Consider the following 71,417-nt stretch of genomic DNA (forward strand, 5'->3'; position numbering starts at 1 on the left):
AATAAATTAACAAAAAATTAGAAAAACTTCATACATTGGAAATTGAAAGTATTCTAAATAGCGAAGAACTTATAATCAGAAATAGCAAACTTTTAGTATTAACTGATAATGAGATGTTATAGTTATAAACAAATATATTTAGTAAAAATTTTTCTTAAGAAAAATATAGCTCTATTTACAAGGAAAAAGAAATTCCAAAAAAATTAGAAAGGACAGAAATCTTTTAAGCAGAAAGTAAATATAGAGAACAGCAACAAAACCAAATTGGTTTTTGAAAAGCAAAACCCTGGCAACATTAAGAAAATAGAAAAGACAAACAAATAATTTCTGGAATAAAAAAGTCAAATTAGCTATACTAATGATAATATTAAAAAGATAATAAAAATTATAAACAACTTTGTGTAACATAGTTCTGAGCTAAACGAAACCAAGAGTCTTGGCAGAATACAACTTAGACCAAAATAATTAAAAGCAAAATAGAAGTCCAGATCATTCTATCATCTTTAAGACATTGAATTAATTGCCTAAATTCTTTTCTTAAAGAAAAAACAGTCTGAGAAAATTTACCAACGAGTTCTAACAATCAAGGAACAAAGAATCAGAACTCTTACTTAAATGCGTAAAATCACTGGAGGAGAGGGGATGATCGTTTTTGAGGGAAGCATAACCTTGATATCAAAAAGAGATAACTATAGGCAATATAACTTATGCACATAGATTAAAAAATCCTTAACAAAGTACTATCAAACCAATGTATAGTAAAACTAAGTTACAAGCCAACCAAATAAAAAAGAGGATAATTACATACACAAAGAAAAATTAAAAACATGAAGTTGGGCTTAATCTAGAAATTCAAGTTTAATCTAACGAGATAATCTGTTAATATAATTTAGATTGTTAATGTGTTAAATGATAAAAAACACCTGTGATCATTTAAAAATCTTTTCTAAGGATTTTAAAAATCTTTTAAAAACCTATCCCCAATTAAAAACAAAGAACAAAACTACTCTTTGAAAACAGAATAGAAGGGAAATTCCTTAATCCTAGAGTAATCTTAAGAAACCTACAGATAATATCAAACTCAATGTTATAATGCAGAAAACATCCCTTTAAAATCAGCAGCAAAACAACACCTGTTATTGTCATCCTATTCAGCACTGCACTGAAGGACCTAGTCAAAGTAATAAGATGAAGAGAAAATAAGGATTAGAAAAAAAACTAAACTATTAAAACTACAAAATGGAAAACTCCCAAATTCTATAAAGTATTATCTCCCCCAAAACTATAGACCAATTTCTTACAAATACAGATGTAGAAATTATAAATAAATCATGTGCATTAAATAAATAAACATGACCAAGTAGGATTTATTACAAGAATACAACCAATGTCAATCAATAATGATATCAATATTTAATATCATAATTCATAACAGGGAGTGTGTCAACATAAATGAAAAGATCCTCCCCTTGGATTATGTAAATAGAAACCAAAAAGTCTGTTGATAAAAATTGGCAGCTGTCTGTAATACAATTCTATGTAAAAGAGCAATGTTGGGCATCCTCTTGAACACAGCAAGGCTTACCCAAACCAACATCAACTTGCTTCTAAATGGTGAAATGAGGGCCTCCCTGGTGGTGTAAGGGGTTAAGCACAGCACTCAGCACTGTGAAGCTATCCACAGCCTCTGCAGTACGAGCTCCATCCAGGCTGGCCAGGGAGAAACCCACATGGCATGGCAGACATCTCCTGTCTCGCCCGCTGCTCCCCTCAGCAGTGTACTTCAGTCAGTCTTCCTGTTCTGTTCCCCGCTCTGTCTCTGGTGGATCCTCTCACCCTCCTGCAATTCTGTCCTGTACCCCAGTTCTTGTATTTATGCATGTATGTATGTATAAATAAATAAATAACCAAAAAAAAAAAAAAAGAAAGGCTATGAAAATGTTCCATATTATAAGAAGCTAAACAGACAAGATGATTAAATGCAGTGCCTGACCCTAGCCTGGATGCTATACTAGAAGGGAAAATACTCTAAGGGATTTTAAATCATCTGATAACTGGGATTAAATGATAGATTTTAGATTAAATTATCAGTAAATTTACAAAATTGCTATCTTTGCTGTGGTTATGTAAGAGGATAGCCTTATTCTTTGGAACTGCACTCTGGATAACTGGCCCTCAAAAGTTCTAGAAAAAATTATGCATACATGGAGCAAATGACAGAACAAATGGGAGAAAATGCTGATGGGTAGATGGATAGTCCTTGTACTAGTTTCCCCTTTTTTGCAACTTTTTATCATTTTTTTAAAGATTTATTTATTCATGTATACAAGAACCGGGGTACAGGCCAGAGGCGCGGGAGGGTGAGAGGATTCACCAGAGACAGAGCAGGGAACAGAACAGGCAGATTGACTGAAATACACTGCTGAGGGGAGCAGCGGGTGACACAGGAGAGGTCTGCCATGCCATCTGGGTATCTCCCTGGCCGGCCAGGATCAAACCCTTGCTGCAGAGGCTGCAGACAGCTTCACAGTGCTGCGCTCAACCGCCTGCGCCATTAGGGAGGCCCTTTTTAAAAAAAAATAATTTTTTAATAAAATTGTTTCAAACTAAAAATTAAAGTTAAAATGTGTCAATGGAAAAAAAGACATAATTCCCCTTATTTGCAGATGATATTGTATATCTAGAAAAACACAAAGGTTTTCTTTTAAAGAAATGTAAGAAACAAGGATTTGTTAGATAATTGGATTGCATATAAGATAAATATATAAAAATCAATCTATCCCAGCAATAAGAAGAGGAAATGGAAGAAAACATTCCATTCCTGATGTGGCCATTCACATCAGGCCAACACATAAAATTTCTAGAAATAAACTATTTCTTCTGGAATGTAATGATTTTGTAGTTCTTATACTTGAACTAAGAAACAGAACCCAGGTGTTATAGGACTATAATAGAACAAATGTGAATCAGCTCATGAGAGAAAAAAAGAATTTATTGCAAATGGTGCTAACATAATTGGATATCTATTTAGATGATACCCATATCATAAACAAATATATTCTAGACATATAAAGCATTTAAATATACACTAAAATAAACAAGTACACTAGAAGAGTATGTCTTCGTTCTTCCAGAATGATCCAGTTAAAAGCCAGATAGGACAGATGTCTTTATGTAAGACAAGAAATTCAAAGCCATAGGAAAATCATTGAAGTGTTTGACTATATTATTGAATGAAAATGCATTTAAAAATATGCACTTTGAACTAACAATTCTGTTTGGAGGGGGATATATCCTACAATAACAAAGGCATGGTGTAAAAGAGATATATATCACTGTAACTGTAATCACACAATCTGGAAACACACTGAATATCTATCAACAATGGTACTGTCAATAAATCCTGGTACACCCACACCAAAACCTATTATGTTGCTATCAGAAAGGAGTAAGATTCAGACATGTTCGTAGGGAGGAAAGCCTGGTATGTGTCAAGAAACTAACACCAACGTGAACCCATAACATGCTCATATAATCAGGTTCATGGTTCTCTCAGGAGGCTAGGAATGAAGAGGTTACTTAACTTTATAGTCTTTTCTTTGAAGCTTCACCAGTACCAAAAGCATGGGGGGGTTCTTGGTAATTACCATGTAATAATTTGGTTCAGCACAGAGCAAGCCTCACCATTATTACTATCTTTCTACTCCCCAAACTAGGAAACTTAAGTGCTTGGGGATAGGGGCCCATCTTTCAGTTCCCCATCTTGGTGTGATGTGGCAGTGCAATTCAGGAGGGGGGGGTCACTTCCCCGGGGCACCCCTGCTGAGACAGGAGGCTCTGCAGCTTTCTGAGGGAAGCTCTGGCTTGGGCCCAGGGCTGCCTGCGGCCACAGCCGCCAGCTGTCTCTCAAGCTGCTGCGTGTTGGGGTCTTGGTGTCTCCATCTGTAAGATGAGGGTGTCTGAGCCCAGGGCTCTAGGATAGGGCTCCCGCGGCGAAGGGGCGTGGCTCAGTCTGCCCACAAAGCCCCGTGTGTGGCTAACCCTTCACAGACAGGCCCAGTAGGTGGTCTGGGGCTGGACTGCAGCCATGGCGCTGGGGAGTGGGCTCCCGCGGATGCCAGATGTGTCCAGAGGGGCTCTGGCTTGACTCCTCCTGGTTCTGTGAAGAGGATGCTAGGAGGACACCTCAGTCTCCCCCAAACCATCTCCCCGCCTTGCAGAGTGAGATGCTTGGCAGGGAGGGCTCACGCAGAGCTATGCTCTGAGGCTGGCGGAGCGGCTCACCTCTTTGGCTTTTCGATCACAAGAGGGAGCCCAAGAGCAACGACCTCGAGGTTTGGGGAATCGGTTAAATACCAGCGCTGACATTTTGGTTCTGTGCGGGCTTGTGCGTCTCCGAGGCCGCACTGGCCTCGCTTGGGGAGCTGTTGGCGAGCTGCTAACCTCAGAGGGAAAATTGCTGGATTCAACCTCAAGGGGTGAATCGCAGAAAACAAACCAGAATGGGCCCCAAAGTGGTCAGGCAGTGGAACCAATACAAACGTGGCAGAGGGTAATAAAGAAGGATCATTTATAATGCGGGTGAAGGTGGGGGGGGTACATGGAGAGTGGAGTGGACGAGGTGCAGTGTGTTCCTGAAAGATGAAATCAGCGAAAATGAACTTGAAAGAGCAGAGTTTGCAGTGAGACAAGAGCAAGGACGATCAGACCATCACACTCAGGCTTTGAGGGTGTAGTCTGGAATCATTTAGGGAGAACCTGCCAGGCTCTGTGTGAACAGGCCTTAGTTATTTGTTGGGGGCAGGGTGGTTCTGGCCCGTTAAGCTGTGAGTGCTGTAGGAGGAATCCAGGGAGAGCAATGAGTTTATACTCAAAGGAGTCCTATTTCCCTGCTGTGTGTGAAGCGCACTTATTGTCAACTCCCTCTGTTGCTTGCTTAGAGTGCGGCAGGCAGCAGATGGGTCAGGGCAGCTCCTCTTCTCTGCTGAGGATTCACCTGAGTTCTCAGTCAGCACACAGGGGAGCTGCTGTCCACTCAGGACCTCTCCTGCAAAGTCCAGGGCAGTTTGGGAGTTAATGCACCTGCTTCTGAAACCTTTCTCTTAAAGAGAAAGGTTTTCTCTTTAAGAATTTTGGGAGCAGTCACAGACATTTGGAACCAAGTAAGGCTGATAAAGTGAATGCTTATGCCACATCTCAAATATTAATTGGATCAAACCACCAGCACTGGGAGAACATCTAGTGCAGAACCAAAGTGTGGTTCTGGGCCCAGCAGCATCCCCTGGGAACTGGGTAGAAATGCAGATTCTTGGGGGCCTCCCTGGTGGCACAAGGGGTTAAGCACCACACTATGAAACAATCCGCAGCCTCTGCAGCGCGAGTTCAATCCTCGGCCAGCCAGGAAGCAACCCACATGGCGCAGCAGACCTCTCCTACCTCACCCGCTGCTCCCCTCAGCAGTGTACTCATCCCCTACACCTCAGGGCTGTACCCCAGCTCTTGTGTGCATAAATAAATAAATCTTTTTTTTTTTTTAAAAAGCATCCTCTTTAAAAAAAAAAAAAAAAGAAAGAAATGCAGATACTTCGGCCTCAGCCCAGATCTGTGAAATCCAAGCTTTGGGGTGGGGCCCAAAGAATCCCTCAGGGGATTCTGATGAATCCTCAACTTTAAGAGTCAGTGCTCTAGTGAACTCTTTCTAGAATATTCCAGTAGGTGGATATCAGATATCCAGGCTTTCGTTAATGCTTGCACAATCTCTGTGTGTGTGAATATGCTTTGGTGAGATCAGAACCAGGGTGTGGGTATTGAATGATCCAAAAGTTCGATTCTACACTCTACAAATCAGGCGTTAACCTTTTCTGGGTTACAGACTTGGGGAAATCAGATAACATTATGGAAACTACATCTAGAAAAATACACAGGCACCTGCATATATACCTCAAATGTTGGCATGAAAATTCAAAGATCTTATTCCCTGGACTAAGAACCCTTGTTCTGCATAAAATTCATCCCCCCAAATATTTTTCCACTTGAGGATGGAAGGAGGCAAAACTACCTATAATACAATGTGGACAGAAGATGGCGATGTGGAGACAGAATTGTGGTATTTTGCCTGAGCAACTCTAGAACAAAGAAAGGAGTGTGAGAACGTGGCCAGGGGTGCACCAAGGTTTCTGCTCCATCTACTGATCTCATGAGACTGTAAACAATTGATTCATCTCCTTTCATCTGCTAGCTTAGGGTTCTCTTAGTGTCTCTATTATCCAGTTATTCTGTTCTGCAAGCTACAGATGCAGACCCATAGGTCTAGGGGTCTAGGTCCAATTTCCTAGTGCCTAACAGCTGAGAAAAGGGATGACTGCAGATGGACTGACACTCCCCAATGTACTGGTCGGTCCTGTATAGAGTGACAGTTACTGCAGAGACAGTGGTAGAGGTAAGCAGGGGGCAGGAGAGGGCACCAATTGTTTAATCAGGCGTATTAGCTTTCTGCACTCCAGGCAGAACTATTGCCAGCTATTCTCAAAGCGGAATAATAAAAGTACATTAATCTGATTTGATCCTCAACAAGTCTATTATCATTTAATAGATGAGGAAACTGGAATTTACAAGCCTAGATAGAAGGTTCTCAAACTTCAGATAGTATCAGATCACCAGGGGAGCTTGTAAAAACAGACTTCTAAGTCCAGAAGACTGTTTTTTGGAGTGGAGCCCAAGAATATGTATTTCCATCAAGTTTCAGCTTGGTACTGATGTGCTGATATAGGATGATGGGTAGCTCGTAGAAAGTGGGGGAGATTGATGGAACTGGGATTATACCTCAAGAAATCTGAGTCAGATGTACCCCAGTGCACACACACATGTATATTCTGCCAGCCTTCCTCCCGGGGCAGGCCCAATACGAGCTGTCAAACGATGATGCCTAGATGAACTTGGGATCAGCAATGAGTGGATCTGATTTCTTTAATGTAGTTGGCTCAGGTTCTGACAGGTCCATATTTAGTCAGGTGAACGCTTATTCATCTCATTTATTTACTCATCCTGCCTTTAAACAAACTATGAGCTTGGTGTTCAGGAAAAGCATGAGGCTCTCGGGTTAATAAAACACCACTCATGTCCAATAGGAGGGCACAGCCTGTGGAGGAGGGGGAGAGAGCCAAGCGGTGACCAGAAGTCTCCACTGATGATGCCAACAGAACAGTACACAAGGCCAAGGGGCTGGGAGAAGCTTCCAGGAGAAAGTGACCTCTCAACTAACTAGTCCAGGGGAAGAATCAGAGGGAGGGGCTGGAGAAGACAGTCAAATGGTGGCTCCCTGCGGGAAGGTGTAGGTTTCTGAGAGGTGACTAGGCAGTGATGAAGCTTGAGGGAGGAAAAGCACGCAGGGACCTGACAGAATGTGGGGTGTGGAGGGTAAGTGCACTGGGAAGTCCTGAGTGAGTTTGAAGCCAGAAATGACCTGGAGTGAGTTTGAAGCAGGAGGTGAGGCATCTGGCTGCAGGGTGTGTGAGGGTGGGGCGGCTCCAGAGTGAGGGCCCAAAGGTCATGGTCATAATAAGGTGGGATGACAGGGGAACAGAACTAACAGGTTGGGGTTCAGGAAGGAGTCCAGGCTGGCTCTCAGGTTTCCAGTCTGCTCAGCCGGGGGTAAGGTGAGAGTTTGGAAAGTGGAATTGGTTGGGGGAAGAGGCAGCAGAGTGACAGTGATACCTCTGCAGGACTCTTGATGCCTCAAGATGCCCAACGCCAGGACTCAGAACACGGCCATTGCCTTCCTTAGTCCTGCAGCCCCTGCAGGTACTGAGTAGCCCACACTCTACTTTTTCTGTGAGGCCACTGCTCTTCCTGTCTACAGTGCTGGTTCCCAGGTTAAGCTATTCCCAAGGCCTTAGGAAGCCATCATGCTTTGGAAGGGTGTGCTGGCATAGGTCTGACACGGGCCTCCTCTTTCCCTTCAAAAGACTTTGGAGAGTGGTGGGTGAGAGCCTGGCCTTGGAAGGGTCCACACAAGTGTTGTGTGGATGGAAGAAAAGGCACAGTTGCCCCATCCTGTTCCTTTGGTTGGAGAAGCAGGTTTCCCAGGGCCCAGAGGGGCCTCCCCACTGAAAAGGCAGTAAAGAGGTAGTTGGGGTGACAGCTGGGAGCTTGGATGTGGGGTGGGTGACAGGAAATTGGAAAGCACAGGGAGGTCATCTAGGAGCTGGGCAATGTGGAAGGAATCCTGCTGGGGGATGGAAATCCTGGGTTGTGACCTTGGGCCTGGGAAAAAGAGAAAGGGTCTTACCTTGACCTGATCTAGCACCACCAGGGGCCCGTTGACGCTGCACACCGTCCGGTAGGCTGGAGGAGGGAAGAGGTAGGTGAGGATCTCCTACCCCGACACCAGACAGACAGACAGACAGACAGACACACACACACACACACACACACACACACACACAGAGGCATCCTTTCTTCCCTCCCTCTACACACCATCCCCACCCCTTCCCCAGCCTGGGCCATCAGGGTCATTAGCTGTGACAGGCCAGCCACCATTGCTGTAAGGGTCATGCCCCTGTCCACAGGGACCCCTGCTGCCTTGGACACCTGCAGGAGGCTGGGGGAGGGCCAGGGCCAGGGCAGAGGCCCCTCGGGGTTCTGCCCTCCCAAGCTGCAGAGGCCTTTTCTGTCCCTGAGATGGCTTCCCCTAGGCCCTCAGCCCCCAAATCCCTCCCCTCAGATTCATTTTCCAAGTGCTCCTGGCCCCCAACTATGGCCAGGAATTGCCCTCCACCAGCACTGATCAAGCAGTGTGTGTGTGTATTGGGGAAGGGGTGTGAGCATTGATGAGAAGAGCCAGCCGGCACCCCTCTTCCCACCACTCTCTGCTCTGCCTCCAGGCCCTACCAGGGAGGCTCCCAGACTTCCCAGGCCCACTGGGTGCAGGGAGGGGTGGGTATGGAGAGAAATAGGGGAGAGAGAGCTACAAGGAAGGAGGAATAAGCAGAATGCTAAGACTCACAAATGGGAAGGTGAGATCAGCTAATAGGGAGAAATGGGTTAGGTGTAAAGAAATATGTCCTGGGGCCTCCCTGGTAGCTCAAGGGGTTAAGATGCAGCACTATGAAGCAATCCACAACCACTGCAGCACAAGTTCAATCCCCAGCCAGGGAGGTGACCCACATGGCACAACAGACCTCTCCTGACTCACCCGCTGCTCCCTCAGCAGTGTAATTCAGTAGATCTGCCTGTTCTGCTCCCCACCCTGTCTCTGATGATGCTCTCAAACCCCCCACCCCGACATCTCTGACCTGTACCCCAGCTCTTGTATGCATAAATAAATAAATAAATATCATTTTTTTTTTTTTTTTTTTAATATTTCCTAACTTCAGTGTTGGAGGCCCCGTAGAAGAAGCCATGAGCCAGCAGACAGGAAGCCTACTTTGGTTCTCTAGGGCTAGCTGAGGGACCCTGGACCATCCTCAAATCCTGAGATACACAGCGCTCACAGGTGAAAGGACCCCAGAGGGAAGAGAGATTCAGCCTTCCTTCCTTTCAACAGGTGAAGAGAGTGGGGTTCAGGAGGGTGAAGATTGGCCTAGGTCACACAGCTTATCTGTGGCAGATGGGGTTGCACCCCACTTGTGCTTTCCATCAGAAACCCCAATGGCTCCCAGCCCACTTACCCTCATGCCTCCAGGCAAACCTGGCCAAGCCACCCAAACAGGAGAAACTAAGACCCTCCCAGTCTAGAGATCAGTGGTTAAATGCCTTCTTTCTTTCTGATGGTAGTTTCTTTCACCAGGATGTGAGCCAGGAAGACAGGGCACAGTGATCCCGGTGAGGATGTTAGGAAGGTTCTTCCAAGCTTAAGGCTATCAGAAAAACTCGAGAACAGGGGCCATACTGAGGAGGAAAATTCTTGGACTTGGTCCTGGAGTAGGAGACCCCCTCAATACCCTCCCCCTACTTCCTACCTTCAAATCTACAGAACTATGCCCCCCCCCACCCCAGCTGTACTCCTTCACTGTCTATAGAGGACATGTACCCTTTCCATCTTAGGCCAGTCCCTCCCAGGCACTAGGAACAGGTGCTAGAGCTGACTGCCCCTGGGGCGACTGTCTATCAAGTCTTTCCTGCAAGCAAGCATCCCCGATCTTAAAAACTGCTCCTGCCTTCTCCAGCTGCTGCTTTCACAGCCCGGCTTCTCACAAGCACAGCTTTAGGGTGCTCTCCCTTCCACCTTCTTTCCACAGCTCACCCTCTCCATCTGGTTTCCCTCTGACCACCTCTAGCCCCTCCACTGCTGAATCCAAAGAGACTGGAGGACGTGGACAAGCCCAGGTATCCCCTCCTCTGCAGGTCTCGGAGGCCCGCTGGCACTTCCCAGCCCTCTTTCTGCTCTGGCTAGAGGCCTTTGATTGTTGGAGGCCCTCATAGATGGGACCTGGCTCTTGACTTGTCGCTCTCCTGACAGGGAATGATCTGCTTCCCTACCTTTCTTCAAACAGGAGCTGCCAGAGGCCTCCAGGTATGAGGCTAGGCAAACGGAGGTGCAAATAAACATGAAGCCTAATTTTAAAAGGGGGGATAGAGAAAAAGAATCTAACCACAAACTCCAGTAGCTCCTGTGAAGGTACAGCGCAGAGTGGGCACGGGAGAACAGAGCGGAGGCCCAGGCTGAGTGCTCATGGAGGAAGCCCAAGGTCAAGGGGAGTCAGCCAGACAACCCCAGAAAGCTCTGCAGAGAGCACCTATATCCAGCCTGAGGGCTTACACTTCTGGCTCCTGCCTCTCCTGTGAAGACAGAGGGTGGAAGGGATGGAAAGAGGCTAAGAGAGGTCCGAGGTGTAGGAAAACCCTAACCAGGAAGGGAGGGCAGATACTGGGGTGTCACCTGCTCCCTCCGCTAAGAAATGTAAGAACATCGTGGCACAGCAACCCCGCCCTCCCCCTTCCCCACCCCCATGCACTTTTATCAGTTTGTCTGGATGGCTAGAACCCAGTGGAACAGGGGAGCTGATGAGCCCAGCGGCAAGGGGAGGAAATGGATTGTGAGAACAGGGTATAAGCAAGGAGGGTGCCGTGTTTTTAAAAGGAAAGAGCTGGCATCCAGCTGGCCCAGGCCCTGGAGAGAAAAGACCAGACCTGCCAAAAGGACTCAGATGGCAGAAAAAAGAGACAGGGTAGGTGGGCCCCACTGGAGGGGGGGTGAGGGAGAGGAGAGGGTAGAGGCAAAGTCCACAAAGCCCCAGGGAATCATTTCCAGTTTAAATCTTCAACTTCTTGAAACTTCATAGCCTGTGCCCCCCATTTCACAGCTCTGGCCCACAACTCTGCCTTGGGGGGTGATGAGCACACAGGAAGGGGAATGAAGTTGGTGGTGGGCACAAAGAGAGGGACTGATTCACCCAACACCTCCCCAGCCCCCAAGGATGAGGGGCTGGTATGGGGGGGGGCTGGGGGCAAAGTGCTTGCCCATGCTCATTCAGGACCCCTGGGCTACCAGCTTCCCAGGCCTCTTTCCTCCAGCCCAGGCCAGGGGACAACCAGCATGAGGTGTGAGTCACCAGCCTCATTGTCCGCCACCTTCACAGGCTTTTAGCCAGCAAGGTACCTAGTTCTGGGCAGGCTTCATAAAGTTTCTGATGAATGTATTGTTTCTTAGCCTGGACCCTTCAGGTTCAGCATCTGGCTATTCATGTCCTTCAAGGATTGCCTCGCTCTTGACTGGCCATTGAGACTGTTACAGGGCAGGGAGAGGGGCAGCCCAAACCCCGCAAACCTGCCTATTCTATATAGGGTTCTGCCATCCGCTGCATCAACACAAAACATGAGACTTTAATGGGAAGGAACTTTAATACAATTAGGAAACAATACAGGAAAGGCAAAAAATCTAGTTTCTAAATCAAGCACCCAAAGTTACCCGTTCCCTCGTGGGTAAAACTCCATCCAAATGGGATTGGCCCAGAGCAAGGCCCCAAAGCCTGCCACAAGTCTGAAACATCTTCCAGTGGGGACCCACAAAAAAGGGTCAGAAACAACAAGACAAGCTCGGAAGGAAAAGAGCAAAATCAAAATCAAGATAAAAGCTGCCATTGTCTCCTCCCCATGGGTCTCACCCACATCTGTGTCACCCAGTCCACGACCAAAAGACAAGCGCAGTTTCTTCACATGTCTCTAGACTCCATGCGCCTCCTCCAGGTCTCTTTCTGGCTCCATCCTGTTTCCATCCTCAGTCTCCTCTGCAGCTTCTTCTCTCCCAGCTCAGCTCCACCCTCCCTTGGGTGGGGCAGGAAACCTGGAACCTCCCCCTTTCCTGGGGACCACCCTGTTACAAGACCTCTGGGTCCTCTCTCCCCTCTGAAGTCCCATTGTGCTACAGGGTGGCACCCTGGTGGCCAACTCAGTCTCCAGATACTCTGTTCCTTAACCAAATAGCTTGTTTCTCCCCTCAAACTAGGACTCTGTGTCTCCCCTTGAAAGGGAACTGCTAAGAAAAAGAAATCTTTCCCTGCTAAAGAGTCATAGACCTGGAAATGTAAAGTAAATAATAAGTTTGCTTCCTTAATAAGCATATCTAAGCAAGGTCTAGCAGCCTGCTAGGCTGATCCATCTCCCAGGCCATCCTGGAAGGTCTGTGCCCTGACCCTTTTCCTGTGTCAAGAATTTGTATGCTAACTAACCAACTTTATCAATGTAAAGAGGTTGTGTATAAAAGAAACTCTTTGTCTCTAGACCAGTGCTCAGACCTTATGGGACTACCCAGGTCTGAGACCTCATGCATGAGTAATAAAGCTTCCTGGCCTCACCATTCCTGAAGTACCGCTTGTTCTTCCCCTGCCTGGGTAAAAGGCTAGAATTTATTTCTGCAACACCCTGTCAGACTAGGCTATCTTTTCCTAGGGTTGGACATAGTCAAGGTCGTGGCTAAGCATCAACAGTGTCCTTGACTGGAAGCCAGGCCTTTAGTTGGTACCCACCCAACTCTGATTGTGTCCATTGCATGGAGTGGCAGAGTGAGGCCTAGGTAGTCGACTGATTCCTCCTAGAGCACACCACGCAAGAATCAGGACAGTATCCTGTGGCACTCATGGATTACAACCCCTATCACAGTCTCTGGACAAGTCTCTATCCCAGAACCAGGGAAGGCTGGAGGGAGGGCTGGAGGGTGGACCTTAGGATCCCTCAGGGGCATTCCCTCAGTAGAGCTTGCTGAAACTTTGCACACACTCCCTCCAGCTGCTCAGTCCACCCCCCTCCTTTGTCCTAGCTGACACTTTGGGTTGCACTTTGGGCTGTAGGCTGATGGAGCCCCTCCTGAGCCCCTCCTCCTCCTGGCCTTCCCTGGTCAAAGGCTCAGCAGGGTTCCTTGCAGCCCACTAATTAGGGCGGCCCAGCCACACCTGCAGCGTCCTGGGAGCAGGCTGAGTCAGATTCACCCATGCGTGAGACCAGGGTGGGGGCAAGCTGGGGGCAGCAGGTCCTGCACCTCCTTCCTGATCCCTGCCCACCCCACTAGAGGGATTAGGGGAGGAAGGGCAGGGACTGGAAACTTGAATTCTTAAAATCAGCCCCCAAGATCCTGCCTGTTAAGAGGAGCTCGGTGTCACCTCCCTGGCTTTTCAATGGTGGAAACTGAGGCAGGTGACAAACTCAGCGCTTTGGCACTCAAACCCCTGGATGAGCTCACCTGGCTCCATCTCTCCAGCCTGGGCTGCCAGCAAGCTGGGCTACCTTCCCTCCCTGCCCCTCCCCAATCCCAGCCAGCATCTTTGGCTCCACTTGAGACAAAGCCTCCTCGCCCAACTCTAGTTCCAACTTGGGGAGCAACTCTAGTTCCAAGGGAGGCAGGAGAGAATCCCCTCCCCCAGGGTAGATATTACTAGGGTATACTTGCTATCCCGACTCTACCCCATCCCCTCCTTTCAGGTCCATCCCCCTCCTTCAGCCACTGCTGGGAAATCACCCTCTCGCCTCGGCTCTTTGTCCAACTCCTCCAGGAAGGTTTCTAAACTCACCCTCTGGGCCAGGAGCCAGCTGCTCCTGTCCCCTGGCCCTCCACCTCAAACCCCCACCACCCCTTGGGCCCCAGTTCTCCTTTTAAGGTCTGTCTCTGCACTAAATTAGAATCTTTGGTAGAATGCAAAAAGAACACAGAGTAGAAAGTAGCAGCTGGAGGCCCCCCAGGTAAATCCAACCCTCCCTGGCCCCACCCTAATCCACCCCCCCCCCCCCAGGGAGAAACCCCTCGGGCACCTGAGGAGGAAGGTGGAGAATTGGAGCAGCTGCAGAGGAATCCTGCCTGCCCTGGGGCGGCAGGGTGTCAGGACTGGGCCTGGGCTGGCCCCTGTGTATATCCTATAAGGAGGCTGGTGTGCAGCAAAAAGCAAGCACCTTAATGTAGAGGGGCTCCCTGGTATTGACCCTTATTTATGAGCAAGCTGTTGGATGCAAACCCGTTTGCCTGGATGGGGAACATGGGGCAACGCTACCGCTAGGTTCTAGCCAGAGTCAGATTTCCATGTTTCCCTCTGCCAGAGCTTGTTGACTATAAATAAGGGGCTTTCTAGGAGGAGACTGCCGGGGGAGGGGGGGGGGGGAGTTGCTGTGGTGAGCTCGTACCCTGTGGGCTCCCAGGGAGGGGAGGAGGAAAGCAGAACAAACAGGTCTGGCTCTGGACCCCTCACCACTCAAGCACCCCAGCAGTTCATCTGTTGCACAGGAAGAAGGGGGTGGGAGGGGAGGAGGCAGCAGGGGTGGCTGTCACACGTGGCTGAACAAGTGTCACACAAGTGTGTTCAGTTCTCTGGACCAAAGTGGGGGGCGACTGTCACTGCTTATCTGGGCTTGGGTGACCCTAGCTTTGAAGTCTCACAACTGAGTAGAAGTGACAAAATAGAACTCACTTCAAAAGGGAGACCAGAAATGCAGTGAATACAAGGTGCTGGAGGGTTCCTACAGCTTTGCAGGAGGGGAGACTCTGCACCTCCACAGGGAAGGGCCTCCTTGATAAACCCAACCTGGCTCGCTTTCAGTTTCTCCAGAGCTGGAATGTACCCAGCCCCTCATGCCTGCCCCACCTGTTCCCATGTACCCCCAGGTCTGCTCATGCTGCGCTGGCTGTTCTCTGTGAGCAGCGCCCCACCACTCTAAGCCAGCTCTCTGAGGCCCTCTCACATCTCCTCCCCCACCTCCCCACATGCTGGACTTCATGTCTGCAGAGGGAGGGCATTTGGCTGCTTGGTCAGCTCGTCCCTGTACCCTCCTTCTTAGCAGCCTCTGGCTCTGCTTGGCTGGTGCCGGCCAAGCCGGTTTATTCCAGGGAACTGGGCTGTTTAGAATTTGAGAATTTAAGATTTCATCAGGCCAGAGAAAGTGTCCTTGGACAAGGAGAGAGGGGGGAAGGGGAAGAGCAAACTCCTTTCGGTTTGGGGCCTTTTGGGGGTCCTCTGCTGCGGACGGACGTCTGAATTTGGCCCACCCCTGTAAGGCAGGCTCTGCAGCCGCTCTGGGGACACCCTCTCTGAAGCCTACCGGGGAGCACTGTGGACACACATCTCACACCTTGCCCTCCCCCAACTGTTCAGACACAGATATGTGCCTTCACCCAAGCCACATGCCCACCCCTGCTGTCCCCACCAGCACACACACATTCACCTCACCCTATGTGTAAAAGCATGCATCACACATTTCCCCACTCTGACCACATGTGTGCATGTAACACACCCACACTCAAGCCCTCCCCTGGTTATACACAGAGGCCCTGCCCTGGGACACACCTGCCAGGGTGCCCACTGACATACTTACACAATGCCCTGCATTTCCCATCTTGAGAAAACAGACTGTTGCTCCTGCCTCCCCCCCAGAACCCTTGATCATACGTTTCCTCAAGCTGAGTGTCTGGTGCAGACACGAAAATTCTCCAGACACACACACATTGCCACAGGAGCATGCACATATGCACACCTTCGGGGGGAGCTGGGGGCTCCTCTGGACTTGGGGCCTTAGTACAGGGTTAGGGTGACAACAGGAAGGTTTCTGCAGCTACTGCAGTGCCCACTTCTCTGGGGTTGCCATGGCTGGGGATTCCCCCACCCTTAGGTTCAGAGTTGGCCCCTTGTCTGGGCAGTCCACTGCACCACTCCGCTGGACCTAGATCCCCAGGCCGCCCAGGTCTTGGGTCCTCTTTGTTCCCTGAGGTTAAGAAGCAGGGCTGGGGTTCCAGCAGCCACCCCAACCTCACCCGCTAAGGGTAGTACTCACTGACACGAGGGTGGGTGATGTAGTTTCTGGTGACCGCCTGCATGTGCTCTCGGGCTGCACCCAGGTCGCAGCCATTGCTGGGGAGCCCCTCAAGCCTACTGTCTACCCTCGTGGCCATAGCGAGGTCGCGGGCTTGGAGCTGAGTGTCTGAGTCCGCTGGCTGCTGCAGGGTAACCTCCAGCTGGAGCTGGAGAGAGCCGACAGACCTGCCCCAGTGGCCGCACCTCCCTCCCCCGCCTTCCTCCCGGAGTTGACAGTAAACAGGGAAACTCCTGCTCTGGAGCTCATCCAGATCTGGGAGGGGCCCTGCCCTAGGCCACAAGGGATCTGGAGGATAGGGGAGGGGAAGGGAGAGCAGGCTAAAGCTAGTTCTGGCTTTTGTCCTTGGCTGATCCTGGCCCCCAGCTTGCACTGCCTGTAAATCCTCCCCCTGGTACTGTGGGTGCTTCCACAGCCGGTGCCACTACAGAGCCAGCTCTTGGAGGCCCTCTCAGGTCTCCTCCCCTCCCCCCCACACACATCTTGGACCTCACTGCATCTCTTCCTGGGCTCCCCCATGCCCAGGTTCTGGTAGACTGTTCTCCTCAAATCTTCTCACTGTTCTCCAAGTCTGCCTTCACCCTGAACCCCTTTTCCTGACCATACGGGCTACTTCTTTCCCTGCACGTTTCCATTATCATCTTTTTTGGGACATCTTCTGAGGATCAATCTTGGGCCAGTTTCTTGCCCCCTCCTGTAGGAGCCCTCCAGCACCTGTATTCTCTGCACTTCTGGTCTCCTTTGTGACACCTTTTTCGTGAGTTCTTTTTTGTCACTTCTACTGAGTTGTGAGATTTCAAGTGCTCACCCTGTGTTTCCTCCCTCACACTTGGATCTTGGGTCTCATGCCTTCCTGTCTCCTAATATTGAGAGCAACCTGAGAACCAGAGCAGGGTCCATCTGAATTTAGGACCCTGTCTCACATTCCTGAGTTTCATCACCAGGGTCCCAGGGGCCCCCTGGCTCTGCATTTTCAGCAGGGGAGAAAGTACAAATGGAGAAATCCTCTCCATGCCCAGTGGCTCATGGGCTTGCCTTCTCCCAGGGTGGGGGAGTGTGGCACAGGTCTACAGAACAAGACAGGGTGGACAACCCACGGTCTGCCCAGGGCACCCCCATGTCTCATTCCAGACTTAGGATTTCTGGGCCTCTCTAAGCACATCCCCAAACTAATGGAGTGGGGGTGGAGTTGGGGGGGGCAGTAGAGGGAAGAGAGGGAGCATGGGTGTCTGTTGGATCCTCTGAGTGACTGAAGGCAGCCAATTTGAAACCAAATATGTGTTTCCCAGAGCAGCGCAGCCAATCTGAAACCAAATATGTTTCCCAGAGCAGACAGGTGCACACCACTCTTCCCTTCTCTCCCCAGAGTGGAAATCTCACCCTGGGTCCTCCCCTGCGCACTGAGATCAGTTCTGTGGGGCCTTGTTCACAATTCCCAGTCTTTCAAGAATGCTGTTAAGTGAGGGTGGCATGGGTGTGACTCTGCAGGAGAGGCACGGGGACCTCTCTAGCGATGACAGTTCCCTGTGTTGACTGCAGTGGTGGTTCCAGGCATCTCACCCACGTGACACAATGGGACTACCCACAACACACGGTACCCAAGTCAGTTCCTGATGTTGATACACTAGGGTTCCAGAAGACGCAACCACTGCGGGAGACCAGGTGCAGGGTACAGGATTCTCTGGACTACCTTGGCTTATAGGAATAAGCCTACAGTGACTGAAAAATACGTAATGAAATAAAAGTGGCTTGCTTGAGCAAAAAAAAAAAAATGCTTTTAATTGTTTCTAGTGGTTGCCCTTGGAAGGCAGGTCCTCTAATGCATGTGGGGTCTGGCCGGTTTACCTTTGATGTCTTCCTCTGGCTCTCTGGGTCCTGCCCTCACCTTTCATCATCCACCCTCTCCAAGGACTTCACGTTCCCCCACTCAAATAGTTTAAGGTTGGAAACAGGAACTTGCAAAAGTCATTGCTTAACCAACAAAAGTGAACCCAGATGGGAGCTCTAAGTGAGAGTGGGAGCCAGGTGCTTGATAACCCATGTCTGAGGTTCCATATCCCCCCTGGAACTGGAAACATGGTCCCAGCTTCTGCCCCCAATGATCAGAGGTCCCCCTGACCTCAGCCCAGTTACCTTCCAGTGAGGAGAGGGGGACAGAGGGTTGAGGGGCAGTGGCAGTGCTTTGGGGACTCCATTTCCCTTCTTGTGATCTTTTTCCTTTTATTTCAGGGAGAGGTGCACTCACACTGCACTCGCACACAGGCTGCAGGACAAGGCCATCTGGTCAGTCTCTGAGCTGGGGGTGGGAGGCAGGACACGAGGCTGCCTCCCCTCCACTGGGGTCTGCTCAGGGCAGTCCAGTGGGGGGCAGGAGGTGGGGGTGGTGCTATGTGGGGACTCCATATCACATGTGGGTGGAGGCTTAAGCATTAGCTTTCTTGCTGCCGCAGGGGCTGTCTTTTCCCCACTCTAGCCGGCTGTAGGGCTCAAAGGCTGAGGAGCCCAGTTCGTAGCCGGTAGCCATGTCCAGGAGCGGGGCAGTGGAAAGGCAGAGGGCTGGTGGAAGGGGCTGCAGTGGGGGTGACCCTGAGGCCAAGGTGAACAGGCTGAGGCACGGGGAGGAGTTCCTGGGGTCATTCATGGGGGTGCCCCTGTGGTCAGCAGGCAGGCCCGGTGGGCTGGGGATTAGTGCCAGGAGGCTGGGGGCCCTGGGCACGGACAGCAGCCGGCCCTGCTCCAGCAGCCGCAGGATGTTGGAAGTGGCGAAGGCCTTGGAGGCCGAGGAGGACGCCAGCTTCTCCAGGTCTCTGCTCCGGTCTTTCTTCTGCTTGGTGCGGCGGTTCTGGAACCAGACCTTCACCTTGGGGCAGAGGGTGGAAAGTGGGTCAGAAGGGACAGGGGACAGGCAAAGCAAAGTAGGGGGAGGTGGGAGGAAACAAGGAGAGGAAGGGCATGGGGGCACAGAGGAGTGGAGGCGCAGGGGTGGAGTGAGAGGGGAAAGAAGAACAATCCGATGGTCATTTAGGCCCTCCCACAAGCTCTAATTGTGTCTGAGTGAACTGATAAAGGGGCCCTGTTCCCCCAAGTCATGGGCACCCCTCCACTGCTAAGCTGACCCTGGGCAAGGATGCAGAATGGATTGGCAGAATGGCATTTGAAGCTCCCCTCTTTACCCATACTTTCTACTCTTAGCCGATTCCCCCCTCCTCATGGTGTCCCCACACTGTCTCTGAGGGGAGTTCTCGAACCCAATTTGGTCATTTCCCTGTTGGAAATTTTCAGCAACCTCCTCCAATCTCATTATCTGTAAGGTCCAGGTTTCTCAACGAGATTCCACTGTAAGAGGATGTGGCAAGATGTTGAGGGGAACTTCCAAACGCCACACACTCAAAACTGGGCACAAAGTGGTGCCAAATACCTACAACCTAAACAGAGTCCTCAACAGAAGAGCAGAGACCATCTTCAAGATCTCTGAAAGGAGGCGGAACTGGCCTTCTCCTGCCACCCAGTGCCAATGTTCCAACCCAGTCCTAATCTTTGGGAGAAAGGGCAGTTGGGGGAAACCAGTGTCAGTACACAGGGATCCCTGCTGGTGACAGGGAATTTCCCCCTTTTTCTGAGAGGGAGAGGGTCCTCCCCCCCTCCTCCCCACAGAAGGGAAGTCAGGAGGTCCTGGAAGAAACACTCGTAGGGATTGCAAGTGCCTGCAAGGAAAGATGACAGTTGCTCCCCAGCTGCAAACCTTGCCCAGACACAGCATCTGCAGACCCGTGTCCCTGGTGCCACCATTGCAAAACCCAGACTTATGTCCCCAGGAGCACATAGGCTGGCCCTGCTACTGGTCTGGAGGTGTCAGGAGGCTGACAGTGGCAGGGTCAGTGTGTGACTGCAGGTTGAGCAGAGACTGGTGAGGACCTGGAAAGAAAAGTCTGGAGATACCTAGCTGGTCCTCCCTAACTTTTGGAGGCCCTAAGGGAGGATACGATCCCTGTGAAGCTGAGCATCCCTGCAGGAGCAACCACCTGCAGAAAGACCTGCCAGCCAGTGTGTGTCAGGAGAGCCCTCCTCATACTAAAAAGTACCCAGTGATTTAAAAAGATATACCTCTGGCCTCCAACCCTGGGGGAGGTAGCTTGGAGAGGGGGCAGGTGACTCAGACAGATCACACACCCTCCCAGACATTACAAGGGGAGGTGCTGGAGACCGCAGACTGGGTTTCCTCCCCTGCAGCCTCCCCCAGCAGTGAGTTGGGCTGTTCTCAGTGGGGGAGAGAAGATGAGATTTGAAAAAGATGTGAGTTTGGTTCTTTAAATGGGATTGGATTGTTTCAATAACCAAAAGTGACCAGAGAATTTCAGGATCTACTCGAGACTGATTGCTTCATTCATTCATTCACTCACTCACTCACTCACTCATTCATTCTTTCATTCAACAGATATGTGTTCAATGCCCACTATGTGCTGGGTGCTGTTCTAGGCTCAGGGAATCAGCAAAGAAAACAAGCAGAGCTAATCCTCACTGTAGGGAGTGGACAGTTTGGAGGGAGAGACAGGTGACCAACAGCAGATGAACACACAGGCCTGGCTGTTGGGTGACAATAGGGATTGTGGACATGTCTCTCACATTAAAGTAGGAGGGGACAGGGGACACTTTTTAAAGTATCCAACCTGTTGTGCTTTGTAAAATACAATTAAAATGAATTTCAGTTGACTCTGGAATATGGATTTGAACTGTGGATTTGGGTTTGAAATCCATGGATTTTCTTATAAACAGACCATGTTGTTAACTTACATTCTTGATAAATACAATTCACTTGTGTAAATATATTTTCTCTTCCTTATGGTTTTCCTTTTTTTAATAAGGATTTATTTTTATTTATTTATGCATACAAGAACTGGGTTTAGGCCAGAGGTGTGGGGAGTGAGAGGATTTACCAGAGACAGAGTGGGGAACTAAAATACACTGCTGAGGGAAGCAGCAGGCAGACAGGAGAGGCCTGCTGTGCCATGTGGGTTAGCTCCCTGGCCGACTGGGGATTGAACTCATGCTGCAGTGGCTGGTGATAGCTTGATAGTGTTGAGACATTAACCTCTATGCCACCAGGGAGGCCCTCTTATAATTTTCTTTTTTTTTTTTTTAAAGATTTACTTATTTATACAAGAACCAGGGTACAGTTCAGATGCACGGGAGGGTAAGAGGATTCCCCAGAGACAGAGTGGGGAGCAGAACAGGCAGACTGACTGAAATACACTGCTGAGGGGAGCAGCAGGCGAGACAGGAGATGTCTGCTCGCCATTTGGGTTGCTCCGAGGCCGGTGGGGATTGAACCAGCACTGCAGAGGCTGCGGACAGCTTCATAGCACTGCACTCAACCACCTGTGCCACCAGGGAGGCCCTTCTTATGATTTTCTTAATAACACTTTCTTTTCTCTAGCTTACTCTAGTTTAAGAATGCAGTATGTAATACACAGAATATACAAAATAAGTGTTCATCCACTGTTTATGTTATTGGTAAGGCTTCGGGTCAACAGGAGGCTATTAATGGCTAAGTTTTCAGTGATTCAGAGGTTACAATCACATTTTTTACTATGTGGGGAGTTGACTTCCCTAACCTCCAGGTTGTTAACTACACTGGAAAAATTCTGTATACATTTTTAATGTATACATGTATTCATTTCTAAACACATATTCTCCATTTCTGTTCTTGTCATGGACAAATAACAGTTTGTGAGGTACCAGACCAAGGACCACACACTGGGGGGCCCTGCTTTGGAGGACAGTGGCAAGATAAGGGGGGAGATGACCATCTTTTTAAGTGTGGCAAGCACAGCCTCTTTGAAGAGGTGACACTGAAGGGGATATAAATAAGGGATGGTCAAGGAAGGTTTAACCAAGTCTGACTGAAGGAAGAAACTAGAAAGAAAAAAAAACCCTTACTTTTGTCACTGCCAGAATTTGTCTGCTTCACCAAACAAAACTACCAGATCCTTGGGGACCATACTCTGCATCTTGCTGCTTCCTTTTCCCCTACTGGAAAGGCTCCTCGATTTTGATTATCTGGCAGGTTAGTGCCCACTTTTCTGAGGACCTATGACCTCAGGCCAGGCACCACCTCCAAGAACCCCCAGGTCTCAGCTTTTCATCTTTAAAATGGGGGCTGTTGCAGGGATTAAATAAGGAAATCCTTGTAGAAAGCTTCTCAGGGTGGCAGCCACATTGGACGTGGGTCATGGTTTGCTGCTGGAAAGAGAGCACCTGGGGTCGCTGCTGAGGGTATGGTAGAGAGGAGCTCTCACTCACTCCCAGCAAAAGGAGACATTTTGTTGAGGAACAAAGGAGTGGCAGTCACAAGGGCCAGCAACGGGCTGGACCTTGGTGTGGGGGTTTCCCGGGAAGGTGGGCCTGGAAGGGGAGAGAAGGCAGAGGGCAGGTGAGCAGGGCCTAGGTGTGTCTGTTCGGTGGTGACTTAAGGACCAGCTCAGGGATTCTCAACTCTGGTTGCACTTTGGAATTACCTGGGGTGGTTTTTTTCCTAAATCACAAGGACCATGCTCCATCCCAATCCATGATATCAGAATTCCTAGGGGCGGGGCCTAGGCACAGGCATTTTAAAGTTCTGGTGTTGCACACTAGGAGAGGGTGCTGGTGCTCTTTAAGGGGTGATTCATAAGGCTTAGCAAACAAGGGACATATGGTGTGAGTGATTCAGAGCTTCTGAACTTATCCCTCTTCCTCCAGGAAGTATCCTTTCCACCTTGGGGGTTACCCTCTTCTCAGGGTTAAAGCCAAAATTACTGGGGCCTCCCTGGTGACGCAAGGGGTTAAGACACAGCACTATGAAGCTATCCGCAGCCACTGCAGCGCCAGTTCGATGCCCGGCCAGGGAGGTGACCCACAGGGCACGGCAGATCTCTCCTGTCGCGCCCGCTGCTCCCCTCAGCAGTGTATTTCAGTCAGTCTGCCTGTTCTGTTCCTCACTCTGTCTCTGGTGAATACTCTTACCCCCACACACATACACCTCTGGCCCAAACCCCAGTTCTTGTATGCATAAATAAATAAATCTTTTTTTTTTTTTAAGAAAGCCAAAGTTACTGATCTTTGAGGCTCAATGCAGCTGTGCTCTTCAGGAGGCCAAAGTCCTATCCTGGACACGCAGTGTGCTTCCTGGGCCAGCGCCCTCTCCTCTGTAGTCTCCCTGCATCCCTTGGTCTTGTCTCTGCCTCTCCTGGTTCCCCTGGAATGCTGGTGATTTTACCTCATTGTCCCTTGCTGGACCACACTGTGACCCCAGCTGTAACCAAGGTTGAGCGAGGTTTCACTCAACTGCAGGACCGAGGAGGCACATTTAGGAAGATCATCCATCACCATGTTCCAGCTCGTAGTCAGCATTAAATTCTAGGACCCTCTGTTGATTTGGACAGGATGTTACTCTTCATTAAATTGCTTCTGATGGCCATGGACACAGACTAAATCTGAGGTGAAAGGTAACTGTGTATCTGAGATGACCCTGGTGTTTGAAATTTGGACCAGAAAGTTACCCCCATTCCAATGTCCTGGAAGAAGCCATCTGGGCAGAGGCAGTGGGGTGCTGAAGGGCCAGAGCTACTCTTATCCACTTAAATGGTGATCTTGTCCATATTGGTACTGGCACCTGGCCATCGCGCCCTGGAAAAGTCCCCCAGACCAGGCGAGGGGGAGTCCTGGAGCCAGGCTCTCTCCTTCCTTTCCTCCCCAGCCACATATTCTTTTCTAGTTTCCTGCTCTGACCCTGGCAGTCTGGTCATTCATTCATACGACACAAAAATAGCAAGCTTCCAATGCATGCCAGCATTGCCTGGTGCTGAGAAAACAAGGATAAATACAATACCACTTGGCCACCAGGACAAGAGTTCTTCAGGATCCCCTGAAGAAATACCTGATCAACTTTTTGAGCCCTCTTTTGGATCAGACTGAAATGATTGAAAACAAAACTCTAGATTCCTCTCCCACTATCCTGCTCCTCCCCGACTTTCTCAACTTGAGTGGCATCATTTGCCATTTCTCATCATTCATCCAGTTGTTCAGACCCAGACCACCCTTCTTTCCCTTGCCTTGTGCATGTGATCCATGAGCAAGTCCTGGTGGGTTCTACCTCCAAATGAGAGTACATCTCAGATCAGTTCACATGTCTCCTCCCTCCATATCCCCCACACCTACACCCCACCCCTTGGCAGTGGCTCCTAACTGGTCCCCTATTATCCCCATTCTCCAGCTCTAGATGACAGCAGAGTGAATGCTGTAAAGTCCCAATCACCTCCAGCCACTCTCCCTTCACAATCTTACAGGGACCTCTACGCATAGCAAGACCTGCCCACCTAACCTGCCTTCAGACCCTCCAATCCTAGTTGCACTGACTGACATTTGGAAAACATCCTGTGCCGTTCCCACCACAAGTCTTCATAGTTTCCCTTCATAGTCTTGGCCTCTCTTCTGCTTCCTTGTCTGACTGTCTCTTCCTGTCATTCACACCTCAGCTCAATGTCAGCTCCTCAGGGAGGCTTTCCTGGCCAGCCCATGGGATTGCCAGCAAAAAGAGTGTCAGGTGAGTGATGAGAGATTTGGCACTTTCAGCCCTACCCCTGACCTCCAGGGAGGGGTGGAGTCTGAAGAGTGGATCTTCAGAACTCTTGAACAATGAGATTTTTGAGAGGTTCTGGTTTGATGAACATGTGGAAGTGCTGGGAGCACCCAGAAAGAGGATGGAAACTCTGTGAACTTGTGCCCATGCCTTGCTCTATGCATCAGGTTCATTTGGCTATTTCTGGGTGTATCCTTTATAATAAACCCTTGACTGTAAGCAAAGTATGTCCCTGAGTTCTGAGTCATTTCAGCAAATTGTTCAACCAGAGGTGGGTGTGGGGAACCCCCAAATTTATAACTGGTCAGAAGCATAGTTGGGCCCTGAACTTACAACTAGCATGTGATGTGGGACTATCCTGTGGGATTGATTGCTTAGCCTATAGGGTCTTACTCTGGGAATTAGAGTCAGAACATAATGGAATTGCGTTGCTGGACACCTTGTTGGTGTTAGAGAACTGGTGGTGGTGCTGGAAAACAGTATATTCGTGTCACAAGAAAATCTTCACATCTACCCCACAAGGTTGTGGTGAGTTAGCACTTGAAACAGTGCCTGCTGCACAGAAAGTTCTCAATATATGTTAGCTGTACCTTATATTATGTGCAAAATGCCAGGACTGGAGGAAGAAAAGGAGGGTGTTGATAATCAATAAGTTGAGGATTCACTGAGGACTCACTATAACCCAAGGAGGCCTCAAAAGATTTGGCCTTCAAACATGCTCTTAAGAAGTGCATACTGCTTGGAATCACCACACACCTCACACCCACTCACACCCACATCCACACCTAACCCATCCCCCACACACCATATCCTATCCCACACCCACACTCCCACTGACCATGAAGCACCATGCTAGACAAAAAGGGTTAGATCTTGACTAATGATTATCTTGCAAATTTCCTGGAAGGTCAAGTCTCACATCCACATAGTTGGAATGTAACCCGTATGCACGTGCCAGGTATAGCCCAGCCTGGAACAAGCTATGACACTACTCTCCTCCTCCCCACCTCACAGACTTATCCTTTAAATATCACCTTCTGGGCCTTACTGGTGGTGCAAGGGGTTAAGCACCACACTATGAAGCTATCCACAGCCTCTGCAGCGCAAGTTCGATCCCTGGCCGCCCAGGGAGCTACCCACATGGCACAGCAGACCTCTCCTGTCTCGCCCGCTGCTCCCCTCAGCAGTGTATTTCAGTCAATCTGCCTGTTCTGCTCCCCACTCTGTCTCTGGTGAATCCTCTCATCCCCCACACCTCTGGCCTATACACCAGTTCTTGTATGAATGAATAAATGCATCTTAAAAATATATATATATATCAACTCCTCACTCCCTTCTAGGAGCCAGGCTAATTTTTTCTGGCACTGGCTCCCTCATGCATGAGTCTCTCTAATAAAGCCTTACCTGGTTCAACTACACTCCATGCTCACTGGTAAATTCCTTCCCTAGAGGGCAAATTCTTTCCCATTCTTTTGGGTTAGGGCCTGACACACACACACACACACACACACACTCTCTCTCTCTCTCTCTCTCTCTCTCTCTCTCATTCACTTTCCAGGTCAAGCCTTGAAGGTCTCTCTCAGGATGAAGTCCAGAAGCCTTAGAGAAGACTCCTGAGGGTGGAAGAACTTGGCTTTTAAAGGCAGGTAAGTGTAGGGTGTGGGGGTGGGGCAGGGAAAGGGAAGAATGAGTTCCCAAAAGAATTGCTGGCCTGAGAATTTGAGGTATCCTGACAGTGAGGTTTCAGGGGAGAGTTTAAGCGGCAAAACTATGGCAGGCAGAGGATCCTTAGGACAGAAGGGAGGCACAGGTATTGAGTGGTGACTCCACACCTAGACTTCAGGGTTTGAGGACATCTCCCTGATTTACTCCAGGAGTTCTGGCCTTGCCCAGCCACTATGCAGGTGGGGACTGAGGGGATGGGATGGGTAGAAGGGGGGCAGGGGTGACTTCTGATCATAGTCTGGCTTTCCAGCCCAGCGGGAAGGAGGGCTCAGGGCCCCAGGCCATCTGCTGGGTTGTTTGGGGCTCTACAAGGGCAACTGGAAGAAACAGGTCCAGGAGGAGATGGCTGTGCCCCCAGAAGAGCAGCCACTTCCCAGAGGCTCCCACCCTGACTCCAGTCCACCATGGTGCCAAGGGAAGGAAGCAGCAGGCATAAAAGGAACATCCTCCCACATCCTCGGGCCATGGAAGTGCTAAGTGTTACTGTCATCATCATCATCATCATCAGCTCTATTGCCAGCTTGAAATGTCTCATTCACACAGCCGGTGTTGAGTTCATAAAAGGTTTTCCTTTGGGTTAAGTAAACAATTGTTAAAACACTAAGCTTTTCCCAGGTAAAGAGGGTATCTGAGGCACATGAGCATGAAGGGAACATGATGGAGTGGGGGAATGCCCAGAATGGGGAAATTAGAAGTCTTCAGCCCATTTTGTAATGTCTACTTTCTACTCTAATGTTGGTTCCCAGCAAGTCACCCACCTCCCCCATCCCTCCCTACAGGCTCCCTTAGGCCCAACAGCCCCCTGAGCCACTTCCTATTACTTGAATGCCCCTCCCTCCTGTTTCTCTGCTCTTTTTCCATAATCCACCCAAAGTGCCTAATGAATCTGGACTTAGGCCCAACTCTCCACCACAGTTGGGCTCACACCCCCAGAGGTTTCTGAGGGCCCAGTGGTGGGGGGGTATAGAATGGCCTGGCCCTGCACTTTTACCTGGGTCTCAGAGAGGTTCAGGTGGCGGGCCAGCTCAGTGCGCTCGCGGCCCACCACGTACTGGCAACGCTGGAACTCCATCTCCAGGCGGTACAACTGCTCTGCCGTGAAGGACGTGCGGGTCCGCTTGGGCCGGTCCAGGTCGAGGCCCTTGGGCAGGACAATTTCCCGGATGGTGCCTTTGGCATCTGCAGAGACCATGAAATATGGCAGGTGCATTGATTAGTTAAGGAGTTAGCAACAAGGGTCTTTGTAAGAGGCACAGTGATCTCCAAGGGATCTCTTCGGCCTTGTGCTGTTCACTCTCTCTAGGCCTTCCTTACTCACCCAGTGGAGTATGTTGTAGCAAACACTGTAAATTTATGCCTTAGTGCAAATGCCAGCTCTACCATTATGGCCTGGGCAAAAGAACTCCCTCTGACCCAGCCAGGAATCTGCTCCCTCAGTGGATTAAGGAACAAATGGAGATATATTGAGTTCTCAAGTGCGGAGGAGAGATTAAAATTTGGTATAATCAATCAGATAAAGCTTAGTGAAGGTGATGTCCAGAGGTCCTAAGCCCCGGGTGTGGGGGGGGGGCAGGAGGGGATACCTGCCCACAGACCTCCCTGGGGTTCACAGAGAAGCTAGCTGGTATGGGGTTCAGAGTGGCTTGAGGTGATGGGGCCCCCCAAGAGGAACACCAAGGGCCAATTCCATAGCATCAAGTTGTTGGGGAGCTTTCCAGCAAGGTAAACCCCATGTAACTAGTCCTGAACAGCAGGCAACCCTCCCTTGAAAGCCTTTCATGCTCAGGCACCCACTATTTTGGGGAGCCTACTTAAGAGAAGTTGGAAACCCTGCAGCTCACGTTCACCATATAGTCCCACTTAAATCAGTAACAGCAACAAAGTATTCTGCAAAACCAAAATATTTGGGGCAGGGGGAGAGCTTATATATATATTAACTGTAGGGGAAAGGTGCTCCATATTTGAACCATACACACTTATGGCTTGAAATCTAACTATTTGAAAACACTGTGTCAAAAATTAGACTATGGAAATATGCAACATCATATTCTGTAGGATTTTTCAAACCACTCCCCACACATGATGTCAGTCATAGTGAAAATAAATGAACAGTAATTTACCATTATATAGAAGGAACAGTGTCAATAGAAAACCTACCAACTCGCTTGGGAGGGTGGGAGGTGGCATGAAAAAAATAAGGAAAATAAGAAAAACTTACAGACTCAAGGCAGCCCTTAGCACAAGCCCTCTTAGGGTGCAGGAATTCCAGAGCCCTCTAGGGGGCGCGCGCAGTTGGCGTTTGCAATGTAGCCACAGGTTTTAGAGGCTATTGCTGCTCTGATTTTCGGAATAATAGCTGACTCCTCTGCTATGCTTGCTCTGGCTCAGACACTGTTTTCTGTTTTTTTTTTTTTTTTTTTTTAAATAGAGGCATTTTTTTTTATTTATTTGTTTGTTTGTTTTGTTTATACATGCACTGGGTACAGTCAGAAGCGCGGGAGGGTGAGAGAATTCACCAGAGCCAGAGCGGGGAGCAGAGCAGGCAGAAGGACCAAAGTACACTGCTGAGGGGAGCAGCGGGCGGCAGGAGAGGTCTGCGCGCCATGTGGGACCCTCCTCCGGTGACCGGGGAGCAGCCGGGGATTGAACCGGCGCCGTAGAGGCCGCGGGCAGCTTCGCAACCCAGCGCTCTACCGCTGCGCCACCGGGGAGGCCCTGTTTTTGTTTTTTTAAATAAAAAAATTTATTTTTATATTCCCCATACATTTGCAATCCCCCCATTCTGACCCCAATCCCTCCCCTCCCGCCCCCCACTCCCCAAAAAGTGTCTCTGGTTCATAGTTTTTTGTTGATTTTGATTTTCACTTTCTTATAGTTATTCATTTTCCTGGTCCCTTATTTAAGTTCTCTAGATTCCTGCTATGAGTGAGACCATCCGGTATTTTTCTTTTTCTTTTTAGCTTATTTCGCTGAGCATGATCCCTTCCAGCGCCATCCATGTTGCTGCAAATTGCATGTGTTTATCTTTTTTGAATGCTGAGTAATATTCCATGGTATATATGTACCACATCTTCTTGATCCAGTCATCTATTTTTGGGCATTTGGGCTGTTTCCAAAGCTTAGCTATTGTAAATAGAGCTGCTATAAACATAGGGGTGCAGGTGTTCTTTGGAATTGATGTTTCTGTGTCCTTTGGGTAAATACCTAGGAGTGGAATTGCTGGATCACATGGAAGCTCTATGCTTAGTAGGTCCAGAAATCTCCACACAGCTCTCCATAGTGGTTGGACCAGTGTGCACTCCCACCAACAGTGCAGAAGAGTTCCTTTTTCTCCACACCCTCGCCAACATTTTTTGTTGCTAGTTTTTTTTAATATGTGCCATTCTCACTGGTGTAAGATGGTTTCTCATGGTAGTTTTGATTTGCATTTCCCTTATGACAAGTGATGTTGAACATTTTTTCACATGCCTGTTGGCCATTTGCATTTCCTCTTCAGAGAAGTTTCTTTTTAGCTCTTCTGCCCATTTTTTCACTGGATTATTTTCTTTGTTGTTGTTGAGTCTCATCAGCTTTTTGCAGATTTTTGTGATCAGTCCTTTATCATTAGTGTTGTGTGCAAAAATGTTCTCCCAGTTGGTGGGGTTTCTCTTTGTTTTTGTTATTGTCTCTTTTGCTGTGCAGAAGCTCTTTAATTTGATGTAGTCCCAGCTGTTTATCTTTGCCTTCACTATCACTGCTTTGGGTGATGTGTCTGTAAAGATGTCTTTGATGTGCATATCACGTAGTGTTTCGCCTATATTTCCTTCTATGTATTTTATGGTTTCAGGTCTTATGTCTAGTTCTTTAATCCATTTTGAGTTGGTTTTTGTGCATGGTGTGAGGTAGTGGTCAAACTTCATTCTTTTGCATGTAGCGACCCAGTTTTCCCAGCACCATTTATTGAACAGACTTTCTTTGCTCCAATGCATAGTCTTTACTCCTTTGTCAAAGATTAGTTGATCATAAATCTGTGGGTTTATTTCTGGATTTTCTATTCGATTCCATTGGTCTGTATGTCTGTTCTTGTTCCAATACCATGCAGTTTTGATGATTATGGCTTTGTAGTATAGTTTGAAGTCTGGGAGTGTGATGCCTCCATTCCCTTCTTTTTTTTTCAGGAGAGCTTTGGCTATTCGGGGTTTTTGGTGATTCCATATGAATTTCATCAATAATTGTTCTATTTCTTTGAAGAATAACTTTGAAATTTTGATTGGAATAGCATTGAATCTGTATATTGCTTTTGGTAGGATGTCTGGCTCAGACACTGTTATAAGCTCTTGAACCCTCCCAGATATCATGGTTTGGAGCTAATATTTTGCTCATTTTACACACAAGAAAATGGAGGAACACATTTTGAGTAACTTACCCAAGGTCACACTGGTGTTCAATAAACTCTAGAAACACCTTCATTTCACTTAATCAATGCTACTATTTAGTAATCTTAATGAATCAGTTGATAGATTTTAATGAACAGGGCTTTGGTCATGGGTAGCAAATGAATCTTCAGGACAGGCTCATCACTGGCCTGGAAGATGTAGGAAAGGAACTGCCTTTGGGGTGTACTGTCTGCTCGGAGGCTCCTTGGGAGCCACAAGAATGTCATCCTACATTTGGAATCCCAGCCCTAGAGGTAAACCTCCAAATCTCCCCCCTATGATTTGTGATACCAGTGCTTCCTGGCTCCTGCTCACTCCTCCAGAACGTACCCCAGCAACTCAGGGGCTCCTGGCTCACAGGTCCTGCCTCTGATCTCGAGTTTCTCTAGCAACTTCACCTCTGAAGTTAGTCCTCAGGGAGAAGGTGGCTTTGGGCTGGGGGATACGGTGCCTGCTCAGAGCTGGCTCTCCCTTCATGGGGCTGGTCTCTCAAGGCTGTGTGCAGAGCAAATCAAAGAGATGTGGGCCCTGCTCCTGGTTGGTGGGAACCATAGGCCTTTGAGGTCAATACAAGCTTCCCCACCTCCAATGCCTTCCATGATGCGAAAAGGTGGGGTAATATTTGCGACCCTCTTATGACTGGGTCACAATTTCCAAGTGTGAAATTAGTCTCAGAATTTCTTCATGACACTCAAGTGACTTCATCTCCAAAGGCATTGATCTTATGGAAATGTCTTGAAGGATGGGGACTAGCAGGATAGTGGGTGTCTTAAAGTGTCTGAAGCTTCATATCTTTCCCCTTAGAAGTCCCTAGAATCTACCCGAGACTTTGAGCTGATGTCCTAGCCACTGAGATCAAACCATAGTGCCCTGCCCCATTTCCTTTTGGTTGGGACGCTGAGAGGAGCTCCCCCAGCTCAGGGAGTAGTCAAGGTCAGTCTCTTTCTCGGGGTCAGGGGAGGCGAGAGACTTGTAAGAAGAGAAACCTCAGGTTTGCCTGCCAGATAACATAATGTGCCATACAAATAAGCACATGAGATGTTCCACATCACCAGCCACTGAGGAAAGGCAAATGAAAACCCTGAGACACACTTGTTAGAATAACTAAAATAAAAATTACTGAGGGTGTCAAAAGCTGGTGAAGATGTGGAGAAGTGAGAACTCTCATATATTGCTGGTGGGAGTGGAAAATGGCACAGCCACTTTGGAAATGGCCTGGCAGTTTCTTAAAGAGTCGAACATAAGGTTACCATGGAACCCAGTGGCTGCACTCCCGGGCATGTACCCTAGAGAAATGAGACCTTAGTGTTTTCATATGTACAAGCGTTCATAGCAGCTTTATTTATAATATTCCAAATCCTGATGTCCTTCAACAGCTGAATGGTTAACCAAACTGGTACAACTATGAAATGCGATACAACTCAGCATAAAAAGGAATGACACTGCAATATTAATAAATGAATGAATGAATGAATAAGGAATGACTTTGCTCCCCCTGTATAGTTAAATTAACTTTTAGTAGAGTGTGCTTAAAATACAGATATTGTAGCGTCCTGTATCCTTTCAAAGGCATTTAATTAATTTTTACATTTTAAATAAGCCAAGTGTTAGATTAAAACAAAAGCAAAACTTTTCTGTCATCTGTTTCTACTACCTCAATCTACAGCTTGGTTCTGCTAGAACTCGAATTTTTCCTTGCAGTTATTGTGATAAAGTATGACTATTTTAAGGTCCATTCTATGTGCTTATTAAATTAACTCCTGTCTCACACCATAAGTAACAATACACTTCGAATTGAGTAGAGGGCTAGTCACAGACTATAAAATAATAAAGCCATAAAAAGAAAATTCAGGAAGGTGTTTTTACAGATCTGAGGTTGGAAGCTTTCTAAGCAAGACACAAAACTGGAACCATAAAGGAGACAAAGGAGTTATTTTCCTCTATTAAAGCTAAAAATTTTCAGTGACAAAGCACCAAAACCAAGCATACAAAACACAGAATTGAGGAAAATGCTTTTTAACAAGGCAAAGAAATAATATCTAGAAAATGTAATATGCAAATATAAATAAATGATTTTTTTAAAAAAGGGAACTAGTCTAGTAAAATAAATGGTCAAGTAATCTATCTGGGCCATTAACAGGAAAAAAATCCAAGTGGTCACTAAGCATTTGAAAAGACGAGCACAATTCCACAGTAATCAGGATAATGCAAGTTCAAGCAACAGTGGATAATCATTTATCTTCCAAAAGACTGGAAGAATATTAGTAGATGACTAATAAAACAATGATGTACTGTGGGGGAATCCACACTCCCATTCACTGTTGGTAGACCGCAAATTGTCACAACCATTTAAGGCCGCATTTGTCAATGGCGCAGTTGATTCAGAAAAACAGGCTCATGTGTTCCAAGGTATATATGTGGATATCTACTACCGTATTGTTCAAAATATTGAAAATTTGAAAGTATCCTCAATGTTTCCCATAAGGGAAATGGCTGGACACATTATGGTGCACTCACACTATTCATATTTTATAAAATACCATGTCACATTTTAAAAGAATGAGACAATATCTGTGCGAATTGACCTTAAGTGAAAAACAGCTATAAAATAATATGTATATTATCCCATTTACATAAATAAAACCATTGTATATATTCAACCAATCAACATTTATTTAGTAAGCACCTACTATGTGCCAAATACTATTCTAGCATGTAGTGATTCTAGAATACAAAGTCCCTGTTCTCAGAGTCCTTGTTTTGGGGAGGGAGACAGATAATATTAAAGTTAAAGAAGTAGGGCCTCCCTGGTGACACTAGGGGTGAAGATGCAGCACTATGAAGCTGTCCACAACCACTGCAGGAGTTCAATCCCCAGCCAGTGAGCTACCCACATGGTGCAGCAGACCTCTCCTGACTTGCCCGCTGCTCCCCTCAGCAGTGTATTTCAGTACATCTGCCTGTTCTGTTCCCCGCTCTGTCTCTGGTGAGTCCTCTCACTGCTCCCCACACCCCTGGCCTGCACCCCAGTTCTAGTATGCATAAATAAATAAATCTTAAAAAAAATAAAGTTAAAGAAGTAATTTGTAAGGTAATGATGAATGTAGGAAGATACTAAAAACAGATAAGAGAATACTTCAAATAACCAAAACTCAATAATAAACAAACAAATAAAAAAGTCAGAGAAACACCTATTATAATAGCTAAAATAGAAACTACTAAGGGTGTCAAAGGCTGGTGAGGATGTGGGGAAGTGAGAACTCATACATTACTGGTTTATATACATATTTTTAAAGATTTATTTATTTATTTATACAAGAATGGGGGTACAGGCCAGATGCGTGGGAGGGTGAGAGGATTCACCAGAGACAGAACGGGGAACAGAACAGTCAGACTGATCGAAATACATTGCTGAGGGGAGCAGCGGGCGCGACAGGAGAGGTCTGCGGTGCCATAGGGGACTCTCGCCTGGCCGACTGGGATCGAACTGGTGCTGCAGAGGCTGCAGACAGTGGACAGCTTCACAGCGCGGTGCTCAACCGCCTGCACCACCAGGGGAGGCCCATGCTGGTTTATATTTTATTTTATTTATTTATTTTTTTTTTAATAGAGGCATGTTTTTCTTTATTTGTTTGCTTGTTTGTTTTTGTTTTGTTTATACATGCACTGGGTACAGTCAGAGGCGTGGGAGGGTGAGAGAATTCACCAGAGCCAGAGCGGGGAGCAGAGCAGGCAGAAGGACCGAAGTACACTGCTGAGGGGAGCAGCGGGTGTAGCAGGAGAGGTCTGCGCACCATGTGGGACCCTCCTCCGGTGGCCGAGGAGCAGCCGGGGATTGAACCGGCGCTGCAAAGGCTGCGGGCAGCTTCGCAACCCAGCGCTCAACCGCTGCGCCACCGGGGAGGCCCTGGTTTATATTTTAGATAGGATGGTCAGAAAAGGCTGCTTATGGGGCCTCCCCGGTGGCGCAGCGGGTTGAGTGCAGTGCTGTGAAGCTGTCCACAGCCTCTGCAGTGTAGGTTCGAACCTGGCCTGTGAGTGAGAATCCCACATGGCATGGCAGATCTATCCTGTCGTGCCCACTGCTCCCTTCAGCAGTGTATTTCTGTCGTCTGCCTGTTCTGCTCCCTGCTCTGTCTCTGGTGAATTCTCTCACCTTCCTGTTCCTCTGGCCGGTACCCCAGCTCTTGTATAAAAATAAATAAATCTTTAAAAAAAAAAGACATAACTTTTGGACAATTAGATCCTTATTTGAAATAAAGTAATCTCACACTATGCAAAAATAAAAGATGGATTAAAGATTTTAACGTAAAAAATAAAGCTCTAAAAATTGAAAAAAAAAAACCACATTTTTAAAAAGGTAAATAAACAAAGATTTGAGTACCTAAAATTAAAAGCTTCTTCAAGGTAAGGCAGTTAAAAGATAAATGACAGTTTGGAAGAAAATATTCATATTAAATGAATAACCACATTCTCATGTCTAAAACACACAAAACCTCTCTAGACATGAATAGCGTCAAGCTGTCCAGTGGCAAAGGGAACAAGTTACATGAAGGGTTATTTATTCAGAGAAGAAATACGAATGTCTTTATTAGTTCAAGTTCAGAAAGAACCAGAGAAAATGAAAACTGAATAGCAATGAGGTACGATTACTTTTTGAGATGCCACATTTCCTCTGTTAGGATGGTAAAATTGCACTGGCAAAAGTGAAGCAATAAAGATTTCTCATGTTCTGCTAGTAAGAATATAAATTAATGTAAGATAAGGTTTTAGGAGGGCAATTTCCCAACTAATTGCTGAGGGGAGCAGCGGGCGCGACAGGAGAGGTCTGCGGTGCCATAGGGGACTCTCGCCTGGCCGACTGGGATCGAACTGGTGCTGCAGAGGCTGCAGACAGTGGACAGCTTCACAGCTTCAATTGCCCCAGTTAGGGCAATTTCCCCTAACTAATTTTTGTTAAAAATGCATTGTTCCTTAGTCCCAGAAATTTTATAGAGGTTTCTACCCCAGAGAAATATTGCCGTACTCTGATAAAGACAGGCAATATTTGTAGCACAGTTTGTAAGAGAGAAAAAGGAAAAATCTGGATATTTATGAGCAGAAATATTGCTGGTAGAATCACAAGATCATCATGTCTTCAGTTGTTATGCATACATTAACAAGAGTGAGATAGGTCTCCATGTACTGGCCAGGGCACATGTCTGTAATATACTATATTAAAACAGCAAGTAAGTATAAATCCATTTTTAAACAGAACAAAAAGTAAAACTAAACTGTGTATGTGCTTGTACCTATGTAACTTCTTAGGATCAAGTCTGGCAGGATGAACCTATCTCTGCTCTCCACTTTGAGGAGTGGAGACTGGTCTGAAAGAGAATGAGTTCCCTCCTCTTACTTTGCACATGTCTTTATTATTTGGTAATATTCAAATTAATGAATGAAAATTCAAATAAATTCTTTTGTAACAAAAACTTTAAGAGAATTATATTTTAAATATACATATAATATAAATATATATCATATTTTAATCTTTGAAGAAGAAACTTCTAATTGAGAATTAAAATCTGGAAGCACAATAGGAAATGACCATTAGATGGGATTACAGTTTAAATTTGAGTTGATAAAACAATGCATAGTAAAGATAAGAAAAAGAAGCCTGGAGATGCTTACAGTACATGTCACAGAAAAAGAGATCATTTATTTAGCATTTACAACTATACAAAAGCAATGCACAAATACTAATAGAGAAATGGCTAATTACACAAGTAAAAAATTCGTAGAAGGCACAATAAAATAAGTATATGAAAATACACTTAACTTCACTAAAAATTGAAAATCCTAATAAAAAAGTTTTTTTCACTTAAAAAAATTTTACTTGGAAAAAAATGAGTATTTTCTGGTTTGGGAGGGTATGGAGAAAGTTCATATTTAAATGCAATTTCTGGGGTATAAATTAGTACATTTTGGCATAAAATTCAGAAATACAAATCAAATTTTAAGTGTTTGTACTTGGATTTCAATATTTCAACTCTAGGAATGTAATTATACTCATTCCAGATATAAATGAAAGGATGTTTAAGCTGTTTTTTTTTTTTTTTATAGAGGCATGTTTTATTTATTTGTTTGTTTGTTCGTTTGTTTTGTTTATACATGCACTGGGTACAGTCAGAAGCGCGGGAGGGTGAAAAATTCACCAGAGCGGGGAGCAGAGCAGGCAGAAGGACCGAAGTACACTGCTGAGGGGAGCAGCGGGCGGCAGGAGAGGTCTGCGCGCCTTGTGGGACCCTCCTCCGGTGGCCCGGGAAAAGCCGGGGATCGAACTGGCGCCGCAGAGGCCGCGGGCAGCTTTGCAACCCAGCGCTCAACCGCTGCGCCACCGGGGAGGCCCAAATGAAAGGATGTTTATAGCTTAAATATTTTATGAGAAATTTCAAACAAAAATGAAATTAGAGAGAACAGTATAGTGAACTCTGATATTTCTATCCCTAACTTTGACAATTATAAATTCAGAATCCTATTTTTCTATATTCCTGTAGTTTTATGTATTGCTAAAGAGTTAAAGATTCCTTTTAAAAACTACAATAGTACTGGGCCTCCCCGGTGGCACAGCGGTTGAGCGCTGGGTTGCAAAGTTACCCGCAGCCTCTGCAGCGCCTGTTCAATTCCTGGCTGCTCACTCCCCTGCCACCAGAGGAGGGTCCCACATGGCGTGCAGACCTCTCCTGCCGCCCGCTGCTCCCCTCAGCAGTGTACCTCGGTCCTTCTGCCTGCTCTGCTCCCAGCTCTGGCTCTGGTGAATTCTCTCACCCTCCCGCGCCTCTGACTGTACCCAGTGCTTGTATAAATAAATAAACAATAAATAAATAAAAGAATTAAAAAAAATTTTAAAAACTACATTAGTACTATTCTCACAACCCAAAAATAAAAATAATTCCTTAATATAAAAAAACTCATCTTTTTTCACATTGGCTGATAAATGAGACTTTCAAGAAATCTCTTCAAATTAGGATACAACATATTGATTGAAATATTGTTTGTAATAGTGAAAAATTCCACCAATCTAAACATCCATCCAATCAATTATATCTGCCTCCTGGATTACTAAGCAGCTTTTAAGAAGAATGAGGCAGTTCTCGATAGAAAGATTCCCACAGATGTTTGTTAAATGAAAAAAGGTTTGCAAAAATTTCTACTTTTATAATATATAAATTACATGTTAATTTTTTTAATTACCAGGGAAATTTTGGGAGATTACATATAGGCAGTAGAAATTAATTATGCAGGGAAATGAAGAATATTCTGCTTTTACATGACATCAAAACAGCATGAATTGGTTTTGTAATTAGAAAGATATTTTATACTTCTGAAAACACAAGACATCATAAACATTAAAAAACAAATTATAAACTCCAAAAATTATAACCCATCTTGTGGATTACTATCTACAACACAGAGTTTCTACAAATCAATAAGAAAAAAGATATTTGAAAATTAAAATTGGTCAAAGGAAATGAAATAAGAGATAATAGCAGATAAAATATACAACTGTTCAACAAACATGACCATTTGTTCAACTTTAATAATAATCAAAGAAATAATTAAACTACTAGTAAAATCCTACTTATGGCCTATAAAATTGGCAAAGGTAAAAAAGATACATAATAGATAATGTCTAATGTGGGGAAAGGGCAAAAATGGTGGTAAAAATTGCTCACCACTTTCCCCCAAACACAATTTGATAATACCTATCAAGATAAAAAGCATAAACTGTGATGGCAAGTTTTGGATAAACAAGCCCTTTGGGGCATTACTGGTGGGGCACCATCTAAAGAAAGGCACTTTAACTTTATTTTTCAATTACAAACACAAATACTCTTTGACCCACTAAGCCACTTTCAGATACTTCTGACAGATGGACCTACACCCTGTGGAAATGACCAAGGAAAACGTTTATTTTTTTGCAGCAGAGTATGTGATAGCAACAGATAAGAAACAAGCTATCAATACATGTCTACCAATTGGACACTGGTTATATAATATATATTCTGGTCCATCTAGTCCATATAAATAAAATGCTATGCATCTGAAAAAAGGTACAGGAAGTTCCTTACATCCCAAGACATATGGATAAGTGAAACTAGCAAGGTGTATGAAAATATGGAGATGACACCACAAGCATAAAAAAATAAAAGTAAGGGAAAAAGAATATGGCAGCATTTACTGGCATTGCAAAGAAATTATCCCAAAGGACATACTAGAAACAGTAACCAACTGAGCAATAAGCAAACAAACAAAGCAGCAGCAGCAACAACAACAACAAACAAGCCTCTGAGTGGGTGGGAACTGGAGAATGGAAGACAGAGATGGAAGAGAGATTTTTCACTCTGCTACTCCTACTACATTTTGTTGCTTGAGTATATAAATTACCTATTTCAAAATTAAAGAAAATTTATAATGAGTGTAAAATTTATAATGTGTGTAAGCCTTTTGAAGTTGCAATCCCACTGCTAGGAATTTATCCTGTGGAAACACACAGACACGTGCACAAAGACCTGTGCTTTGGGAGTTCTTCTTTATTTATTTATTTTTATTTATGCATACAAGAGCTGGGGTGCAGGCCAGAGGCACGGAGGGTGAGAGGATTCCCCAGAGACAGAGCCGGGAAAAGAACAGGCAGACTGACTGAAATACACTGCGGAGGGGAGCAGCGGGCAAGACAGGACAGGTCTGCCTGGCCATGTGGGTTGCTCCCTGGCTGGCCGGGCATCAAACTCGTGCTGCAGAGGCTGCGGATTGCTTCGTAGTGCGGTGCTTAACCCCCTGTGCAACCAGGGAGGTCCGGGAGTTCATTTTTACAGAATTTACATTTAAGGAAACAACAGGAATAGCCTTCCAGAGGTTAGGAGGATTCGGCTAGCCCCAACGAAAGAAATGTTTTCGTCACAAACAATGTGAAGTGGTTGAATCCAAAAGATCACCCCGGCACATTATAATTTTTAAAAGATAAAAGTTGCAAAAAATGGCCCATGAGTGACGCCGCTTTTGTTACTGTTTGTCATGAATGTGGGGGCGATCAGGAGTTACACACTCCAAACTGGAGACGGTGGCTATTTCTGGGCGCCTTCTGCCCTTTCCAATTTAGTGTTTTACCAAAGCTGAGCACGTATTACTTCTTGGATTTAAATCTTCTATCTACCTGTCTACACCCTACGCTTGCCCCTCCGATCCCGCTTCCCCTAACCCGCGCCCTCCCCGGCTCCCCAAGCTCGGGCAGGTGGGTGTAGTGGGCGCTACGGGGGCAAAAAAAACAAAAACAAAAAAAAAAAACGTATTCTGCCGGATTATTTCAACCCGAGGCTTGGGAATTGGGCCGGGGCGAGGGGCGCAGATCTTGTCACTTGTCTCAACCCCGGTGGCCGGCTTGGCGGGGACAAGACCAACCTGGCGGCCGCAGAGCCTGGGACTCACTGAAGACCTCCGGGCCCGGAGCTACCCCGACCGCCGCTCCAGTCCCGCCCGCTTCTAGGCGGCTCCCAGCCCTGGGATCAAGCTACCAGTAAAAGAACCATATTTGAGATTTTTCACGTTTTATGTTTCGGAGATTCCCAACGTTTCGGGCTGCACAAAATTCCAAAACTATGTTTTTTTTTTTTAAGATTTATTTTTATTTATGCAAGAGCTGGGGTACAGGCCAGTAGGGTGGTATTTTTTTTTTTTTTAAGATTTATTTATTTATTTATACAAGCACTGGGTACAGTCAGAAGCGCAGGAGGGTGAGAGAATTCACCAGAGCCAGAGCAGGGAGCAGAGCAGGCAGAAGGACCGAAGTACACTGCTGAGGGGAGCAGCGGGCGGCAGGAGGGGGTCTGCGCGCCAAGTGGGACCCTCACCCGATTACTGGGATTGAATTTGTGCTGCAGAGGCTGCGGGCAGCTTCGCAACCCAGCGCTCCACTGCTGTGCCATCCGGGAGGCCCTAGGGTGGTGTTTTAACACCTATAAGGAGGTCATCTTGGAGCAGACTTTCTTCCTGGGAAGGGCGTTGCCGCCTCATCATCCAGCGCAGGGTGTTGAAGGTTTTGTCTCCTTTCATTCATTCTGTAAATATTTACTGAGCGCCTACTGTGTGGTGAGGACACAGCTGGAGAGATGGCATGGAAATCGTGAGCGGGTAACAACCTCCTTGGAGCGACTGTGGTGAGTCGAGGTCTGGATACCAGCAGATCCTCGCTCGGAGCCACCCCAGATTGAGCTGCAGGGCTGGCGAGGAACCCCCACATGTTACCTTGTGGGAGACAGTCTCTGGGCTGGGAAGCTGAGTGCCTGTAGCCACAACCTGATCATCCTGGCACATAGTAGGTGCTCCTTGTGTTTGCAGAAGGAATTAACCACAAAGTGAAGGTCAGGGAGCTGAGGGGAGGTAGGGACAGGTGGTCCAAGAGGGCTCTCTCCCTTCTCCGTTATAACCCAGCTATCTGCTCTGGGGGGGCCTCCTCTTTTCTGAGTGTCGCAGCCACGGGGGCAACCTCCCTGGACACCCCCCACCCCCGCAACACACACACCCATAAAACAAACACAAAACCAAACTGCTCTCTCATTTTTCTCATTTTTTGATTGAGGTAGTGGGAGGGAGCACTGTGCCTAGACCACCCCAACGGGGAGATTCCTGGGCAGACCCACTTGGCTGAATGTCCCCTTATCAGACTCTCACACAGGGTTACAGGGCCAGGAGGAGTGCACTGCCAAGTAACCTGTACCCACCCTCCAAGGAGAGTCAGGCCAATCTTTATTTTATATTAATCAAACATGAAAAATAAGGCAAAATTCATGTGCATCATACCCCCTTGCAATTAAAATAGATATAAAAGAAAAACAACAAACAGGGAGGCAATCACCCCCGACAGGAGATGCATGTCCCAGAGGAAATGGCTAGAGCCAACAGGATCTATAGATTTCCTGACTCCCTGCAGTTGGTGCATTCTGACATCTGTTTGATACCAGCATACACAAGCCTGGAGACAAAACCCATGATATCTCTTGCCTCCCTTCTAGTCAGGAGAATTCACTGTCCCAGCCTCAGAAGCACTAAGCTTCCCTGCCCCACCATTCAGTCACAGGAGTGGGAGAACTTGGGGTAGTGGGAGGGGTGGAAGGTGGAGGGTGAAATGTCTGAAAGCTCCAGATCTGCAGGTGTGTGTGCAGTATGCAGTAGAAAGGGGTGCACAAGCACCTCTCCAGGCTACCACCCAGGGCCATGGAAATCTTGTGAGTATGCACAGAACCAACAAATGCCCTGCTGTTCTCTGAAAATGAAAGCAGTGAACAAAAAACACTCCAACAAGATGACACATTGGGTTGCTGGTCAGCTTCCTTGGGAGGTGGGGTGTGGGGGGGGTGTATTAAATGGACCAAAACAATAGGGTGCTACAAAACCTGCAATGCAAAAATGGGCCCTCTGTATAAAAATGAGCAGAAGGAAAAGCATAATAAACACAAAACAAAACAATCCCAGGAAAATGAAAAACAAAACTAATTACAACCCCCCAAATTAAAATCAAAAGCAAAAATACCAAAGTGCAGTCCCCTGTCTGAACCATTTAAATCCTTCAACTGCCCTCTGGGGCCTGGTCCTGGGCTACTGATCTGGTGGCAGACTGGGTGCTTGTTGAGTCTAGAGTCCTGCCATCTGTAGGGGGCCCAAGTGCCTGAATCCCAACCCAATGCTCATTCCACCACAACACTGCCCTGGCCATGGGGGGCAAGAGTCCATGGAGCAGGTGAACCCCAGTATCCTTGAGGAGCTACTGTAACCTGTAGGGTGAGGCCTATGTGGTCTCAGACCAGTACCTCTAGGTCCAGTGGCTGCTGGAAACTCAAATAGAAAGCAAGAAGACACTGGGGTGATGTTAAATCCAGATCTGGCACCTGGAGGAGGAGGGCAATCCATCCCCAGGGCTGCTCCCAGCTCAAGCCCAGCAAGCTGCACCCTCTGCGAGGCGTCTTTACTGGTCTGGAGCAACCACCACCCGGAGTGGTGTATGCCATGGTGCTATCATCAAGCATTCATGTTTTGAGCTCATGTTTCTGAGCCTTGGGCCCAGCACTGCATCCCAGTTCTGAGAAGGACTACTGAATTCAATGCTTTTCTTGCCCACACCTACCCTCATAATGGGAATTGTGCAGGCCATCAGAGGCCCCTGCCTCCCTTTACCCTCCCTCCGAGGCCCGCAGCCACCCAGAGCATCCATTGAGCTGAATGAAAGCATTTTAAAATTCCTGCTAGTGGGTGGATGGGCTGGCAGCCATTTGCTTTGCCAGGCACCCCATAGTTATCCTGCCCTTTTGCTTGGTGGCTGGTCTCATCACACAGGAAGCGCTCTCAGAACAGCCTCTAGGGTGCTCTCTCAAGGAATCCAAAGCAGTGGCATAAAGGTGTGAATAGGGTTTTCAAGGGCCATTTTCAGTGAGAAGGGACTGATGCTACACATTATCCAAAAAGCTGCTGGACTGGGTAAAGCTGGCAGAGGACCATTCTTGGCTCTCTCCTCATGACTTGTTGAACTCCCTTCCTGATTAATTTGGGAATAAGTAGGTGCTTCTGAGTGTGCAGGTGCAAGCATAGATCGTGAGGTGACAGGAGGCTTAGGGTAAGACTTGTCCTACTTCTTCCAAATGTGGGGATTCTGGCACCACAGAAAAGGTCACAGCACCTCAGCAGCACCTTGGGGTTACAGCCAGGGCTGGCCTGTTCCTGCTGTCTTCTGCCAGCATTTGACACACTCTTTCCAAATATAAAACAAAAGGTTGCCCATCTCCACCAGCCACTGGGCCTTGCACTTGGAGGTGTCTGGTAGTTGTAAGGTCCCTATGGAAGCCTAGCTATGTCCTCAGTGGGGTTTGCAGGGTGCCTGTTGTGTGTATACTGCTGTCATCTGCATCACCTTGTTTGTGCCCCTGTGTGGCATGAAGCAGCCTCCATTTTGAGGAAGAGGATGCAGCAAGGTCAGCCTCCCTGGCTCCCTGCTGACATGTTGTAGAGGCAGGAAGTTTAGGTGATTGGTGGAGGGAGGGTTCATCCCAGGGGGCTGGAGAAGGCTGTACCTGGTAGTCTGCTCTTTTCATCAGCTGCCTCTTGACTGATCACCTCCCAAAACATGCCCAGCCTTTGGACCCAGACAGAAAGGAGACCAAGTTACCCCACTAGCGGGTGAACTGAGGAGGCATTTGTGAAAGGAGTCCCCACTGCCTTACCCACCCAGAAGTGGTTTGTGGGCCCCCTCTGAGTTCTCCCCCTTTCATTCAATGGAAAATTTGTGGAAATCCTTCTGGGCGTTTGCAGTTTTAGAGACATCAGCTCTGACCCTTAGTGCAGTCCTTGAAGGTAAAATGAGGAAACTGAGGCACAGCAAGACAAAGAAACTGATTCAAGTTCAAAGGTCTGTAAGCTGATATTCCAGGCCAATTTCTCCTAAATGCAGCACCCAAACTTTCATCCTACTCCCCCCTTCATCTAAACTCCCCCAACAGAATGCTATCTGTGGTGGGGGCCTTAGGAGAGCAAGTGCAGAGAGGAAAAGGAGCAGGAAGAAGGGCAATGACCTAGAGGTAGTGGGGTTCTTTCCCAGAATCCTCATCCTACCAGCAAAATGACTGCTATTATGGCCAGTGTCTCTCTTCCACCTTTTTATGGTCTCCTCCAAAAGTATTTCAGGAGAATGTGCCCTCAGAGATCAAAGGCAAAAGTAACTCTCTACATAGGGCACACTGGAGGGATATTCATGCAGCCAAGGTGCTGCAGACTTCCCTGCACCAATATGGGGCCTTTCACTGGTCAGTGGGGCCAGAAAGGAGCAATGCAGGTGACCCTGGCTAGGAGGAATTAGTGGCAGTGACATCCCTGGGTATCTCCATGTCGTTAAATGGTAAAAAAAAGAGAGACTTATGATAGTCCCGTCTGCCTTTCATTTCTTCTAGGTGCATGTTTTATAGTTAATAGTCCCATGCTTATAGTTCCATGCTTTATAGTTAGTATTTCTAATTACATTATCAAATAAATGTCATGGCATTTCTTGTACATGTGTAAGTGTGTTTATAAAAACACACCCTCTAACAATGGACACAAACTGCCCTGCTAACAGTTGGGGTCCATCTCTATGTGACTGTGGATAGCGCCTAGAGTGGGTGGTCCCCACCCTGTGAGATGAATGATTGATTTTGACTTATAGCTTCTGTGAGTCTACATCTGAGAGTTATTTAGCTATTTATTAATAAATTAATTTTAATAAATTAATTTTTTCTGTATGCAGAGTTAGTAGAGTGGAGAGGACACTAGGTGGGCACAGAAGGCACAAGTGTCCATTGTGAAGGAAATGTCTAAATACAGATGGGATGTGAGGTGGCGAAGGGATGTGCTTGTGGTCACAGGCAGGGACTTCGGTGCTTAATCTGGGAGTGTGGTTTTAGGGGGCTGGTTTTTCCATTCCTGTAAAGCCTTGCAGATTTTCTTAAAGAACTCCAACCTGGTTACTAGCCCCTCACACCCAGGACACCTCACAGTCTATGGAATGGGACCTAATTTAATCCCAGGTGCCCAGCAGGTCAACACACCTGCTTGAGTTCCTGCTGGCCGGACCACCCACTTGCCTTGTTTTGTAACTGCTTTGATCCAAGCCTACCCCCAGAACAGTAGTGTGCGCCCCATCTCTGATGACCACACCTGACAAGAGTGTTTCCCAAAGACCAAGGTACCTGCGTGTGTTTGCAAGACGGTCACCAGTAGCCGCGCCTTGGGCTGCCTCCACACTCCATTCTAGCCCCTTCCCCCATCCCCAGAGGCCCCCCACACCGAGAGGCTGCGGGGAGGCTGTGCAGACCAGGCCAAAGTAGCCCAGTCTGTGTGGGGGGACAAAGTCGATATCCTTGTGCAGGAGAGACCTCAAACCGGCGTCAGGCTGTTTCCCCTTCACCAGTCGAAGGCCACGGAAATCAGTCCTGTTCCGTCGATTCTTGAGGTCCTTGGGCTGGCGGGACCCGCGCTCAGAAGTGCAGGCAGGAAAAAGGCAGCGCGAGGAAACCCGGCAATGCAGTTGATGGGGGCCGGCGAGCCGCTACTCCAGAGGCGCTCCTTCTGCGAGCGGGGTCTCTGGGTCTCGGGGCTTCCACACGGTGTGGGAAACAGATCTCAGGCCTAGGGAGCTAATCCCCTTTCTCCTCCCACCTCGCTAGGCAAGGCCGGGGTCCCAGGAATAGCCGAGCCCTGAGCTTCGCTGGAGCCTGGCGTTGGGGGCCGGGGGCGCCGCAGGCTAGCGCAGGGGAGGCCAGGCGGAGCTGGGTCCTCGGGCGCAGTCCAGGGGCGCGTGCAGAAGTGTGGGGAAGGCGGGCTCGGCGGAGAGGAATAGCCAGGAAAGAAGAGGAGGGCGAGGGAGAAATGGAGGGACGCGAAGAGCTAGAGGCCCTGGGCCCAGGCGCCGCGAGCAAGTGGGAACCGAAAACTCCGCGAAGCGCCGGCGGGCGAGCGCGCGGCCGGCACCCGGCGCCGGGGAGTCCCCTCCCGCGGGTGCCGTCTGCGGCGCTGGGGATGGGAAACAGGGCTGAGCCCGAGGCGAGGGAGCGCCGAGGCCGCCTGGTGCAGCCTGGACTTTTCCTTCCGCGGTCCCGGGCTGTGGTCGCTCTGAGTCCCGACCCCGCCGAGCGCTCGGACGCTCCTGTCCGCGCGGGCGAAGAGGGGCGCAGGGCGGGGACCCGGCTCTCCGCACCCGGCGTCCTGTGCCAGCCCCGCCGCAGCAGCCGGCTGGGCGAGGGGCCGCTCTGGGGGGCCCAGAACTGCCAGGCAGTGGGGTGCAGATCTGCTCGGTCGCGGTCGCCGCTTTGTCCCCTGTACTCAGCTCAACGTCCAGAACACAATAGACGCTCAAAATAGCATTTGCTGAATGAATGACTGAATCACGAATAACTAAAAGGATGCGTGAGTTGGGAGGCGGAGGCTGCAGGAAGGTGGGGGTTAGAGCGGGGGTAGGGTGGGGGTCCCGTGGGCCAGGGTGGCGAGCTGTCCTCTTACCTCGAACCAGGATGCGGCGGCAGTGGTCTGTCCCAGTAAGCCCGGGCTGCGGGTCACAGCCGGCGCTGCCCTCCCTGGAGCCCGCAGAGCTGCAGGCGGAGGTCCCAGCAACTTCCCTTGGGCTTCGGCCCCGGGCTGCAGCGCCGGAGTCCTCAGCCCGGCGTGGGGGGCCGCCGTCGCGCTCCGCGCCCCCATCGCCCATGCCGGCCGCCACGGTCGCCTAAGCCGCCGCCTGACCAGCCAGGGCTGGCCGAGCCCGGGGCTCCCCGCCCCTCCACCCTCAGCGCCCGGCCCGGCTCCTCCCCGGCCCCGCCCCTCGCGGCTGCCCCACCTCTCCCTGCTGATTGGGCGGAGGTCCGGGCTCTTTCGATTCCCAGAGGCGCAGGAGGTAGTAGAGCCGGGGGTGGGGGGCAGGGCCCCCTCCTCCGCCCCTTGTCCGCCCCGCTCCGAGCCGGGCTGAGTGAGTTGTGGCACAGAACTCCCTACATTCCCTCTTAAAGTTTATCAGCTCCCTCCCTCCCCCGACGCCCCGCGCACTTCTCTTTCTACCCTCCGTTCCCAGGGAGCGCAGCCTCGACGGCGCGGCACTTCAGCGGGATTGACCACCGAAGCGCTCCCGAAGGCAGCGCCGGCGGAGAACCCGAGGTGGGCCTCGCTGGGGCTCTTGGCGCGCTGGGGGGGCTGGAGGAGGGAACTCAGGTGGGGGTTCCTCCCTGTGCCCCACCGCCACCCCGCTCCACTCATATCTGCACCCACACTCTCCTACACAGAGCGAAGACGCCTCCCGGCCGGCGCGCCTGGGCGAGCAAGGCCAATATTGTGGTAAATGCGCCCAAGAGAGTGAGGCGAGGAGCAGAAGGAATGTCCCGCATTTGCCAGGGAAGAGAAACGTTCCTGGGCAGCGGGCGCAGGGACGAGAGTCAGGGAGACCAAGGCTGGGGTGGGCGGCAAACGACGTCACACAGGACCACACACCCAAACAGGAATAGAAGGTGGGCATTCCCTTTTGCCACCTCTACGCTCTGTGGCGCTTTTCCTCCCCAGTCCCGGGTGTGGTTCTGCCTCCAGTGGGCTGCGGAGAGAGGTGACAGCGCTGACTGAGAACCTAGAAACGTGGGAGGGTAGTGGAGCTGGGCACTGCCAGGTGAGGAGGGGGGCTGGGGGGAGGGCTTTGGGCATAGCATTTACCCTGGGAGGCTTCTGGGTCCATCGCACTGTTTGAGGACCCCAGTGCTCGACCTGGAGTAGCTACTCTGACAGCGCCAGGAGACCAGGCCCCACTCCCTTTTCTTTGACTCATAAAGGGGCTTGGAAGGAAGGTTGCGAGACCCCAGCAAAGATGTGTGTGAAAACTGTGCGCGCGCTGGAGGGTGTGTGACCCCTCGCAGAAGCGCTGCCATGCTAGGGTGCCCCACGGGGCTCCAGTCCATGGGAGGGTCTGATTGGGATTTTTTGTGGCATCGCTCTGGATGTGCAGGTGAAGGTGCTTGTGGCATAATTGCTGGCGCGGCCTCCATGTCTGCGTGAGAGGGGAGCCTGTATATGCCAGTGCTTGCCTGTGGGATCTACCTGTGCACTTGAGCAGTTGAATGTGCATGTTTCCAGGCTCAAATGTCCCCAGCGGAGAGCGACGAGGGCAGGGGTTCGCCAGTTTCTCAACTGGTGGCTTTCAGCACCTCTGCGCAGAGTTTAGGATCAGGACAGCGGAGTGTAAAGGGAACAGGGGAGGAGGCCTGCTGGACCATATTAACACAAAGGACAAGGAAGGGAAGCAACACTGGGCTACATTTATTAGGCTGGGGAAGGGGAGCAGAGGGATTGTGCCTGAGTGTGCTGAGAGAAAGCATCCTGGACCCATGGCAGCTCCTGACGGTACCGAGAGGGAGAAATGAGGTTTATATCAATGGAATAGTTAGAGGAGGGCCTGGGGGAGTGCGGTCCTGCTGGGGGCTTGGAAGGAACCTGGCCACCTGTTTTCTGGTTGTCTTGCACTTGGTCCTTCTGAGCCTGGGCATGGAGGGGCTGCCCAATTCCTAAGTGATCCCAGCATGGGCCAGAGCTCTCTCCACCCCAGCCCAGTGGGAGCTCCCAGCCTGATTCAGTCCTTCATCTCCAATCCACACTTTAGTTTTTCTCCTCTCTAGCTCTCATAAGTTTGATTATTTTTATTATTCAAGTGACACGCTTTTAATATAGAAAACTTCTTAGGAAAAAAACCACCCGGCTCAAACCTTCCGGAACCAAGCCCTAGCTGTTCTGCCATGTGGGCCCTGAGTTTCTGTTCAAAGAAAAATACACCTGGTGGACCCTGCCGGGGATTGTTGGTTTTCACTCTTTAATTTCCATTTCACAAACTACATCTTCTCCTGCCAGCAGTGCAGGGCTCCCTTCTGGTATCCTGTTCTGAGGTCCCTGGATGGGCTTGGGGTTGGCACACACTCAGCCCTGGGGAGAGTCTCTCAGAGCGGGGACCTGGGAAGCTGGGGCTTGCTCTTCTTCCCTGGTTGCAGGGAGAGGCAGACTGGGAGCACCGGAGAGGGCTGCAGACTAGTCCCGATTTGCCTTTGGGCAACCCAAGTCTTTTCTTTCTCCCATGCCCTTATTCTTTCCCCACATTCTCTCTGCCCCGTGGAAGTCCCAGCTCCCAGTTCTCGGCGGGGATTGAGAGAGGGAGTCAGGGCTTCTATAAGGAGAGTTGGGTGTGGTGTTTGTGTGTGGAGCAGGGGGGCCTGGGATGCTGAGTCTCCTCATCAAGCACAGGCCCTGGCTTAGCCGAGAACCTGACCAAAAGGATTCCGGAGGCTGGTATACCCTTAAACCCAGGCCCTTGAACCCAAGGCCGCTTGCAGCCTCATTCTATCTGGAAATACATTCATTGCTCAGGTGACTGGAATTCCTTGCCCAGGAGACCAGTCATTTTGGGCCAGTGGATTTCCACCCAAATCCTGACTGGCTACCTCCCTCTGGTCCGGGGTGAGGAAGACAGGACATTGTCTGTACTGGGTAAAGCATGTGTAGAGATGTGTAGCCTTACTGAGTGCTTGTGTGTCTTTGCCCGCATGAGAACACTGTTTGTCCTAGGGCCCCTCCCTCTGGTGGGCTAAGAGGGAGGCTGAGCTGGAGGGCTCCCACCTTGTGTGAATTCACTAGGATCTGGGATTCCTCACCTGGCAGTGGGGCTGAGGGCCAGTGTCCTGTCTGCTGTCCTCACCCTCACCCCCAGTCTTCAGCAGGGTTCTCAACCTATTTAAGATTCTAGGGACCATGGGCATATCCTCTGCCTTGCTGTGCCTTTCCCTCCCTCTTTTATAAAGAAAGTGTGTGTGTGTGTGTGTGTGTGTGTGTGTGTGTCTCCCCGCGCCCTAGTGATTAGGGGGCAGGGCAATGGCCCAGACTGCTTTCTCTGTGGCTCTGAGCCTCCCTTGGCTCCATTGTAGACAAATTCTTAGGTGCTGGTTCAGTTCTTCCTGGGTCCCACAGGGCCACCACAGCCCAAGGCCCAGCTCACTCCCTGCTGTCAGTTTCCTGCCTGGCCCCAAAAGTTGCCAGAAATTAATAGGCTTGGGCTTTTCAGGATGAGCTGGGCTGGGCAGCACCAGCTGCTGGGTCCTGGGCTGGAGTCTACCTCCCTGTAAAGTTCTGCCCAAAGGTGGTCCCTGGTTGTGTGGTGGTTCAGAGCTTCTGCTCACAGGGGACTTAGCGGGCAAGCAAAGGAGAGGATGTTCAGGGAGGGTGCCACCAACCTCAGCTCCCTTCAGATGCCCCTTAGGAAGAGAGGATTTCTTCAAGAATGGGGTTGAGGGGAGAGGCCATCACTCCAACTTTGTCTTGCTTGGCACCATCCATCACCCCCCACCCCTACCCAATTCCTGCTGCTTTTTTTTCTGGGCTGTGGGCCTGGTACAGTCTTTCTCCAGAGTCCTTCAGTCCTCCCCCACTCATCTCCATGCCTCTGGTCGCTCAGTGCCTGGGACTGGCTTCCCCAGCCTCGGTGCTGCAGAGAGCTGGTCCCCCAGCTTGTGGGTATATCCTGCCTTTCTCCCACACTTCCCAGCTACCCTCTAAGGTGCATCTTGTCATAGGCTCTAGGGGGGTGTATATGGGTGAGGGGAAGTATAAGGCGTGTATGTGGCTGAATATCTTCCAGGTGCTACAGGATCTCATTCTGGAGTTTTCCCTTCCTCCACTACAAGTGGTCCCTCAGGTCTGGTGGGAGATTTTAGTATTCCATTAAGGTGCTCCTAAACTGGGATCTCCTTGCAGAGTCATCTGGGAGCACAAGGTCGGCTGGTAGAAACAGGCTGTGCATCACTTCCTTCCCCAACCCTGCCTGTGCATCACTTCCTTCCCACAACCCTACCTTGTGCACAGGTACGTTAAGGAGGGGCCCACTCTCTCCCCTCTGCCATAGGGAAGGTTGATATTTTAAAAAGAGAGGTAGGATGCTGTTGGAGGTTTTCATAGTGGACATTATTGTTTTTTGTAAAAGCGTATTAATTTCTGGGAATGGCAGTAGTGCTGCTACCCAAGGGTTGGTTGCAGCATAATCTCCTCCAATTCCACTGACTGGCCCTCCAAGATCACTCCTGGCCTAGGGCTGACACTGCAGTCAGTCATTGACTCATTTTAGGAACACAAGCTGACTGAGCCTGTCTGTGCTGGATGCCAGCTTGGCACACTGAGGATTCTGAGCATTCGGCAGTGACTAGGCCCCATGAAGGTGGAGGTCATCTGTTTGGTAGAGCAGGGAATGGGAATCAGCTGGGTAGGGTGGCTTGGTTCAGAGTGAAGTGGGGGAAGTCCCAGCTGCTACACCACTTCCTGTGCCTATTCTACTACCTGTCATTTACCTGCTAGCCTCAGCCTAGGGGCATCTGGCTACCTCCAGTTTGCCTCTGAGGCTACCCTCATCCTCTACCTTGGTCCAATCCTGGAGGAGGGGGTTTCTGGGGTATGAGCTTTTACTCCTTAAGTGCCTCCAAGGCTCAGCCTGGACCCCTTATGGCAACAATCTCCTGCTTTGTTGTGACCCTCCTTTGCTTGGGCAGGGCTCCCAGCCAGGCTATCTGAGCACAAGAGCCATTACGATGTGGCACCATTGCCAGCTTGGTACAACTCTTTGTGCCCTTCCTGAGCCTGTAGTCCCAGGGTTGCCCAGCAGAGACGTGTCTAGACTAGTCTAGAGTAGGTAAGAGGAGGGGGTTGGGGACCTCCAAATTGGGTGATCTTCTCTTCCCATCCATCCACCCCCAAGCTCTCTAACGTTCCTGCTCCTTTCTTCCTGCTCCTCTTTCTCCAGCAGTTCTCTGTTACACTTCCTTCCTCCTTGATGATGAGGATTTTGCCACCTCTTCCAGTTCTTCAACATTTGCCAGTTTTTCTCTTTCTGCTTGTCTGGAGACTTCCTCCTCTCCATCATCCCTTCCCTGGCTGTCCTTCCCGATAAACCCCTCTGCAGCAGCTTCTTTGCAGCCATTCTCCCCAAATTCTCTCCCTTCTTCTGCCCAAGTTTCCTGTCCTCATCCCTCTCCCTGATGGGGCAGGTACATCCTCCTCTACTTATCTTTCCTTGGAAATAATGATCTTTAAACCAAGAATGAGTGTCTAGAGACTTAAGAATATCTTCCAAAATTTTCCTTTTTAACAAACAAAATCCCTTCACTCCTACCACACTCCAGGATCAGTTCCCAAATAGACAGACACTTTGTTTCTCTATTTCTGCTGGGGCATGTGGCTAAGTGCTTGAAGTTATGCTAGAATCATATTTTTTAAAGATTTATTTATGTATACAAGAACTGGGGTACAGGCCAGAGGTGGGGGGTGAGATGATTCCACCAGAGACAGAGTGGGGAACAGAACAGGCAGACTGACTGAAGTACACTGCTGAGGGGAGCAGCAGGCAAGACAGGAGAGGTCTGCTGCGCCGTGTGGGCAGCTCCCACTCGAGGATATTCTGCAGTGGCTGCGGATAGCTTCATTCTGCTGTGTCTTAACCCCTTGCACCACCAGGGAGGCCCTAGAATCATATTTTCATAAATAATCACAGCTTAAGGGTGAGGGATCAGCTACCCCATTTTATAGAGGAAGAAATTGAGACCAAGATCACACTGCTGGTTCTCTCAAACTCAAACCCAGACACCAGAGAGACCATAGCCCTACCGACAGGAGAAATCTCTTCTTCCTCACTTCGCTCTGAAATCAATGTTCCTTCCCAAACTCACATGATAGACTCAGAAACCTGTTGTTGCAAGCGGTTCTCAGCACAGCAGGGGAGGTGGAGGCTTTCTGACTGAGACACAGTGCCTTTGTAAGAGCTGTAGTCTTTGTGGAGAAGGAAAGAAACGGGCTTGGAGAACAAAGGTGTTGGAAGAGCAGAGCCTTGGTTTATTGTGGCTGGGCAGTGACCTCCCTATCTAGACCTATGTATGTGCTCTTTTGGGTAACATCTTTATTGAGATATAATTTACATATCACACAAGTCACCCACTGTGTGTACTGTAATGGATTTTAGTATTTTCACAGATATACTAAATTATATAACATATGTACCAATGCCCAGTGCAATCATCAACTTGCACAGTAAATTTTAAAGCATTTTCATCATCTCAGAAAGAAACCTCCTCCGTTTCCATCCTTCCTCAGCCCTAAGCAACCACTGATCTACTCTCGGTTTCTATGGATTTGTCTGTTCTGGACATTTCTTATTAATGGAATCATGTCATATGTGGCCTTTGTGTCAGACTTTTTTTTTTTACTTAGTGTAATGTGTCAAGGTTCATGAATGTTGTAGCCTCACCACTGCTTCCTTCCTTCTTATAACTGAATAATATGTGGTTACACCACATTTGTTGTCTGTTCAATATTGATAGATAATGGATTGTTTCTACTTTATCTGTGTGGGTGCACCCCTGACTTGAGGTACCTCCATGGCAGCTCAGCCAGAAGAGGGGGGAGTTTTCTGGAGCAGTTGGGAAAGCCTGGTAAAGTTGAGGAAAAAGTCACCCACTGGTTGTGTCCCCAGTTAATCAGTCACCTTCTTGAAGCTTTGCTACTACTTCTGTCCTATGAGGAGGGAGAGTCTGGACTTGGAGGCTTGTAAGAATTATAGCCCCCCTGGGGAAGATTAGGAGCTTGGACTCTGCTAGGTTGGGTAAGAATCTGATAACTACTGAGAACTAGTTGCTAAAAGGTTGCTTACCCTCTCTGCCTCAGTATCCTTATCCCTCATAAATGGGGTAATGTTAGTTTCGAACTTCTAGAGTAGTTCTGAGGAGTAAGGTAGCCTTTTTAGAAAAGCCCCACGAAGTGTGAAGCACTGAGGCACTGAGAGGTTAAGAAACCTAATAGCAACTAGTAAGCAGTAGAGCTGGGATAATAACCCAACTTAGCCAAAAGTCCAGTGCCTGGCACTCGGTGGGTGCTGGAAGAAAGAAAATTTAGAGCTTAAAGCAAGAAGACACAGGTAGCACTTACACTCCCCCCCTTCCCCTGAAGGCACCTCCAGATAAGCCAGGCAGAAGGATTGAGGGTAGGATGCTTCACCTGTTGGTGGGAGTGCAGATTCACAGATTCGGGGTCCTCAAGCCCAGCTGGTGGAGTGAGTTGGGGCTGTGGGACAAACACGATTTGCTGCCAAAACTTCGAGCTAGCAGCTCAGTTGATTTTGCCCAACATCCTGCTTCTCAAACACTGACATTGAACTCCAGATGACACCAACCCTAGGGGCCTCCCCGCTGGCGGTGGCGCAGCGGTTGAGCACTGGGTTGCCAAGCTGCCTGCAGCCTCTGCAGCCTGGTTTGATCCTCGGCTGCTCCCCGGCACAGGAGGAGGGTCCCGCATGGCATGGTGTGCAGACCTCTCCTGCCACCTGCTGCTCCCCTCAGCAGTGTGCTTCATCATCTTCCTGCTCTGCTCCCCGCTCTGGCTCTGGTGAATTCTCTCACCCTCCCGCGCCTCTGACTGTACCCAGTGCTTGTATAAAGAAATAAATAAATCTTAAAAAAAAAAAGAAATTAAGCAGCTGAAAATATTAAAAAAAAAAAAAAGATGACACCAACCCTACCTTCACTCACCGGTACTCAGGACACTGTGGTCTTTTCACATTTACAGTGCCACTTGTCCCTCAGTCACAAGTCAGATTCTTCCTTTCCTAGTTGGGGGACCCTAACCGACAGCCGTCTTGCGATCCCAGGGAACGGAGTCAGTGTGCCAAGCGGAGCTGCGAAGGATCCGTCCTGGGTTTGGAGGCAGGGCAGTATAGTGGGGGGCTGCGCCCTTGACTTTTGGTGAAGTTGGGTTATTATCCCAGCTCTACTGCTTACTAGTAGGCTGCTTAACCTCTCAGTGCCTCAGTGCTTCACGCTTTGTGGGGCTTTTCTTGAGCGCTTGGGAGGCAGCAAGAGGAACTCCCCAGGCACCCTTATAGCCTCAGATGCCTTTTGAATTGGCAGGGTGTCACAATTTAAATGAATCTAGCAAAACAGCATTTTAAATGTTGTTAGAATAGGTTTGGAGAGGCTTTTGTTTCTATGCTTTCATCAAGGGCAAGCTGCTAGTTTCTTTCCTCCTCAAATTAGTGCCTCAGAGAGTTTGCTTACAGCAACTTACAGCATAGATGTGGCTCCTTTTTTATGTTGGCTAGCCTGCTACAACACTGCACTTTCAAGGTCATCAACCCACCCCACCTCCAACTTTCCAACTCTCAGAACCTGTGAGTTTTGGGTCTGTTTTCCCAAGAAGTGAGATCATCTGCAGTCAGCTCATCTGCAGACAGTTTCCAGGCTGAGCTTGGCAAATTGAAGCATAGAGTCTCCAGCACCCCTTGTCCTGGCTTCACGGTTCAGGGGTCTCTCCTTTCTCTTTGGTGGAAGCATCTTTGCCCACTGGGTCAGGGTGGTCCAGATAAGACCAACAGAGACCACGCCACAATGGGGCCTGCCCCCACCCATGTGAAAAAGAAAAGGTTTACCCACTGATGAGCTGGGCAAGACTGAAGGAATTTGCCTGCAAAAGGACTCCCAGAAAGGAAGGGGGTGAAGTATTGGGTGACTGTCCTCTGTGGAATGCTGGGAACACTCTGACCACCAGCCAATACCCCTTCAAGAGATCTCCCCATAGAGGATTACTCAGAGATGTCACCAGAGATGCATATCTGCTGGGAATGGTTTTCCAGGAGCTGCTGCTTTAGATTTGGTAATCTTTAGATTACCAAACATATTTATTGATCTACTACTATATACAACAGGGGAGGTATCAGGAGTTGGGGGGACAGTTGGGAACCAGACAAACTCAGATCCTCCTGATCCTGGAGCCAACACCCACAAAGACAGCTAGCCTTAACCTGGGCAGTCAAATCCAAGGCAGGGAGCCAGGGAGGTTGATCTTTCTGGTCACTCCACCCATAGGTCTTCAGAATGCACTCACCAGCTGGTGACAAGTGCAGATTTGTTTTCCTGGTTAGAAAACCCACCTGTGAAAATAACTGCTATAAAAAGGTGCTTACAAACAGTAAAGTACTTAGAAGGAAAGTGGAATGGTATAAACAGAAAAAAATTGAGAGCAGGTAGGACAGGGCTGGTCATTTAAACAGGTCATTAAAGGAAGACATAATTTGACTATATCACTCCCTAGAGAACTCCTTGTGTGGGTTTATGAACTCTGGAAGAAGGGCCAAGTTAGGTCTAATTATATTTAGTTAACACTGAAATTTAAATGCCTAACCTTTCTCTGTTCTTTTTTCCTTCCCCCCCCCTTTTTGATTTCCCCTTGAGCCCCTCTTTGTTCTTTGACCTTTCTACTGTATGTTTGCCAAATACTTTAATCAGCCATCATTGTCTATCTTTCCTGAAAAATTAAGAGACAGAATTTATTCACCCATATTCTTTAAAATAGATATAATACAATTTTAAAATAAAAACATACTACAATAAATATAATCCCACCATTATTTCTGCTTGTTTCTTCCTCTAAGATTTAGGTTACTGAGTTCCCTTTAAATACAACCCAGGAAATCTTTGAATTATATAATTAGGGTTCTAGAGATTGTTGAGGGAAACATCCCTTTTTCTATGACTATTTTTTTAAAGATTTATTTATTTATTTATTTATTTATTTATTTATTTATTTATTTATAACAAGAGCTGGGGTACAGGCCAGATGCGCGGGAGGGTGAGTGGATTCACCAGAGACAGAGTGGGGAACAGAACAGGCAGACTGACGAAATACACTGAGGAGGGGAGCAGAGGGCACAATAGGAAAGGTCTGCTGCGCCATGTGGGACCCTCGCCCACAGGCCGGGATCTGAACCGGCGCTGGAATGAAACCAGCGCTGCAGAGGCTGTGGACAGCTTCACAGCACAGCGTTCAACCGCGCGGGAGGGTGAGAGAATTCACCAGAGCCAGAGCGGGGAGCAGAGCAGGCAGAAGGACCGAAGTACACTGCTGAGGGGAGCAGCGGGCGGCGGGAGAGGTCTGCGCGCCATGTGGGACCCTCCTCCGGTGGCCGGTGGCCGGGAGCAGCCGGGGATAGAACCGGTGCTTCGCAACCCAGCGCTCAACCGCTGCGCCACCGGGGAGGCCCTTACTACTTATTCTTGAAGTATTTCTCTTTCTTTGCTCCCCCATCCCACGAATACTTGAATAATTGTTTTGCCCTGTTTTTTTTTTTTTTTTTAGTTTAATTTACTCAAGAATGGCAAGAAGTTTTGCTTTTAAATGTTGCCTTTGGAAGTGGTGCAAAATGTTACATGATTTTCTTAAATAAAATACTACAGTAGTTCTCTTAAAAAAAAAAAAAGTGCTTATGCCACAGCCTCAGCAGCCCTGTGTAGTGAGCTAAGCACAAAGAAGGTGGATAAGTTACCACGCTCAATCAAGTCGGCAGACAAAACGAAATAAAATAAACATACAAGCAAAATCCTCAAATATGCAGACCTATGTCTTTCGTGTGTGTGGTTTGTGTTTTCTCTTTTAAGGATTTATTTATATATGCATACAAGAACGGGGTACAGGCCAGAGGTGCAGGCATGAGAGGATTCACCAGAGACAGAGCAGGGAACAGAACAGGCAGACTGACCGAAATACAGTGCTGAGGGGAGCAGTGGGTGAGACAGGAGAGGTCTGCTTCGCTATGTGAGTTGCTCTCTGGCCGAGGATGGAATTCGTGCTGCAGTGGCTGCAGACAGCTTCATAGATTGCATCTTAACCCCTTGCACCACCGGGGAGCCTCCCTGGTTTGTGTTTATGTATGCAATTGCCACTAAAAAACCCCACAACTATTGGTTTTAATTTTTCAAAAAAAAAAAAAAAAAAAAGGAGAGCATGCATGGCGGGGGCATTATAAGTATTGCAAAGGAATATAAAATAACAAGTGTCTGTCTCTCCAGACTCTCAGCGCATCCTCAAAATCCCCAAGTTCTTGCTCCATGTTGAATTTACATCTGAGACTCTCCTTAAAAACCCGAGGGGCGAGCGGCCTCCGCACCGCATGTCACTAACGCGGGAATGAAGTCACGCCGTCCTGGGCTCTGCTTTTGCCTGCATTGGCTCTTGCTCCCCGCAGCCCCCCCGACCCCCCCTTTCTGTGCCCCCATCGCTCGAGGGTCAACCTCTGGCGAAAGTGGTTGTCGCAGCTTCGTCAGCTTAGTGTGTTACGGAAGATTTTGATCTTTGTGGGTCTGCGTAGTTTTCTTAAACGAGTTAAACTGAGGGGAGACGCGGAAAGCAAGAGAAGGAAAGCCTGACTGCGACGCGAGACGGCCGTCCGAGGAGGGTGAGGCCAGGCGGGGCGCGGCGGGGCCGCCCCAGCCCGCGCGCAGAGGGCGCCCCCGCGGCCCGCAGCCTCGCCACCCCGCGGCCCGGGGAGCGGAGCGCGGCGGCGGGAATTAGCGCGCCGGGCTGGGGCGAGGGATCGCCGCGGGGCGAGGGTTCGGGACCGGATTAGCGGGTTCAAAAGCAGGTCAGGGAGAGCTAAAGGAGGCGACCAGGTCCGCGCGAGGTCAAGGTCCTTGGGAGAGGCGGGGCCCGCCAGGTTCCCGCACCGCGGCGGGGCGGGGGGCGGGGGGCGGGGCCGGGGGCGGCTGGCGAGCGCCGGGAGGATGCGGCGGGAAGCCGGAGTGGGGAGCGCCTGGAGGGGTTCGGAGCGCGTAGAGGGGTTCGGCGGGCTCTAGAGGGAGGCGAGTCCTCTGGATGCCTGGAGACAAGGACACCGCGGATTCTGGGCCCCGGCCATTGGAAACCAGGGGCCGGCGAGGTGAGCCCGGACAATCTCAGTTAATAAAGAGCAATTGTAGCCGAGTTTCCTATGCGCGCGTGCGCATCTGCGGAACCGGGTTTACCTACTTTTTTTTTAGATTTAATTTTCTATAATTTATTTATTTATTTATTTATTTATTTATTTATTTAAAAGATTTATCTGTTCATTCATACAAGAGCTGGGGTACAGGCCAGAGACGCGGGGGTGAGAGGAGGATTCACCAGAGCCAGAGCGGGGAACGGAACAGGCAGACCGACGAAATACACTGCTGAGGGGAGCAGCGGGCAAACAGGAGAGGTCTGCTGCGCCTTGTGGGTTGCTGTCTGGCCGGTTGGGGATGGAACTCGTGCTGCAGAGCCTGCGGTCTGCCTCACAGTGCTGTGCTCAACCCCTTGCGCCACCAGGGAGGCCCTCATTTTCTCCTTCTGGCGCGGTAGGACGTGTGTTAGAGATACAGTTCTTCACACTGTTCAGAGGAGCGCCAAGGAACTTTTTGTCAAGAGCCAGTCTCCTCTCCTTTGGCGGACACCCGCGGCCCCTGCGGTGTGAAATGACGGTGCCACCGCCTGTGAGCCCTGGCGCGCGGAGGAGGAGGGCCGGCGACACCGCTCTCCCGCGGCGCGTCTCATTCTGTGAGTCCTCCCGAAGCAATCTCTCCTCGTGTCTCCCCTCTCTTCTGAAAGAGCTTCCCATACTGGTGGAGAGGAAACTTGGGGAGACTGCAAGATGCGAATTGTGCGCCCCACCCTGATATCCAGGCCTCGGTAGATAACCCCAGACCCCAATAAACAGGCGATGACTGCTCATCGTCACTGGGTGGAGGCGCCCTCCCCCTCCCCCGTAGCCATCTCCAGTGTCCCCCCACGTTTGGTCACTCCTGCCCCAGGGCCTGTTCTCGATCTCCCAGTCATCATTCGCCTTTTCGTCCCCACGCGCGAGGTGGGTGCGTTCTGGAGAGACGGAGCCCGGGAGCCCCGGCGAGGTGCTTGAGCTCCACCGAAGCCGGCCCCTCGGGTTTGGGGCGCTGGTTGGTTTTCCCCGTAGAATCCACGGGAAGAGCCCTCTCCCGGGCTGGGGGAGGTTTACAAATCTTCACGGTGGCGGTGGCGAGGGCGGAGCTGGAGGTCGTGCTGCTGGGGAAGGCCTAGGGGCGGTGGGGGGGAGGCCAGGAGGGAAAAGGAGACTGGACCCCAAAGCCGGGTCCGGGGCGCCGGGGAAGGAGCGCTGGGGGGTGGGGAGCAGGGAGAGGGGCGGGGCCGAGCTGGACCAGACAAAGCACCGCTGGGTCGCCAGTTTTTCTTGAATCCTTGGCTTTGGTCCGTGGGCCGGCTGGGCTGGGTGGAGGTGTGCAGGTTGCTAGTGGGAAGCCAGTCTGAAGGGACTGATGGCAGGCGAAATCCCCTCGCTCATCGGGCATCCAACTGCGCCCAAGTAGTCTCTGGTCGGTAGGGGAGTGGCGGGGCGAGGTGGGGGGGGGGGCGCTTTCCCATCGCTTGGCTCCAACCGATTTGACCGAAGCTTTGTTCTGAAAGACCCTGAGAATCCCATCCCAGGTCTGCAGCCGGGCAAGGTGCCGGAACCCTTGCGTTAGAAATGCATTTCTATGGCTGAAAAATTTCTGTTAGATTTCCTGTCATTTCAACAATAGTGAGGCGCACCGCCGCGTCCAAATTCTGCACACTGTTCATACGGTTAGAACAAAAACAGAAGTAAAACAAGGAAAGGAATTCCAGTGTCCAAAACGCTTCATAACCCTCTTTCCATAAAGACAACTTAGTCTTTTTTCATCGCATACTTAATTTGCACCATTTAATCATGGTGAACATGCAGTGTTATATTTTTGTCTTTTCTGTTTGAGGCGTCGCCTGAGTGTTTGCCACGTGCTCTGGTCTATTAAGCATACCTTTCAATGGTGAAGTGATAGCCTATTATATTACTGTGTAGTTTTCTCTTCTGAGGTTTATTCAGGGCCCTCACTGAGTCTGCAGGGTGCAGGGTAGGTACATTTTCATTGCTCTTATAATTGCCAAACTGCTTTCCAAAGCAATTTGCACAGGCATTTATTTTGGGGTCACTATGGGCAGCATGTGATGCTAGAGGTCAAGCCTTAGAGCATTCCTCCCACCACCACTGTCACAGCACCAAGTCTGCTGAGACAGGCCAGCAGAGCAAGAACTACTGCACAAAGTGGCAAGCCCTCTAGAGGGAGGGAAGACAGGCAGTGGGATATGGGAGTTTCCTTGGGCAGCCTGGAGAAAGTCAGGTAAGACTTCAGAGTTGAAGGTGACTTCCCACAACCTCTGGCTGGGGGTTTGTCAGGTATAAGCTGAAGGAGGGACTCAGGGACCTTGCTTGCATAGGTTGGGTAGTGTGAGATCTTTGTGGATTTGGAGAGACCATAGCCACTTGCTTTATGGGAGTGTCAGGTGTGGGTGGGCGTGTCTGGGAAGGTGAACTCGCCATGTGGGAAAAGGGAACTGAAAATGCAAGCTCATCTTAGGGCATTTGCACCATTTTAAATGCCTGCTCAGTTATAGAGGTATAATTACACAATCACTATTGTTTTAAAGTGTGTTTTGGTGAAAGGAGCTGACATTATTTAAAAATACAAATTGTCCTTTAAGAAATAATTCTCAGGGCCTTCCTGGCCCATCTTATTCCTCAGAAGTGTGAGATGGGAAATTCCCTTCCTCTCCTGCCCAAGAAGACACCATTGGGTTGCATTTACTGTGTGTGTCTTCATTGCCACATGTTCTCACAAAATATGTGATTTTGTGTGCATGTGTTTTACTTTTTTTTTATTTTCTCATGCTCTAAACCAGAATGTTAAGACCTTTATTTTTTTGTCTCTGAAATACTCTAGGCAACAAATAAGAAACAAAACCACTGACTTCTGTGGTTTTCTGATGAGCAGAATGGGGAAAGATGAATTTCCTTAACTTGTGCATGTATTTTAGGTTCATATACACTGGGGTTTATATTTCATTTTTTTTACATCTTATAAAAATGTTATTTTAAAATAACTTATAGAAAGTTGCAAAGATCAGTCATTTTTCTCCAGGAATTCTGTGGGGTTTTTTGTTTTTGTTTTTGTTTATTTTTGGTGAATAATGTTGTTTAGATGTCAAGATGGGGAACCAGTTCTGGACATTGTTATTGGAGGTGAGAGCTGCAAGACCCTCTCAGTGAACAGTACTGAGGACTGTATTATGTATATATAACACACTTATATTCATTGAGGCTCATTAGTTCATACCAGTCACTCTAGTTTCCAAACATCATAGGGCTCTCTAGTTTTCGTTTTCTTTTTTGTATTTCTAATTCTCTGCTCTGTTGGTGAGATTCTGGCTCCTATTATCCTCACAATGGTTATATCTAGTTTGATGTAACCAGTTTCCTTTTGCTGCCTTGCCTCCCACCCAGATGTGGGAGCCCTTATCTGTTGGGCTTGAACACCCAGTGAGGAGGCATTGGGTCACCTGCCTGACACCCACACCAGGTCAGTGTGACACCTACCTACCTGTGTGCAGATGCTTTCTGGAACCCACCTCTAATGACTTTTTGGGTAGGATTTTCAGGAAGGGAAGAGCAACATTTTGTTTTTAGAGACCCATCCCTGTTGTTCTGTGCACACTTAATCTGCTGCTTCAGACTGCTGTAGAACTCTCTCTCCATGGTGTGTGACTCTCGTTCTACTTGTCTGCTCTGCTCTTCCAGGGAAACATACCCAGGTGACTCCAATGCCCCTGCCCAAAGGAACATCCTGTACAGGTTTCCGTAAGCACTCCTGGGAAATAATTATCTTTGGGATGTAACCAGTGGAATTTCTGGTCACGTGGCATGAAATGCCTAGCTTGCATAAACGGTGCCAGCTTCCTGGCTGGTGGCTGCTCAGTCTGCACCCACCAGCAGCACACGGGGCTTTCTGTAGCCACACATCCCCTCCACACTCAACTTGGAGTTGCCCACTCTTTAGTTTTGGCAATCTGCTAGGCACCAAGGGGTACTTTGTTGTTTAAATTTCATGTCTGTGATTACCAGTGATCTCCAGCATCTTCCCCAAATGCTTATTGGCGTTTTGATCTTTTCCTACCCATTTAGTAACATGTCAGTACCCTATTTTCCTAAAATATAACTGGATCTGATAGTTAATATTGTTCTCCAAATTTCCTGTCTCACTTAAAATGTCTTGAGAATCTTTTTACCAGCTGTCTGGAATTCCACAGTTGGGTGACCCACAAAATAGTAAGCAATTTCTCTGTTATGGATATCTGGGCTCTTTCAGGGGTTAAATGCCACAAATACTCCCATAACTGTCATTGACACGCATCTTTGCACTTGTGGCAGAATTTCTTTAGCTGAATTACTAAAATGGTGTCTTTAATTCAGAGTGTACGTTTGAAGACACCAGTCATATGTAACAGTGTCCTCAAGTCTGTGGGGGAGATGGAGACTCAGCCAGGGCAAAAAGTTTGGAAAGAGAGCATGCTCCTCATTTTAGAAGTGTGATGGGTATTGAAGGCAGACTTAAGTGATGAGGACTTTGCCCCTCTCCCCCACGCCCTGGAGTGCAGAGGTGAGCACATGGAGAGATAGGTCTGATTACAGACTTATTCACACTAATGAGACTGGCAGAATGTGGTTTCTGCTATGTACAGATGAGCAGGTTGTGTACTGCACTAGGTCACCTGGCCTAGAAAGTAAATGAGAACTGAAAATCAGCCTGAGTGAATTTTCACGGAGATGCTGCATGGGTGAGAGATGGACCTGACTGTGGGTCACAAGGGAGAACATGGTGCCCAGGGCACCTTGCAGTTAGACCAGCCACTGGAAACTGACTAGGGAGGGTCCCTGGGACCTCTCACCAACCCTATCTTCTGCAAGCAAGAGGACATGTTTCCTTCCCAATAGTCCCTCAGGGAGGGCAGCCCAGACTCTCTTGGGAGATCCCACCTCACAACCCTGTTGATTATGCCCATGGGGCTGTGCAGCTGACAGAGTAGATTTTCACGGGCTGCACCTTGGGGCAACTGGGCTGAATTTCCTGTCTTTGGGAGAAAGTTGAGGAGGGATAATTATATATATCCACTTCTGGCCACTGGGAAAGGAAGTAGAGTGACAGTGTTCCTCTTCCTCTTTCAGAAGCCAGTTACAGTGGCAGAGACAAGCAGTCAGGCAGAGTCAGTGACACAGAGGTGGAGACCCAGTATCAAGCCAAGCACTCTGAGGTAGACCAAGGACCCCAACCCCCCAGGAAGCTGAGGAGAGAAGAGCCATCCTCTCACAGCACTGAGGTCAAGCTGTCCGGATGGAGCAGACTTGGGCTCCGTGGGGCTGGAGTCTGAGGGTCTGAGTGGCTGATTTGGTCTTAGGAGGACCCTCTGTGGAACCCCCACAACCCCATCTCAGCTCAGCTTCTTGGCTTCTCACAGCTCCCAGAGCAGTTATTTTTAGCAGAGTGGTGCTAGACAGGGTAATGCCAAGATGTCTGGCAAACCTCAGCTCCCTACTCAGGGTTGCTTACAGTGTGAGTCAGGGTGGAAGCATGTGGGGTGGACTCAGGGTGGAGGCATGGGGGAGGAGAGAAATGCACAGACTAGGATGCACTTTAAAAAGTGCTAGTAAAGTCTAACATTTATTAAATACTCGTGTGCTTTTGAAATCCATAACGGCCCAATGAGGTGGGACCGTCTATTCCCATTTAATAGATGGGGAAACTAAGGCTTAGACAGGTTAGATAACTGTAGCCCTAGGTCAAAGTCTGTTATCACTGCACCACACGACCTCTTGCCAATGGTACCGGGTTACTACCACCCCTCGGTGTCAGGGACAGTTGGACGCACGCCGGGCACACACATTAATGCCATGCCCTTGTTTCTGCTAATTTTACTTGGAAGCTGGGTTCCCTTTCCTTCTCTCTGGCATCCCACAGCCGAGTGCCTGCCCGTTCTCCAGCAGCAACTCTGCGAGCTCGCCTGTCTCGTGCTGCCCCCTGCTGGTCACAACCTGCGGCAACTACCGGGCTAGGCGCCGCTCCGACTTCTGTGCGCATGCGTCCTGGGCGCTAGGCGCCCGTTCTCTGGGGTCGCGGTGCTTTAGGGTTCAGGGTTAGGGCGGGGTTGGGGTTGGAGATGGGGAAGGGTCCCGCACGGGGACGCTGCCCTGGAAGCTGATCGCTTGTCTCCATGCTCTGGTTTACAGTCAGCGCCCCGCGCAGGACTGCACTCTCCCTAGCCCTGCTCGCACCCGAGGGCGTGGGAAGAGGGCGCGGATCCCGCGGATCCCGGGGAGCTGGGACCGAAAGCCGAGGCGCGCCTTGTATTCATTCCTGAAGTACTTCCTGCGTGGTGAGGGTGCGAGGATGCTGAAAACACCTGCCTTGCTCTAGAGAACAGTAGCCCTCCTCCCGGCCTTGAGTGCCTGCAGGGTAGGAGAGACAGATGTGGCAGGGCGATGCGTGGAACCACTGTGGACGTAAAGTACAAATCTGGTGGAGGGAGGGTCAGTGATCACCAAGAGGTAGCACCCGAGCAAGGACTGGTTAATCTGTAAGAACGCACCAGGCAGACCTGGCCCCCCTCACCCAGAAATACAGGAGGGCAGTTGTGATGTGTGCATCTGTGTCTGTTCTGTTCCTGGCAGCACCTGTCCCTCTCCTGAGCTTTCCCCTTACATCTCCCTCACCAGGTTCCTGGGGGAGTCTCTGAGCTTCCAGACCAAGGCGTGAGCTCTTAATACTGTGTTTTCGAACTTAAGAGAGCAATCACTGCCTTTAACTGAACAAGTAAAACGTGACAACAGGAATACCAAGTATGTTGGGTGAAAGTGGGGTTCAGGACCTCCCCTGGTGGCGCAGCGGTTGAGCGCGGAGCTGTGAAGCTGCCCGCAGCCTCTGCAGCGCCGGTTCCCAGCTGCCGGGCGAGGGTCCCACATGGCGACCTCTCCTGCCGCCCGCTGCTCCCCTCAGCAGTGTACTTCATCAGTCTGTCTGTTCTGCTCTCCCCTCTGGCTCTGGTGAATCCTCTCACCCTCCTGCACTTCTGACTGTACCCAGTGCTTGTATAAATCAATCAATCAATCTTTTTTTTTTTTTTAAGTGGGATTCACTAGTGCTCAGGAGGATAAGAGACCTTTCCCAGCCCCGTTTTCTTTTTCTGTTTTTTTTTTTTAAGGTTTATTTATTTATTTATACAAGCGCTGAGTACAGTCAGAAGTGCGGGAGGGTGATAGAATTCACCAGAGCCAGAGCAGGGAACAGAACAGGTAGAGTGATGAAATACACTGCTAAGGGGAGCAGCGGGCACGGCAGGAGAGGTCTGTCGTGCCATGTGGGACCCTTGCCGGTGGCCGGGGATTGAACCAGCGCTGCAGAGGCTGTGGGTGGCCTCGCAGCCTAGCGCTCAACCGCTGCGCCACCAGGGAAGGCCCTCCCAGCCCCATTTTCTGTCCTGTGGGAAGGAATCCTCTGATTGACAAACAAATGTTCAGACCATAACAAAAACAAAAAGTCGTATCACTTTGACCTTAGCAAGAACAGCTTTTGTGGAGGGGGTGACATGGAGCCCCACTGCTGCCTGACTCCTGTTTAGGGGAGTGTGGCTCATAAGAGGGAGCCCTGCAGGTTCTGGAATCTCAGAACTGAACTTGTTAGGACTTGGTCTATTTGCGGTCACCAGCTGGTAGGAAAGAGGACACTTCCACCCTGGCTAGTTCCGCAAAATCAAGACTGATCATCTGTGTCTGCTCCTTAAGGACAAGGCCAGCAGTTGTTTGTCTTCCATGAAGCCATCACCTGAGTCTCTGTGTTCAAAGAATCTGGCAATTGGTGACTTTGTACATTTACTGGTGTCCTGAGTCCTGGCCTAGGTAGTAAGCGGTAGGGATGGGTTTACTGGTTTTATTATTACTACCTTGACTGAGGGGATCTGGAATTCCTGGGAGGTCAGGATTCCATCATAACTATAATTCAGTCCTTCAAAATTTCAAGGAGGACCAGATTCACACATTGTAAAAATAATTCCAAGCCACACTGGGTCCTTCTGTGTCCAGCTGAGCGAATGGCGCCATCTATGGGCCACTGAAGAAGAGGACTTGGATGCCCTATAACAGAGGCCTGGGGTGGTCCCAGAAATGGGGTTCTAGGGTGTTCCTGTTGATTAATAGAAGTGAGTTCTATAGTGACATGAGCTTTGTTTAATGAGTAGATGTTTGGAAGCAACACAATAAGTGGATGGGCCAATATGTGAGTCCGGGTGTGATGTGAATTAGGGCTGGAGCGGAGGCAAGCTGGTGAATCACCACAAAAGCAGTGCTAAAGACCTCCTTTCCAGAAGGTGATAAAGGACTGGTGGCGTTTTGGTATCTGCTCATGTGGGGAGAGGCAGTGGATCAGAGGTTGGGACAAATTTAGGGCTAGGTGTAATAACGCCACTTGGAATGTCAAGTCTGTGTACGCCAGTTATTTAATAATACCCAGCACTCGCTTACCAGGTGCAGGGCATTCTATGCATTTCAAACATGGATGAGCTCATTAACCATTGCAACAACACCATGAGGTAGATGTCTTAGCCCCCATTTTGTATATAAGGGAACAGAGGTTCAGGGAGGTGAGGTAACTTTTCCAAGGTCACAAAGCACAGGGAATCCAAGACTCCAACTCAGGAAGCCTGGCTCCAGAATCCAAATCTTTTTTTTTTTTTTAAAGATTTATTTATTCATGCATACAAGAACAGGAGTACAGGCCAGAGGTGCAGGGGGTGAGAGGCTTCACCAGAGACAGAGTAGGGAGCAGAACAGGCAGATTGACCGAAGTACACAGCTGCGGGGAGCAGCGGGCGAGACAGGAAAGGTCAGCCGCGCCATGTGGGTAGCTCCCTGGCCAGGGATCGAACTCATGCTGCAGTGGTTATGGACAGCTTCATAGGTTGCGTCTTAACCCCTTGTGCCACCAGGGAGGCCCAGAATCCAAATCTTAATACACACACACACACACACACACACACCCCTTTTAATCTTTTATTTTCTTTTAAAGATATTGAGAATCCTTTAAAACAGGGGACTGACTTTATGTTTTAAAATTCCATTTATGTCTCATTTCTTCCCATATACTCAGGAAATGTCCCCAATCCCTGGAGTTCCACACCCATAGAAACGTTTTTTGTTCCTGTAGATGAGTTAGCTGTTCCCCAAACCCATCTCTCTGGGGGCCTGGTGGTTCTTACTCTAGGGAAATTACCCAGGAACCAGGGGTTTTCTCTGTCAGGTCACCCACTCCCAAGCATGTGACCATAGGCCGCACCCAGGAAGGGATCTGTGCCCATGTCAGGAAATTGTGGTTGTGGGGGATATCCAGGCCCCTGTGGCCAGGGAAGAGGAACAATTCATTCTGCAATTTACAGAGAGAACTTAAAGCAACAGCATGTTGTTGGTGGAAATTTATGGAAATGGACAAGGAAGTTGACCTAATGGAGACCCCTCCAGAGGAATGGATTCTTTCTTTCCATTTTATATTGAGTTTTTGCATCTTCCTCCCACTCTGGGCTCCCTGATACCACTTTACAGAGTCTTATCTCTGGTACCCCTGCCCTGCTATCCCAGATCTTTGGTTGAATCACCTTCTCTTCTTCCTGGGGAGCATGACTAGAAAAAGCCACACAATATATATTGTGTGGGATATATTGGGATGGGGGAGCATAGGAGAAAAACATTCCTAGTCCCATAGGGCAGTGCCGGACTTGGCTCTTACAGTTTCTGGAGCGCCTGTCATGTTTATCTCAGCTGTGCATCATGTTGGTAAATTGAAACTGTCTATGTTGGAGATATTTATGCAATAGTAATCGACAAATATTCCAAATCAGGGTTTCCTCTCCACAACTAGAAAGTCAGTTGTTAAACATTTGTGAGCACACCACTGTAGATACCATTTGTTAAAAATTCTCATCTTCCCATCACCACATTGAATTTTTGTGGAACTTCACCCCTCCTCCCCTTGCAAAAGGACTTAACTTTAAGAATATGCTTAACCTTGAACATGGCGCTCATAAAAAGAACCTTAGAAACATAAGGAAAAAAATATTCCCTCCCACAAAACTATAGGAAAGCAGCACAATTTAAGTGAGTTCTAATAAAGAGGTGTATTGTGAATATTTGCAAAGTTTACTCTCCTGTTCAGTGAAAAGACTTATCAAAAATGTATAATCCAGGCCTCCCTGGTGATGCAAGGGGTTAAGACTCAACCTATCAAGCTGTCCGCAGCCATTGCAGCATGAGTTCTATCCCCAGCCAGGGAGCTACCCATGTGGCGCAGCAGACCTCTCCTGACTCACCCGTTGCTCCCCTCAGCAGTGTATTTAAATCTGCCTGTTCCGTTTCCCACTCTGTCTCTGGTGAATCCTCTCGCTCCCCACACCTCTGGCCTGTACTCCCATTCTTGTATGCATAAATAAATAAATCTTTTTTAAAAAAGCATATAATCCTATCCTGTTTTCATAAAACAAGAGTCTTTTCAGATGCCTGGACTTCAGAATTTGATGTTGTATACTGTGAAGTGTGACCTTTACCTATAAAAGTCCATAATTCTGATTGGTTGTCAATAATTTGATGCCTTGACAACAATATTTATATTGATATATTTTCTCCTGGGGGCATAACTTACAAGGTTTTAATTTAGTCCAGGAAAGGAGTTTTGGCACGCGTACTAGGTTCCTTATGCAAAGGGTCTGACGGCCTTTGAAATTTATAGGGCCACTTTGAATTACAGAGTCATCACGAGTGTGTGCTCTCAGGTGCCTGTTCGTGTGTCATCTTTGGTAAGCTTCTTCTTCCATGCTCCTCTGTCCCAAATCTTCTCTCTGAAAGCCTCTCTTTGCAATTCCAACAGATGACCTTTCCTCTTGCGTCATGAAAAACAACCAGAAAAGAGTGCAGGTGACATAGTCACAGAGAACTCAGGCATATTTCTGGGAATAATGTGGGATAGGAGCTGACTAGGTGACCACACTACTTCCACCTGACTGAAGATTAAAGAACAAAGTGAATAAAAGTGGCTAAGACCACACCAGTGCTACTGAAACGAGGAGTGCCAAGAACTTGAGAACTTGAAGACAAAAATTTTGCTCATAAAATTGAATTATATAATCCAACATGATTGTCCTGGACGGTGATAATGGAGCCAAAGGGGGTTGCACAAAATTCTGAAAAATTACATTGATTCCGTCTCCAGCATATTCTACAATAAAACCATTACTAAATCCTGTTCTCTTCCTAAATATATCTGGAATCCTCCCAAATTCTCATTTTTTAATGAGTTGTTTTCAGCCTACGGAAAAGTTGTTCATGTGGTTTATTTTTATGCTCACAATTATTGAACTCTCATCAATTTATGTATTTATTTTTAAAAGATTTATTTATTTATGCATACAAGAAGTGGGGTACAGACCAGAGGTGGGGGGTGAGAGGATTCACCAGAGACAGTGGGGAACAGAATAGGCAGACTGACTGAAATACACTGCTGGGGAGCAGCGGGAGAGTCAGGAGAGGTCTGCAGCATCATGTGGGTCACCTCCAGTGGCTGAGGATAGTTTCATAGTGCTGGCGCTTAACCCCTTGTGCCACCAGGGAGGCCTGAACTCTCATCAGTTTAAACGACTCTTCCAGATTCTTCAGATTACAGAGGTAAAAAAATTGTATCATCTACAAATAAATAATTTGTCTTTTTCCCTTTAAAAAAATAAAAGGTTGGGACTTACACGAAGAAAACTGTTGGCTGACAGTTATAAAGGAGCTGGAGATCATGTGCACCTAGATATAAAGATGATTTTAAGGACATCAAATCTTCCTAAATTATTTTGTAGCTTTTTAAAAATTGTGAAGCTTACTAAAATTAAGTTTTGCTTAATATCTCAATAGGACTTTGTTTTTGTAACATGCTTAAAGGTTAATTTGAAAGAACAAATTAAGACTAGCAAAAAAAATTTTATTTAAAAATGGTTTAAAAGGGGACCTACTGTATTTTAAGATGTTATATAAAGCAATTATTAGTTTGGTAATATTAAAAGAATTCAAA

The 71,417-nt window shown here is 48.6% G+C and overlaps 2 protein-coding genes across 2 annotated transcripts in view; both read right to left on the bottom strand.

Moving 5' to 3' along the window:
• ATP6V1B1 (ATPase H+ transporting V1 subunit B1) overlaps window positions 1–16,366 on the bottom strand; it is a gene marked incomplete at both ends in the record, with an annotated part of 24,567 nt that extends 8,201 nt beyond the window's left edge. The window contains 2 exons of the mRNA XM_084235060.1: window positions 8,288–8,343; window positions 16,249–16,366. Coding sequence (XP_084091186.1) covers window positions 8,288–8,343; window positions 16,249–16,366 — 174 coding nt within the window. The remainder of the gene's footprint in view (window positions 1–8,287; window positions 8,344–16,248) is intronic.
• A 2,343-nt stretch (window positions 16,367–18,709) lies between these two features.
• On the bottom strand, window positions 18,710–47,302 carry VAX2 (ventral anterior homeobox 2; the record flags this gene model as incomplete). The annotated part of the gene is made up of 3 exons (XM_084235345.1): window positions 18,710–19,147; window positions 27,621–27,808; window positions 47,101–47,302. The coding sequence occupies 3 exons, from the start codon at window positions 47,300–47,302 to the stop codon at window positions 18,710–18,712; spliced, it is 828 nt and encodes a 275-aa protein (XP_084091471.1).
• Window positions 47,303–71,417: the final 24,115 nt, after the last annotated feature.

Source organism: Talpa europaea (genome assembly GCF_964194135.1).
Source record: "Talpa europaea genome assembly, chromosome: 6".
Classification (NCBI taxonomy): domain Eukaryota; kingdom Metazoa; phylum Chordata; class Mammalia; order Eulipotyphla; family Talpidae; genus Talpa; species Talpa europaea.